The sequence below is a fragment of the Pinus tabuliformis genome, chromosome 2_2 (assembly GCF_031772625.1).
Source record: "Pinus tabuliformis cultivar Carrire ecotype Pingquan chromosome 2_2, CPIR1, whole genome shotgun sequence".
NCBI classification, from domain to species: domain Eukaryota; kingdom Viridiplantae; phylum Streptophyta; class Pinopsida; order Pinales; family Pinaceae; genus Pinus; species Pinus tabuliformis.
This window is the reverse complement of record NC_142300.1, coordinates 1,009,375,265-1,009,447,353: the sequence shown is the minus strand read 5'-3', so window position 1 is coordinate 1,009,447,353 and position 72,089 is coordinate 1,009,375,265. Positions and strand designations below refer to the sequence as shown.

General features: G+C 37.3%; 1 protein-coding gene across 1 annotated transcript; it reads right to left on the bottom strand.

The window, feature by feature from the left end:
• Positions 1-35,402: 35,402 nt before the first annotated feature.
• LOC149196792 (uncharacterized) lies at positions 35,403-38,912 on the bottom strand. The gene has a single exon (XM_089408430.1). The coding sequence runs from the start codon at positions 38,910-38,912 to the stop codon at positions 35,403-35,405; it is 3,510 nt and encodes a 1,169-aa protein (XP_089264556.1).
• Positions 38,913-72,089: the final 33,177 nt, after the last annotated feature.

The following is a 72,089-nucleotide window of genomic DNA, read 5'->3' as shown; positions in this document are numbered from 1 at the left end:
TTCAACTCATTCAGCATCTGAATATTGTATTTGGAGCCCATAAGAAACCAGTCCAGCATTTGATAATCCATATCTCCCAGGGCTTTCCACTCCAATTCCTGGTGAGGGGCATTGAGGGGCTTGATGTTGAGAGCAATGGGAGTCTCCATGATCTTCTTCAAAGTTCAACAATTGTAGGTGGATGGTTTAATGGAAGCAACACAGAATAGAAGTGATTTTCTGTAAAAACAGTTTGTATCTCAGATACCAGAGGAGGAATTTACACAACAGCAGTTGAAATACTGTTTGTTTCAGGAGCAGGGCTTCTCTATGGTCTCACTATGTCCTCTTTTAGCGGGTGAATTGAGTTTAACAAGAAATTTGCCGGGAATACGCAGTGAATGTTGTTTTTGAGCGAAATTACAGGTATTAAGGCTCGGCTGGTGTTTTTGGACTTCACAGTTGCAAATGTGGACGTGCAGAGGGAAATGGCCGGTGAAATTATGAATTTTATCTTTTCTCTAGCCCTCTGAGTAATTTTATTTTCAATTGCAGGCGTATGGAGGATAGAAAACGAAAAATACCTGGTAATTTACGAACAGAGGTCGTGTACGCGTGCAAGGTTGATGCTGTGGAGGTCGCCTTGGTCAACTGAGCAGGTTGGCAGAGTTTTGGGACGTAAACGGTCATGCAGAGAAAACAGTAGAGAAACGCGCAAAAATGGGAAAAATAGGCGTTTTTTGGCTTAATATGGGCTTTTTTATGATTTTGGCGCTTTTTAGTGATGACGTCAGCATGACGTCATTGGTAGGCCAAGGTGAGGTGACGTCAGCTGACGTCATCGGGTAACGTGGCGGTAAGCTATTGGTCCATGGGGGCGATGAGGTGGCAGCCATGTCATCAGCGAGGTGGACGAATAACGGAAACAAGGACAAGCGGGCGTGACGTGGCGGTATACAGTTGGAAAACGGTTGGCGGTTAGGACCGTAGCGGTTACGGTTAAGGCTAGCCGCTACGGTCTCTCGGGGCGGTTTAGGTACGGTCCCAGAAATGTCAGACCCGGCTCCGAGAGCCCTTATTGTTTGACGCGTGGCCTGCCCGTGACGTGACGCAACGTCACTTTCTCGGGCGGTAAAGGACCACCATGGGGGGCGCTCCGATATTGCTGTGGATCGTCGGATCCTCGGGACCTGATCCGACGGTGGGCGGAGCAACAACGTGCTCGGAGTATATGCGCGGGCGGAAAACTTTGGGTTGTGGGTTTTTTGATGTTTTTTCAATGTTTTTCCATTAAAACAAACTGCGCGCTAGCCTTTTGGAAATGTGCCAGAGGCGGGCTTTTTAGACTTTGGGTAATTTTTGCAAAGGTTTTAAGGGTAAAAGAGGGTTTATAAGGGTTTTTTCAATGCAAATGGTGGTTTGAGGAGCAAGTTGGCTTGTAGCAAGGGAGAATGGGACGTGATAGGTTCACCAAGGTGACCAGAGGTCACTTTGGTTCCTTTTGAAGAACATATGGCTATAATGCCAAAGGAAGGGGTATTTATAAGATTTGGGACTTTATACACCATTGTGTTAGTATTATTAGGGGAAGGGTAAGATAGGGGAGCTATATAGTAGGATTAGAGGTTAATATGAATGAATGAAGCAAATGAAGGGGATCTCACTGAGTTTATCTGAAATTGATTTAGTTTAGAGAGTAGATCAAAATGAAAAGATTTTAGACAAGAAATGTGGCTTCTGAATGAACAAGAACCACCATAAAACCATGATCTGTCCATGAATCTCAGCTGAAAAAGGGAATGTTAGTAATGAAATGAAGGGGGAAAGGGGAGGTTAGTCATGCTCCTTGCTGCAATGTGATGGAATTAACTACTTTGTCCATTGATAGACTTTGCCTTGGCAATACATCTTTTGACATATGTGCAATGGTGAAAATGCCCTTTCTGCAACCACAACTGCTTACCCAGCTATTTTCCTAGCATTTTTTGTTTCTCCATTGGAGGGTGCACTTGGACTTGCAAACCCTTACTTGCCTTTTCTTTTCTTTGGCTTTTTCTTTATTCTTTTCTATCTACTTCTACCCTTATCTCTTCCAAGGTCCCAGATTAGGCTGTTGGGATCCTTTTCTTCTCTACCTAAACTACTTGTCTGCCAAGATTGAACAGTTTGGACAGACTCCTTTCTCTATTCTAAAACAGAAAATTTAAATATGGCATGACCCAGTTTAAACTGTTGGATCATCCATCAAAATTGGAATAAGGTCATCAACATTGAAACACTTTACACACCTTCTGTTCTTTAGGAAATATGGGATCTTTGTGATACCAAAGCAGAGTATATTTGGACTTTCTCTTGCCAATCATGAAATATGAAACCTATTGGTATAGGTATCCAACATGCCCAACTTATAAAGAGCATGTGTTTTTATATGTGTCAGTAAAAATGATGGAAGTATCTAAATTAATCAAATCAGTTGATGAACAACTATGAGAATCATATTGTTCCATCTTGTTACATCAACTTTCCAAAAGATAGAGAAATTTGGGTGCACAGTAACCTAATCAGCTATATGACGAATTGTGGCTTAGTCATTAATTCTTTTCTAAGCACCTATTCACCTTTTTCATTTTCCTTCATGAGTAGATCAATTGTTTGACTATATGAGTGATTCACATATGACAATTGTTTGGTTAACTAATGAATTGTTATAATTGACGCAAAGTTACAACAACCTTCTTAGAGTTGCAACAACAGTATTGAGCAAGTTGTAGCAATAACCATGTGCTATAAGTCACAACAATGGTGAGAGTCACACCAAGTAAGCAGAGGCGAGAGTCATAACAATAAGGGGTTAGATCGAACATATTTAGCATATAAATTTTATTAGAAACAAAAACAGTTATCATGTGATGACAGTGCTGGGCAAGTCCACAATCACTTAACACTCAATAGAGGTCTACACTCGCAATTAGAAACACCTCCTGCTTGCTTCAAATGTACAAACCATAAAAACACAAACGTTAACATGCAAGAATAACTCAGGTTATGTTAGCAAAAGTTTCCTGGTCAGGTTATGATGCTAGAGCCAACCAAACCAGAGAAACAGTTCAAAAACTAAACTTGCTAAAATGAACAAAAGTAGTCATATCTACATGGAATGAAATCCCGAATTCAATGAAAAAGATACTATAGCAGGGACAATAAAAATGCAGCATTTTTATCTATAAAGCAAACACAGTAACAAGGGGCTACTCTGAGAGGCATGTCAAAGTGCCAAGCCAAGTCCACTCGAAATTTACATGAATTTACAAGTTATGCAAGTCAATTGAGAGCAGCTACAGAGAGTTTCGAGGGTTGGTCTGGGCTCATTTCTGCGATGTTCCATTTTCCCTTTGTCTCTCTGCTCGGGGCCGGCTATGCAAGTCAATTGAGAGCAGCTACAGAGAGTTTCGAGGGTTGGTCTGGGCTCATTTCTGCGATGTTCCATTTTCCCTTTGTCTTTCTGCTCGGGGCCGGCTATGGGGCGAAGCCCTCCGCCAAGAATGGCACGGGACGACTGAGGGCACGGGGCATAAAAAATTACAGGCTAAAACAGCAAAAATAACATAGAATGCCATAGAATGCCGAGAATGGCACGGGACGACCGAGGGCACGGGATGGCCTGGGCATGGGACGACCGAGGGCACGGGATGGCCGAGGGCATGGGGCAGCAAAAATTACAGGCTAAAACAGAAAAAATAACATAGAATGCCATAGAATGCCTAAAACCCTAAACCCTCAAAAAAATGCTCAAAAAAATTACAGGCTAAAACAACAAAAATAACATAGAATGCCATAGAATGCCTAAAACCCTAAACCCTCAAAAAAATGCTCAAAAAAATGCCATAGAAATTTTACAAAATATCCTATTAGAGTTGCTTGTGTTGAAAAACACAGAGAAATTGCTGGTAGGATTAAAATCCTACCGGTTATAGGCCATGGATGGTCGCCGACCTCCCCCACCTTCCCCAGAGCTCGCCAGACCTTATCCACACCCGCAACGTCCTTTTCCACACCTGCAACAAGAAGAAAAAAGCCATTAGAGATCAGAAAACCACCAAAAACACCAGCGCAAAACAGCAAAATCCTATTTTACCTCGAGCTCAGTAAAACTGCGACCGACTCCTCCCCAAACAAAAAAATCACCGAATAAGACCACCACCAGAGAAATGCTAAACAACCGGCATTCCATGCTAAACAACTTGCATTCCAGAACGACCCAGAAATCCAGGTGGAAAAGCACAAGAAAAGCAGAACCGTTGTCCCAAACACAAACCCTAAAACTCCATCAAACCTTCGCACCAGCACACGAATAAATGACTCTGCGCGCAGGTACACAAACCCTGTCAACCGAACAAACAATTCCCCCAGCACACGAATAAACCACCATGCGCGGAGGTTATAGGGCCGTCCCACGCCATCTTCGGCGGGGGGCTTCGCCCAACAACTGGCCCCGAGCAAAAAGACAAAGGGAAAATGGAACATTGCAGAAATGAGCCCAGGCCAATCGTTGAAATGGCGCGAAGTTGATTTTTTATGCAGTGAGGTGATAGCCCACACATGGAGCTCCACGGTGGACAGGTGTCGTACCGGCTCCATGTGTCTTGACGCATGGTAAAGTGACGTGGCGAGGAGGGTGCACATGTATTGGTGACCCTCCCCTAACTTTATATATTTTTTCACTTTTGTAAGTTGGCTGTCATCTCGTAAGTGTGGGGTTACAAAGTAGATTTCACGAAATGCCGTATTCTAGGGTGTTATAGGTCCTGTTGGCCACTTTATGTTAGGTAGTGGAATTGTAGTTCAACCTTCTAAAGTTGGTTTATGATTTGTTTTTATCTCGATTGTGCTTATTTACTAGTTTATAATTCTCATATGCTTGCAATCTTCTCACCCAGTACTACCACGCCAAAGACATGATGTACACTTTAAGTGCTATGCTGTCGAACTGCAATGGAGCTATGGTTCCTAGCATGGAAAGCCTGTGGCATCTATGGGTTAGTAAAGAAGGATGCAGTCACACGAGCCACTTTGGAAGTTCGAGCTACGGTTAATCAAATCAAATTATTTCATTATCTCAAAAAGTGTAGTGCAGTGTAGAAAGGCAATAAATAAATTTTATGTTATCGAGTTTTAATTGAGTTGCTGTTGTATGCTCACTATTGGGTGGGCATATGCAGCCGTCGCTACTTAATACAATTTGATAACATAAGATTTATTTGTTGCCCTCTAAAAATAAGTTTATCAAATTTATTAAAATTTCGTAGTAAAGTTTTAAGATTTTTTTATAAGTTTATCAAATTTATTAAAATTTCGTAGTAAAGTTTTAAGATTTTTTTATGGTTTAAAATATATTTTTAAATATTTAAACACATTTAATATTTTAAAAAATTTTGAAATATTCACATTAAACAAACTTAAACAATTTAAATTCAATTTTTTTTAAATATCTCTCCAATCTTAATTCACTAATATTTAATATTGTAATAAATATTAAAAACCATATACTAAGTTAATATTGATATCCTGTCTTTTCATTTGATAAACAAGATGGAAAACACTGATTAACTTACTCATGGTGCCTTTACTTCATATTTACAATATACCACACATTGTATTCCATTCGACCCCTTCGATGATGGAATTCCACTGCAAGACACGGCAGACGAAGGGGTCGAATGGAATCCTTAGAGGCCAAAAAGGCGTGGGATTATTTAGGGATATCCCGCAGACCCGAAGAAACCGTGGGAATTTTTAACAATATCCGGAAGAGTCGAAACCTTGAGAATATTTAACAATATTCCGCAGACCCGAAGAAAGTGCGGGAATATTTAACAGAGGAAAGTCCATCCGTCTGCGGTGTATTGCCATGAAATTCAACCCCTTGGTCTGTGGTATAATGATAAATGTTCCTACTCATTCTTCGCGTTTCCGGTATAATCTTAAAAAATGGAATTTCATCACTTTTTCTGTGGTCTATGGCCAAAGACTCACGCTTTTTTCGCCACTGAGCATCGTTTGGTCTTTGGGATACTGTTAAATATTCCTTTTGTTCTACCTCTAAGGTGCAGAGTCAATAACCCTATTCACCTTTTGCTCGGTGCGAAGTTTAATACAGCGATTTCCTTTTTCTCACAATCTTCCAATTTTCCCGTAAATTATATTATGTGAGAACTGCTGTGTCTATATATATGGTTACATATGCAATAGAGGATTCACAGGCTTAAAGGGACCTTAGAGTTAGAGAGGAAGAAATAGATCATAAAGGTTCCTTTTTTTAATGATGTTTGTGTGTTTTTTGATGTTGTGGCCTCTGTAGTGGCAACTAATGATTACCGAACCTGGTAGTCATATTCCCATACTCATCAGAAATATGGTTTATGCAATTATCATCAATTTCTGTATGACAACATGGCCGATGGATTAACTTAGTTTCAACCTCATTCTGACTCTGATCTCGTTTTCAATGAACGGAAGGTGAATTATGTCATCCATGGACGGCCACAATAAAACGGACGCGGAGGGTCTTCTGTTATAGAGAGACACAATCACATCCTACTCATATGGATCGTTGTCCAACTGTTCCGACCAGACTTCAACATATATGCTCGTGGTACAGTATTAGCTGCTGACAACACGGTAGAAGACGACTTGTTACAGACCTTCATGGATCAGGTTTGGAAGATACAGTCTCTCCGTCCTTTTGCAATTACCTCTTACTTTGAAGCATTTTGAATCTTTCTGATGATAATTTCGCCGGAAGATTTCCACCCTAGACTGGCTAACAATGTTTTCTATATTTGGGGAACTTCTTTTTCGCAAAGTTCTTTAGATCTCGGTAGGAAGCGATCGTAAGGCAGTATTGAATATAGCAGGCGAGTTTACACACATCCATTTTTGTCACTTTCAGCAACCCTTCATTCAAAACGAAATCGGAATCAGAATGACGTCGAAGAGAAGTTAATCTCTCGACCATATTGTGATACCGAGATTGATGAGCATTGTATAAACCATCTTCCTGATGATGAGTATGGGAATATGGCTTCTAGGGTCATTAATTAATAGTTGCTGCAGCTACATAGACCATCATGATCAAAAAGCACACAAACATAATTAAAATAAACAGTTTTATGTCTACTTTTTAGGTTAGCATAGCATAGATGTTATCTATGATATATTTTTAATTTAAAGATCGAATGCAGGTCCAAGTTTTTTTCTATATGTAATAGAGAGAGAGAATCCTGAGCATGGGAAATCAGAATCATCATTAACAGATCAGAAAATACAGAAAGTTTGACTGTTTTCTCTTTGTTTTCTTCATTGTATGGAATGTCTATTATATCAAGGATTTAATTTGCACTTCATGTTTATTTAGATAATGTACTATACTTCGACGTAAAAGGATGATTTATTGTTTATATATTATATTTAATCATACAAATACAAATATCAAAGCCTTTCATGCATGGTTTATTTTAGTAATATTTATGTGTGTCTTTGATCGAAGCGTATAGCCTCGTGAAGAGGGAAAATGGGTTTCTCTATGAAATTCTTTGAATATCTCTCGGAGTTGATACATATTTCAATAAGAATGAAATCTATGGATATTTATATTTTAAAATGTTGTATTTAAATATATGTTTTATTCAAAAAGATGTTTTATTAAATTTTATTTGTTCTTAAAATTTGTTGTTTGAAACTAATAACGAATTTCTTATTTTTAAACATAATAGGTAACTTTTTTATATTTAAAATGTGGAGTTATGTAGTCAAAAAAGTTTCTACAAAATTTTAGTAAAAGTAGTAGCACTTTGTGCATCTATATTTAGGTCTTAATACATTTACGTTTCTAGTTTCTTCCTTCTACAAGCTTTAGCCATTATTACAAAAGATTGAAAATTCCCATAGTTTCTAAAGAATACACCTTAAATAAACACAAAACGACTTAACATGTAACAAGCAGTAAGTTAATTGGACTTCCCAGCTTCCTTGCATTCTTCATTTTTCTACTCGCTTGGCCTGGCGCCTGCATCTTCTTCTCTTGCCTATGCCTGCAACTAGGCGATGACCTCGTTTGGTAACCTTGCAATAATCCCTCGCATCGGCTTTTAGAAGATACTTTCATTTATCAAATCAGAATTGGTGTTCAGAATGTCCGTCTCCAACTTCACAACCCATCTTTACAGCGTGGCTTTGACGGCTTCAAACTTAGCGTTTAGGCACTCGACATTTGTTGCCCTATATTTCTCCGATGGGTGAGGAGATCCATCATGCCCATAAGTAGCTTGAACAAAAACTCAGCAGCCTGTTTCCACCGAGCAAGGTCCTCCACCAAGGGTTTGTTATCCTGTAATTTTTGAGGTTCCATCATTGTACCTTCCCTGCTTACATTGTTTTCACACTAGCGCTCTCCTTTTACTACTATAATTGAATCCAAAGGGGATTGCATCAATTTATAAATCGTCCTTCCCTTATCCTGTTTGGCCTCTGCTCATGCCATTATCTCATGTAAATCCTCGATTTGAAGACCCATTAAATATTCCTACACTTCGATGGATCTTCCGAACCACCCCTGCAACCAATTAGATGGTGATCGAGATGCTTGTCATCAGTTGACCATTAAAACGACTCTACAATAGACAAGCTCAATTCCTTGCTGAAGTGACATGATTGTTGCTCTCCTTATGAAATTAAATGAAGTCTGATGCGAACGAACATAGAGAATGTCCTTGAAATCCTCTGAAATGCCATGCATTAATTACTTTCCTGCCTTATATCTTTTGTCTTGTTGTCCTGCCACGAATTCACACATTTTCCAACCCTCAGCCTAAACGAGGAAGGCATTAACTGCTTTGTCCATCATATGCTATGGGCTTGGAATGTGGCCAAATGGCATCCCATCTATCTTACACTCGCCCTCACCCAGGAGAAACCTGTGATTTTCCAGGTCTTCGATGACGAAATTAAGGTGACAAAAGATATGAAACAATTCATATTTGTTCAAAGTTTTCTAATTGATGTTCAATTCTCAACACAGGGGTTGATTTTTTATCGTTTTGTTATGCAATCATGAGAGAAAACATCCTTATTGCTATTAAGGAGTCACATATTACTTTGATTCTCCTTATCTGTAGAAATAGAGTTAGATTTAACCCTTTCTAGATTGCTAATAATTACGTTTTGTTATTTGTTGCAACCCCTAGGTCCATGAATATTTTATTTCAACTTATTCATCAGAACAAAGTAATACCTTTCTAGTTAGATCTAACCCTTTCCACATTGCTAGCATTATGTTTTGTTATTTGTTTCAACTCCTAAGCCCATGATTATTTTATTTCAACTTGTTCATCAAAACAAAGTAATACCTTTCCACTCCCTACCACCCTAATAAAATTATTATCTATTAATATAAATAATTATAAAAATAAAAATATCTATTAATATAAATAATTATAAAAATAAAAAATGAAAGTTTAAAGATATAAATTTTAGTGTTAGTTATTTTTATTTGTTATAAATAGATTCCTTAGTGTTAATTGGATTTTCTTTTTAAAGCTGCCGTGATAGATTAGTGTGAGAAAGTTTGATAATTTTTTAATGAAAAATAGAAAGTTGATATTTAGTGAAAGATGTTTCACCTAAAATACAGATTCGTTATTACGTTATTAATTTTTTATATAAAATTAAACATAAAAAAAAAATTTTATATAAAATTAAACATTAAAAATAGTTATTTTATTTATATATTTTTTAACATTACTAAGCAATTAATTATCAGGCTAATATACTAATGGAAATATTTTGTGATTATTTAATTTTTACAATAAGGAAAATAGAATTTTATTATGAGAATTTTTTTGTATTTTTAATCAATCAATTTTAGTTTCAAAAAATATTATTTATAATTATTTTGAGACATTATATGATTTATTAGGGAATACACACCTAGGCTAATTTATTTTGGAAATGGCCTTTTTTTACGACATTTAATTTTAATCAAAATTTTATAGAAATTTTTAAAACTTGAATTTGAATTTTTTAATTTGCATAATATCAAAATCTCACAAAGAATCTTAAAAATGAATTTAAATTGTTTAATTTAAAGGGTTTTTTAGAGTGTCGAAATTATTTAGGTTTGTTAATTTTAATCAAAATCTCATACAAATTTTAAAAACTTGAATTTAAATTGTTTAATTTGCATAATATCAAAATCTAATAGAAATTTTAAAAAAATTGAATTTAAATTGTTTAATTTAAAGAGTTTTTTAGGGTGTTGAATTTATTTAGGCATTCAAAAATGTATTTTAAACAACAAAAAATTTAAAATTGTATTACCCTATTTTGATGAATTTTGGTGAAAAAGTTATTTCGTCTATTTTCATCTAAAAGTTAAAATATCTATATATATATAGTAATAAAAATAAAAATAATAAATTAATTTAATTATTTTTATTAATAAAATATTAAAAATTGTATATAAAAATTTACAATATACATATTATTAAAAGAAATTGAAATAGTGATAACTCATATTCATAATCGAAATCTCGTATTGAAATTTAATTCATAAAAAAGCATGCAAAGCTCCATTTTATCATTTAATTAAAATTATTATGATTCATGTTTGTAACCACAATATTTCACAATTTTATATTTAACTTTACTTAATAAATATATAAGAGCTTGGTACTTATAATAAAAAAAAATTAAGTATGTTTTTTCTCATTGGAATCAATCTTATGTATATTAAATCATAAAAATTATAAAATATGTGAAAGAAAAATGTCAAGAACATATGTATGTAATTATATGTATTATCAATTTTTTAAAAAATTAAATAGTTTTATTAAGAATATCCATTTTACTCTGGATCATTTACTAATTGTTACAAACTTTTCCTCAAATTTTGCACTCAAAAGGAGATTCACATCTTTAGAGATTTCATGCCTTTTAAGTACTTAATATATTGAGAATTAAGATGTACCTATGATAACTATTGTTATCTATAAAAAAAATAATAAATTGTTTGTGTGACAGAGAGACCTTACTCATCTGACATTCTTAATAAGAATTACAAAGTTGTTGGTTGTAAATTAGATGTATAGCTACTTTGCACCATTATGAAACCAAGGTAGGCATTTTTATTATAGTAAATCTAGAGAAATAAGTGGAAAGCATAATTAAAAAGAAAAAAAATCAACTTCAAGTCCATTTTGTAGTTTGTTGGATTAATCTGGACAAGGCCGTCTACCGAAATTGAGATAAATATGCCTAAGAATAAGATTATTAAGGGAATAATATCACAAAAGAATATCTTTTAGTTAATAGAAATAGTCATATTATTAAAGAAAATAATATTTTTAAATTTATATAAATAGTCATATTAATAAGTGAAGTTTTGTAATTAATGGGTAGTCACAAGATAATGATGGCCTCAAAAATTGCAATGAGGCCACTGTAAATGCACTGACACATGAATGAGTGCACATTCTAAAAAACATGTACACTTTCCTAATTCTATGGCCCTTCTCTTCCCAAACTACCATGTATGCTTTCCAGCTGGGACTTCTTAGGAATGCATGTGCATTTTCAAAAGCATACACACTTTCATAATTTATGTCATGCTTTCAATAATGTTCACACACTTTTGAAGTGGTGTGTCTTCCTAAATGTGTGTGCACAATCTTATGTTTATAATTTGAAAGAGGGAGGGAGGGAGAGAGAGACATCACCAATGGGGGTTATTGTGAAAGAGGAATTGAGGGAGGAACGGGTTATAGTAAAAATGGAAAGATGTCTTGTTTTAAAGAGAAAAACTCAAAGATTGTCCATTCTAATACCAATTATTATGTACCAAATAACCCATATAGCATAAAAATATAAAAAAATAAGCAAATCAACTATTTGATAAAGACAGAATCAATAAATAAATAACCTCTTTGAGGTAGCAACCTCCTTTCACAATTTATCAAATTCACAAGACCAGAAGCTTATTCAAGTAAAATTAGTTTAGTCTGAACATAAAATAAAATAAAATGGTTCAACCTAATTATATTTAATATACTAATAATTCATGAAGATTAGATACATAACAAATATTAAGATATCTAACCTAAACACATATTCCACAAAGGAAGAATATGTGGTAGCTATGCCATGCAATATGGCTTAGAATAGTTTGGAAATATCTTGCACATGTTGAGAATGATCCAACTACTGACTTTTGTGACAGCAATTTGAAAATTACATTGTCAAAGAACCATGTGTTTCACAAGAAAATAAAGCACATTGACACTCGGTATCACTTCATTCATGTGCTGGTCAATCTGGCAGCCTCACCCAAAGTCCTCATATAAGTTGCATTATAAATGTATTGTAAATATTTCCCAACGTTTAAAATCAAGAAAGGGGGATTGAGTCAAGGGACACAGATTCCAATGTTGGGGAGGAGATCGTATGTTTGGGACATTATGGTTTTTTCTATAGAGAAGAAACTCGAAATGCAGGACAACCATTAAAAGTTGGTTGGTTCATGAATTGATGAAGGATCTCTTGAAATTAAATGAACTACAAGAGGAAGTATGCAGGCCCATGTTGTTTGAGAAGCAACCACAAGAAAAAGAACAAGAATATTATGGAGGGGTTGTGCACTACAGGTCAGCAAGGACGCATCAGTAATTGTGGTCAAGGAAGAGACCAAGAAAATCTAGAGGCAAGAGGAGATATAGGGATTGAAGACACATTCAGACAAGGGGAGGAGATATAGAGACAAATAAAGAGTGGTGTCGAGGGGAAGATTCATCAAGGTCTTCCAGCAGGAAACATAGAAGAAGAGAAGAGAATGGGATTGGCTCTCAATCCCTAGAGGTTGTGGGTTGAGTTGCTAGTCTATGGAGCACTATCACAGCTTGGGGTCCCTAGAGGCTATGGGTTGAGATAGGATCCATAGAGGCCTGTAATAGATTGGGTCCTTAGAGGTTGTGGGTTGAGGCAGAGATCTTTGGATCCCTGTAAAATCTTGGTTCCCTTGAGGTTGTGGGTAGGGATGAAATCTCTAGAGCCCTATAATAGTGTGGGTCTCCTGGAGGTTATGGGTTCACATAGCAGACTGTCGATCCCTATAACAACTTGTGAAGAGACCATCCTAGATTATAAATAAAGGAAGATAGGAATGAATACTTGTGGTTACCGTCGTGATAGTACAATGGATTATGGAATCCCTCTAAGAGGTTGAACCATTGTGTGTACACTTGGGGATGAGCTTGGTTGCCTCTGGACTCTTGTTGTCGACCAAGAAAGTAGTTTTCAGTTGGTGGGATTAAGGAAGAAAGTCCTCTAGAGTCCCTCATTCCATTAGGGGAAATTTGAGGTCTAAAATGGGCCTCCTAGGAAAAATGTACAACCAAAATGAGAAATCACATATTTAACATGCCTATGAAGAAAAATGCTAAATCTAACTTTGTTTTTCTATTTGATGGTTGTAGTGATGGAAAGATGAGGTTGGAGTGGTCCTAAGGTCTTTCCTAATCAACAAATCGTAGTGTGGGGGATATTATTCAACGTAACTAGGCTAAATTCCAAGTTTGGAGAAAAACTAGTTGAAGAAATCAAAGCCACATGACTGCTATAGGAGGCTCCTACAAGATGTCTTGTATTTGTACAAGAGGCCATGTTTTGCTGCAAGAGGGGGTCCGAGATCATTTTGAGGATGGAAATGGTATCTTAGGGATGAAGGAAGGTTAATGGAGGTAGGAGGTAATAAATGAAGGTTATGGAAGCCCCTTGGCCAAGCCTAACACCCCTTGGAGGTCTATCTTACAACAAAGTTGATGCCCATTGTGCCTCTTATTTTCCTTGATAGAGTGATTATGGAGATAGAGGTTGGGAGAAACATGTTTTCCTAGGAGGAGGGTGGAGAAATTTAGGTAAATATGGGAAGGTATTCCCACCTATACAGATCAGAAAAGTCCCTACAGCTAGCCAAATACATGCATAAAATGATCAATAACACAGTGAAATAAATTAGCATGGAAAATATGAGATGCATTTGACTAAAATCTATTTTATCCCACAACACTACTCTAATCACTAAAAAAATGAAACTAACTCCTAAGCTTCAAAAGATAAGCATGCAAAAGGATCACAACTAACATCTATCCATTTCCAAGAAATCATAAACAAATATTTGTGGATTGTTATAGAATATCTTTCCAATCAACCTTCCCACAAGAGAGGTGATAGGCAAGCCTACAATTACAAGTTTTTATGATATAATATCTACTAAAAAAATAGAAGGGTTGCAATTCTTTGAAATGATAATAGAAAGGAAAATACGAGGGACTAAAGCCTCTGGGTTAGGCCCAAACCTAAGGGTTTCAACCCTACAAAACTAAATCAGATACAAATCAATGGTAAACTTCTCATTAATAGAAAATATTAGTCTCATACATCACATGAATTTTAAGAATAGCAATTTCAAGTGTTGGACTTAGTAGCTACTCTTAGTTGCAACAAAAATTTGAATATGAATGAGCCTTTTAGCAAGGTTACTTATACAAAAATGATTGAGGGGAATATTCCTTGAAACGTGGAATGCTCCCCTCCATAATATCACGATTTGTTGATCTGCTTCCATTTGTCCTTGTCATTCATTTGGAGTTCCTTGGGTTATAGTGAGGTTGAGTTGTTGGAGAGGATTTTGTGATCTCAAGTCGAGTCAGAGAGTTAATGACATGGAAAGCCTCCCTAAATTCTCTCTAAGTGTCTTCATCAAGCCTCTTCATTGTAAATATCTCTAAAAATGCTTCTTTGACTTGCATATTAATCACATTAGGTCATGCAATATAAAAAACACATTTTAGTCTTCCTACTAAGCATATTATGGCTAAAAAATTGAATTATTGTGAGAAAAGGAGAGTTTTAAGGGCTGGAGGATATCACAATGAACTCCAAATGATATTGATTAATGGTACCCATCAATTTCCTTGAGACACAAACAATTCCCCATCACCTTGCCATACTTCGAGCACAAGGAAGTAGTGCATGAGAACCACGTCTTTCATCTAAAATTCCCTTGCAGGGTTCTCCTTACAAGAGTAGATTAGCTATTCATCACCAATTAATATTAAATAATCAACATATAAAAAATGATAAGAAATTTACCTCCTACCAAAATATGATAGAGGTTCACATCTGCTTCACTTTTGGTGAAGCCCAAACCTATGAGATAATTGTTGATCTTGGTGTACCAAGCACATGGTGCTTGCTTGAGATCGTACAATGCTCACTTGATTCTGCACACATGAGGCTTATAATCAAATCTCTAAAAAAAATTGGTTGCTTGATGTACACCTCCACCTCAATAACCCCATTGAGGAATGTTGTTTTTACATCCATATGGTGGATCTTGCACCCAATCTGCGTAGCAAGTGAAAAAATTGATATGATGGATGAATACCTTGCTACAGGAGAGAATGTTTCCTCATAGTCAATTCCCTCAACTGGATCGAATCGTTTGGCCACAAATATAGCCTTATACTTCTCTATGCTTCCAACTACTACACGATTAACTTTGAAGGTCCATCTTCAACCCACAACTGATTTATTTACTGGTCTTGGGAACACTTCCCAAACACTATTCTTCATGATCGATTCGTATTCTTCCACCATTGCATCAACCCAAACTAGCTTCTCAACTACTTCCTTTAAATAGGATGGCTCAATCTCTACTAAATCATACATTAGAGCCATCTAGCCAGTGTACCTCTCAGGTGAACTCCTTTTCATGTGCATATTTGAAGGAACTCCCACATTCTCCTTCATATCCTACACAAGTCTATCAGTTTCCCTATTTCTTTTTCTCCCCTCTCTGGATGTTTTTGCTTGAGTGAATGTCTCCACTCTCTACTCCTATATTTTTGGTTGCTCCACATATTCTTGTGGTTCCTTAATTAGAGCTAAAAGCTCCTATTCTGGTTGGATGTAAAGTCTCCTCTCAAGAGAGCACTACATCACTTTCTCCTCATCAACCATTACATCCCTTCGAACAATAGTCATTCTGAGGGAAGGTAAGTACACATGGTAATTATGTAGATTTTTAGTGTAACCCACAAAAACTGCCAACACTACTATCGACTCAAGTGTCTTCCTCGAATATTTGGAGACATGGCAGTAAATAGAAGCTCCAAAAATTCTGAAGTGAGACACATTTGGTTTTCTCGCTGAGAAAGATTCCTCTAGTGTAATCATACCAAGAGTCCAATGAGGACTCTGGTTCTACACATATAATGTTGTGTTACATGCCTCTACCCACAAATGCATTGGTAGGCCTTGTCCATGTAGCATGGCTCTCACAGCTCCAACAATGCTACAGTTCTTTCTCTCAGCTACCCCTTCTACTACTGGCTATGGGGTGTTTCCAACTCTCTTCAAATGTCTTCTTTATAATATCTTTCTTAACTATTTCCTTGAACTCTACAAACTTTTACAATGTCTTATATTTCTTCTGCATGAAGAAGATCCAACACTTCCTTGAGAATTAATCAACAAATATAACATAGTACTTATTTCTGATAGTGGATATTGTTGATAAAGGTCCACAAAGATCAAAGTGAACTCATTCCAAGACTGAATGTGCTTTTATTTCTCGATCATGGAATGTGGATTTCACATACGTCCCCAAGGTACAACCCTTGCATACATGCTACTGCTCAATTGCTCCTTTAGGGAGGCCAGTATTTATTTGTTGCATAATTTTTAGGGTGCCATGATGCAAATGGCATAGTCTCTTGTGCCAAAGCTCATTGACATCACGAATCTGCACTTTCTCTGCCTTATTGTTGATTGTAGCACAATCTTCCACATCCAACTTGTACATGTTCTTCATACAAACCCCTATCTGCTTCACCTATCCAATGGCAATGCATCTCAAGAATGCTTTCCCTTTGCTAAAGATTACATCATAACCACAGTCTTTCAAAACTACTACAAATATGAGGTTCTTATTTAGGTCTGAAACAAACATGAGATCTTTGAGGTGAAGAGGGCATCTTGACTCCCTTTGAAACGTTAATGTACCAATCCTAGTAGCATTGTACCTTCGTTGTCCCCAAGCACAATATGCATCTAGAAATCTTTCTCCTCCAGGTCACTAAAAAACTCTCTACACCCTGTCATTTGGAATGAGGCACTGAAATCCAAGTACCACACGCTCCCTCATCATAGTGTTGGTCAAGCATGTGATAAGGGTGAAGTCTAGCTCAAACTGTGAAGCCAATGCCTCACCTACTCCTCCTTCTAATTTCTTCTTCCTAGACGTTTTGTGTCAATACTTTGTAGTATAGTTGTTAATTTTAGGTATGTTCTATGCTTAGAGCAATTTATTTCAATTTTCATAGTTAGCTCAATATCTTTTCTAGCTTAGCAATCACATCAACATTAAATTAAACCGTAGATAGAAAATAAACATAAATTGCAGAAGACAAGCCAAGACAAGAGGACACAAGATGTGGCACTAGCCAAGGAAAAACCCCAATGTGGGGAAACCCTTGATCAATTCTTCTTCTATGTTCTTCAATAGTTCAGAAGAGAGAGAGGGAGATAGTACATTTACAACAGAAGTCAACACTTTGACTTTCTATATCTACATGAGATCAATTGAAGGCATGTTTCTTCAACTGAATCTCTAAGGCGACTTCTCCACCTACCATAGTGATGCATCACGTCCACTTGTTGCACCTCACTGTGTTGCACCATGCTGCACTTATCATCACAGTGCTCGACCCAATGACAATACTATGCATTTCATGTTGTTTCTCCTATCATTGTGCCGCTCCAATCATTGAGCTGCTCTTATCACATATCTGCACCTAATGTTGCACTCATCGCTGATCTGCACTCAATGTTGCACCATCACTATTCTGTACTTAATGACTGCTATGTTGCATTTCATCATCAATTGCACCAATGTCTTGCTGTCACCTACATGCTACATATGGCAATACTGTAGCTCTGTCATGGAATAGCCTTAGTTGCTTGCTATGGCTTGCAGCCTAGTAAAGCAACTAGCTGTAGCAAGAGATTCTTCCAACACATCTCATGAACCCTTTATACATACCCAGACATAATCTTGTTACAACGTTGTTTGCTATACTTGACTTTGCTGTCAGCACTTTGATTCACCAACCAAGTAAACAGTCCTAGGAACAAATCATGTCCAAGCATCTTGTTGTAATACAATAACTCTTGCTATAGTTTTAGATCCACTTTCCTTGCTGTGTCTAAGGGTCCTTTCATACATAGATAAGGGCTCCTTCAATTAAGGTTTTCCTCCTATATTTTCTGCAACTAGGATGTCCTCCATTAGGACTGTGACAAAGGGCAACACTGGCCCTCCTTTGACAGCGGATGAGGGCATACCAGAATGCATCTTAAACTTCTGTTTGGACAGTGGTTTAATGGACAATTTGACACCTGGTAGGAACCTTGTTAGGAATGTCTTGAACCTCCTTCTTGGATTGCTATTAGGGTAGATAGGAGCCTCGTCAAACTACAGATTAGGGCTCCTATATTCAGCTATGTAATAGTGCCTCTTAACTATGTTAAAACCACAAAATAAATCCATTCCTTGGACAGCGTATAACTCTCTTCCTTGATTGTGTGTGCATCTCTCCCTTGACTGAGTTTAGGGAACTAGATTGTGACGCTTGATTGGATTGCGGTTAGAGCTTTCCAAGCCTTTATTTTTACAGTGAATACATGCCTCCTTTTGGTGCCAATGAAACCCTCATTGACTGTAGCCTAGGAGTCTTCTTTCTCTACAGATATGACCCCTTCAAGACAGCGTTAGGTTGCTTAGCATATAGGTCTCTCCTTGAAGCGTAATGGGATCATCCTTCACCTTCTTGACAACATTCTAGAGTATCTCCTTCCATGGCTATGATTTGATCTTCCTTAGGGCATTAGGGCATCATGAGGCTTCTTCCTTTTACAGTTGATTAGGGCATCATTAGGCCAACGTATATCCTAGGGCACTCCCTCTAGATCTCATCTTCATCAAACCCAAAAATAGGATAAAGAGAGATCACAAGAGTGAGTGTGTCAAATGACTTAAAGTCCTCTTCTATTTATACTAAAACGTAGAGCACAAGAGGGGGTTATTTGGTTGCTGGCCGACCTTGACGAATTGTCCCATAACACAAATAAATTCATATCTCCATGAATACTTATCGGAATCGGATGATCTTTAGATCAATCCTACACCTCTCGATGAGAGGGATCCAAGAAAAATATCAACTTACATTAATAATATGACCCACATGGATTTTTGCCCTAGTTGCCTATTTTAACACTCCCTCTCAACTAGGGAGAACTCCACCCGGTGATCCATATGCCCGACTATACTATCTATGCCATCAGTGCCCTACACTACTCAGCTCTGCTCTGCTAAGCTCTGCTTTACTTGGCTCTACTCTACTAAACCATGAAGAAGAAGAATTGATCGAGAATTTCTCATGCCATTCTCTACTGACCGAAAGTTAGTTTTATCTAAAGAGAGTGTGTCACATCACTCTTACTGACCTAAAGTTAGTTTTATTGATCCCAGATCAATATCACAATAGAGTGTCTCAAACCATTCATATTGATCCCATATCAGTTTCATTGATCACAGATTAATGGAGGTCATCCTAGCATAAGGAGTGTGGTAGATACAAGGATGCATCCATTGATAGTACTAGTATGGTCCCTATCCTCATTCCCCTACTCATTGATCATATGAGAGGTTGAGTCACCTTGTGGTCACATGTCACTCCAGTTAGTACCCCAAGCCCCCCAAAGCTCCCGAAGCTCAATGTATGCAACATGTAGGACCCTTTTACAAGGGTCTCTCAACGAATCCAAGTCGTTTGGGAAAATCACAAGTTTGATCTTTCCCTGGGCCTTTGACAAAGTGTATGTGACCTGTACATCAATCTCAATGCGATGAAGCTTCCTCGTTCATCAACTTACCATATCCCAGATAAGGTAGTATCTGATGTCTATCTACTAGAGCAATCATTGAATATGAGATTTCTCAATAATCGAATCCCCCCTGGTTATTACAAAGAATCACAATGGTATTCATCATATGTACAAACAGCTCACTGAATTTCTTCCTCAACCAGGCAACTTCATACAAGATCATACTCGTAGATATGTTTTCGGTCTCGGTGGTGCTTATAACAATCGACTTCTGCTTCCTGCTCATCCATGATATTGAAGTGGAATCCAAAGAGAACCATCACTGAGAACTGCTCTAGTGTTCCTCCACACTGTCTACATAGTCAGCATTTGAATAATCATGCAGTTTCATATTTCTGGCACTGTATCTCAATCCATGAGAGATTGTGCCCCGAAGATATCTAAGAAGATTCTTGGCACCAATATAGTGAGGCTCAACCACATATGAGCTCACCATGCTAATTGCAAAACATATGTCTGGATGGAAGTTCACCAAGAACATCAACGCGAATGAGTTTATGAAACTTAGAGGCATTTCCCAAATCTAGTTCGACGTCAGTACCATATAACTTTTGAAAGTTAAGATCCTCGAGGGAGTCATAGGCTTGCATTTTATCATTCAACATGCGGAATCCAACTCCCTCTTACTTCTACAAATGAGAGGGTTTAAACCTGTCAGAAATAGGTTGTCCTCATAAGGTGCCAGTATGAGAGATCTATCATCCACAACCTTCCGGTAATGGTGTGGATTGGTTTCACTCTGAGTGAGTCTCAGCTTCATCAGACAGCTATCAATCCTCTCATACTATGCCCGGGGTGTTTTGCTTCAAGCCATAGAGGGCTTTCTTCCACCTATATACATGAGATTCTTGATCATAAATCTCAAACCCCTCGGGTTGTTCCAAACCTATGGACTTGCTACATGAGGGGAATGGTCCCCTTGTAAGATTTTCCTTCGATACATCTCAGACATGTAGCTTCATGCTCTTATAGAATTCAAGCATCCTTGTTACCATCTGACTCACATAGGTTAGGGCCCCATAATAGACCTCGGGTGATATAGATGAGATATGTCAACTAACATGGTCCCCAATGGACCATCCTGCAACTTTGTACAAATTTCCAATCTTGAACCCATGAGTAAAAGCATCTTTGAAAATTCTATTTTCAAACATGTACCTTTCCATCGATGAATTCCACCTTGAAACCTATGAGTTTCATTATCGAAATGGAAAACATGTTCTTCTTGCGATCAAGTACATAAAAGAGATTCTGTAGATGAATCGAGTTACCCTCATTCAATTGAGGGGTAACACCGTTTTCGGAATAGGTGGAATCAGCTCCAAGTATTATCCCACGAATGTTTCCATCTCTACTAAATTAGAGAGACATCACCCTTCTATCCGATGAAGTGCCTTGAAGCACTACAATCAATATGCCTGATTGCTAAAGAATCTTAAGTAGAGGGCCAATACAAGATAATGCTTCTTTATCATAAAAACAACATTTGATTATTCATACCTGCGGTTCCTTGCTTTCTTTCAAGAGTCAGCCATTTCCTTGATGACCTGGATTACCTATCATTCCTTTGATCATTGAAGATGTCCCTGGAATGATTGCTATCTTCATCAAGAGATTGTCTCTACCATTCAGACACTCCTTCGCATAATGTCCGAACTTATTGAAACCAAGGCATCTGCCTTTCCTTCCACCCTTAGATCCGGACTTCTCAGTGAAGTGATCTTTATGTAGGCCATCAGAAAATTCCGCTGCGCCATTCTGATAATATTCTCTGCTTCGACTTCACCCTTGGTGAATTTGAAGAGGGATGAGGAATCCAATGATCCTTTTGTCCTTTCCCAACTGTCTTCGGTGATTTCTCTTTCACTCTTGCTTGGGTATTGTCTTCACCTCAGCTCTGATACCATGCTAATTTTAGGTATGTTCTATGCTTAGAGAAATTTATTTCAATTTTCATAGTTAGCTCAATATCTTTTCCAAATTAGCAATCACATCAGCATTAAAGTAAACTATAGAGAGAACATAAACATAAATCACAGAAGACAAGCCAAGACAAGAGGACACAAGATGTGGCGCTAGCCATGGACAAACCCCAATGTGGGGAAACCCTTGATCAATTCTTCTTCTATGTTCTTCAATAATTCAACAGAGAGAGAGAGAGAGAGAGAGAGAGAGAGAGAGAGTACATTTACAACAGAAGTCAACACTTTGACTTTCTATATCTACATGAGATTAGTTGAAGACATGCTGCTTCAACTGACTCTCTAAGGTGACTTCTTCACCTATCATAGCGCTGCATCTCGTCCACTTGTTGCACCTCACCGTGCTGCACCATGTTTCACTTATCATCACAGTGCTAGACCTAATGAACATACTATGCATTTCATGGTGTTTCTCCTATCACTGTTCTACTCCAATCATTGAGCTACTCTTATCACAGATCTGCACCTAATGTTGTACTCATCACTGATCTGCACTCAATGTTGCACCATCACTGATCTGTACTCAATGACTGCTATGCTGCACTTCATCATCAGTTGCACCACTGTCTTGCTGTCACCTACATGCTGCATATGGCAATACTGTAGCTCTGTCATGGAACAGCCTTAGCTGCTTGCTATGGCTTGCAGCCTAGTAAAGAAGCTATTTGTAGCAAGAGATTCTTCCAATAGGTCTCATGAACCCTTTATACATACCTAGACATAATCTTGTTACAACGTTGTTTGTTATACTTGACTTTGTTGTCAGCACTTTGATTCACCAACCAAGTAAACATTCCTAGGAACAAATCATGTCCAAGCATCTTGATGTAATACAATAACTCTTGCTGCAGTTTTAGATCCACTTTCCTTGTTGTGTCTAAGGGTCCTTTCATACATAGATAAGGGCTCCTTTAATTAAGGTTTTCCTCCTATATTTGTTGTAGCCAAGATGTCCTCCATTGGGAATGTGACAAAGGACAACACTGGCCCTCGTTTGACATCAGATGAGGGCATACCGAAACACATCTTAAACTTCTATTTGGACAACAGTTTAATGGAAAATTTGACACCTGCTAGGAACCTTGTTAGTAGTGTCTTGAACCTCCTTCTTGGACTGTTGTTAGGGTAGATAGGAGCCTCATCAATTGCGGATTAGTGCTCCTAGATTGGGCTATGTAATAGTGTGTCTTGACTACATTAAAACTGCAGATTAACTCCCTTCCTTGGACAATGTATATCTCCCTCCTTTACTGTGTGTGCATCTCTCCCTTGACTATTTTTAGGGCACCAGATTGTGACACTTGATTGGATTGCGATTAGAGCTTGTCAAGCCTTTCTTTTTACAGCAAATACATGCCTCCTTTTGGTGCCAATGAAACCCTCATTGACTACAGCCTAGGAGTCTTCTTTCTCTGCGGATATGACCCCTTTAGGACAGCATTAGGTTTCTTTGCATATAGGTCTCTCCTTGAAGCGTAATAGGGTCATCCTTCACATTCTTGACAATGTTCTAGAGTGTCTCCTTCCATGGCTGTGATTTGATCTTCCTTAGGGCATTAGGGCATCATGAGGCTTTTTCCTTTTATAATTGATTAGGGCATCATTAGGCCAGTGTATATCATAGGGCACTCCCTCTAGATCTCATGTTCATCAAACCGAAAAATAGGATAAAGATATATCACAAGAGTGAGTATCTCGAATGACTTAAAGTACTCTTCTATTTATACTAAAATGTAGAGCAAAAGAGGGGGTTATTTGGTTGCTGGCCCACTTTGACGAATTGTCGCATAGCACAAATAAATTCATATCTCCATGAATACTTATTGGAATCGGATGATCTTTAGATCAATCCTACAACCTCTCGATGAGAGGGATTGAAGAAAAATATCAGCTTCCATTACTAAGATGACCTGCATGGAGTTTGGCCCTAGTTGCCAATTTTAACAATAGTGCCTAAGTTCATGATAATTAAAGCATTTTAGTTTGGAAAATTCTTTCTTTTTCCCCTCTTGGCTGGATTCTGGGTTGGTTTGAGATTTCTTCCCTTTTTCCTTCTTTCCCTTTCCAAACAATGCAAAATTTTCTTCGTCCTTTACTTTGGATGAAGTTCCATCCCAGTTATTTCTCTTGAGCTATTTTTCTCCCAAGTCAAATCACAACCTGTCCCACTTCGGTAAATTTTCCCTTCCATTCACCAAGCCTTCGTAGCTATGCCAACTTTTCGAAAGGCCTAGAAGAGCTAGTCTCACTAGGTCCTCTTTTATGACAGTCACACCAACCACTCCAAGCTCATCCCAAACTTGTGTAAATTTGGTGAGATACTACAAGATAGTATCATTCTTCTCCATTTTAATTTTTCAAAGTATTTCTCTAAGGGTTAGTTTTCTATGATCATTTCTATTCTCTAATAGCTTTGTCAGTTCCTTCCGCATTACCAAAGAGTTTCTTTCCCATGGATATTTGAGACAGTGTGGTCTTGCCTTGGCTACATAATTCTTCCATTGGTATAGGTTTTGTGCATTATATGCATGTGGTTTTGCGATGTTTTTCTTCACATATTCCAACAATCCATTGTCATCAAGCACCTCCTCCATGTGATCCTTCCATGTAATGAAATTTAAGCTGCCCTACAATGCATACTCTAATCTCAGCCTGTTGAAGTTTATCTTCCTAACTCTAAAGATATCCTACTACATTGAAGCTACAAATTCGAACTTCTTGAGGAACAACTTCAAAAATTCTTGTTCTAATGTGAATCCAACACTGATACCATGTATATTTATGATGTAAAATTGCAATTTCTTAAGAAATTTTAATCTAAATCAAGAGACACAAGCCTACTCTACCAATCTACAAAATTCAATGCACAATTTAGAACAACAATTACACACATGCAATAAGAAATAACACACATGCACAATATTATTTTAGGGGAAAGAAATTCATTAAAACCCCTTATGCCTGCTTGCATTAATAAATGAATATAGATGTATTAAAATTGCTAGCTCAATCTGAGCTTAACTTGTAAGTGAATAACCTATCTCTTTGCTCAATGAGAATCTTTAACCCATATTTAGTCAAATTATGCCTCAACTTGATCCATTATTTCCTTATGCAATTCCTGAGGAATTAGGCGCCTATTATTTAAGAATTTTCTCTATTTGATTGTGAAATTACAAAGGTAGATCATCTGGTTGCATGCAACACTTGTGATTCGAATGGAAAATGACATCAACCCATGATATTCATCCACCCATGAAATTTACCCATGGTATTGTAAGTGGCATCCACTCATGGTATTTATCCACCCATGGTATTGTAAGTGACATTCACCCATTGTATTCATTCACCCATGGTATTTTCCCATGGTATTGTGACATCCACCGGTATTCATTCACCCATGGAATTGACCCACAGTATTGTGACATCCACCCATGGTATTCATTCACCCATGGAATTGACTTGTGGTATTGTGAAATCCACCCATGGTATTCATTCACCCATGGAATTCACCCATGGTATTGTAACTAAAAAATACTATAAGTAACAAGTCACATTTTGTAAAAGGACAGATTGTCCACCACAATGTAGTCCTTACAATTATTATATGTTTTAATAAAAAAGTTCTTTGTGGTTTTGTTTATTGGGCATCCTACTCTTTTTCTTCTCGCAATTTCAATTTTTCAGATCTTGGGGGCCTCCCCCCAAGATCCAGATTAGTGGTATTAGAGAAGGTTACGATTCCATGGCAATTAGGGTTTCATGCATATTTCAATTTCAAATTTTTGCAAAAAATATTCAACAAACTTCAGGCATGCACTACGACCTCCATAGAGCACTTTCTTGGGTCAAGCAGGAAGAATTTTTCTTTTTTTCATTTTTTTGTAGGAATTTTTTTTTTTGGGCAGCGAGTTTGCAGGTCAGATCTGAAACATTTGGTACAATATTTACAAAAACAAGTAACAAATATGGATTCCTTGCGAAAAAAATACCAAAATTCAAAAAAAAAAATCAGCAGAATTAGAGTATGGATAAGAGAGATATCGCTAATTTAAAATCAGCTATGTTGTAGATTTTTTTTTGTGACAACAATTGGTAGTTGACAACTCTCCTATCATTTTTTGAAGTTTTTGTGCAAAATTTAAGAAAAAGGATTGTAGATTTGAGCTCCTCTTAAAAAATCACCAAATTTATAAAAAAAAAGGTCGAATCAGAGTTTTGATGTGGGAGATATCGTTGATTTAAAATCAAATATTTTTTAAGAACTTTTGTGACGACGGAAAAATTGCAGTGCGAATCTCAGATTCTAGAGTGTCCAGATAAGGATTTCCAACACATGGGAAGATGCAAAATGATCCTTCTACTTCCAAAAACAGGTTATAATAAATATTCTGAGTTATATTGACTGAGTTATGTCTATTTTATGTCTAGAGTAGCATTCAAAGCGGGTTCCCATTAGAGACGTGCCCTCCCACCCCTCTTTAGTAGGCACCTTCTTCACATTCATTAGTTTCATCATAGCAAAATTTGGCTTCGGTTATTTCGAGATGTGCCCTCCCACCCCAGGCTATGTAGGCACCTACTACTTCATCAACAAACAACATCACAGTTATGGGTCAACCGCACAAAATCCTTGTCATCGAAGTCCATTTGCTAGGCTGCACACTATTAGTATCACAGTTGGTCACAAGAATTACGGGGCATCTCTATCCTCAAATCTTCATTTGTCATGGTTATGGATCATCCACAAACCCACACTTCGTTGAAGTCCATTTTCTAGGTTGCACACTTTCAGTGTCACAGTTGGTCACAAGCATTACAGGGTATTTCTATTCTCGGATCTTCGTTCATCATGGTTATGGGTCATCCACAAACCCGCACTTCATCGAAGTCCATTTGCTAGGCCGCACACTATTAGTATCACAGTTGGTCACAAGCATTACAGGGTATCAATGTTATGTACCTAGGGGGGATAATATGGGGTACCAAGGGAGGTACCCAAGGTAATAATGTAATAATGGGATGGGCCATAGTAATAAATAAGGTGGTTAACCCATGTCATGTAAGGGACCACAAGTAGTTAATAATAATGTAATGGGCTCATGGTATTAGTTGATGGTATGAGGAAACCATGGTAATGATGCATGGTATTGTATGTATGAGGCCTATATAAAGGCTAGAGACTCCACATATGAAGATGAAGAGAAATATTCTTGTATGAACACGCATATGGCTTGTGGAGTGTTCTCCTTCCTTAAGGAGTGAATATATGGTGTTGCCCTACCTTAAGGGTTTGATCAATAAAGTATTATTTCATATTAATTCTGGGTTTCTTTGCATTATCTTATACTTTTATATCAGATCTCTAATATTCTGGGTTAGATCTACAACAATTGGTATCAGAGCTATTTCATATCAGATCTATAATATTCTTGGATTAGATCTACAACAAGTGGTATCAGAGCTATTTCATATCAGATCTATAATATTCTGGGTTAGATCTACAACAATTGGTATTGGAGCTCTTTCTTGGGCAAAAACGTGGAGATTTTTTTTCATTTTTGCAGGGTTTCGGAGGCGGCGACTTTGCAGATCAGATCTGTATGTTTTGGTGCTAGATCTGTAGAATCTAATTGCAGATCTGTATTCTTTGGGAAAAAACAACTGATTTCAAAAAAAAAATCAGTCGAATCGGATTCCGGATGAAGGAGATATCAATGATCTAAAAATCAGTAGGGTTGTAGACAATTTTCAGGGCAGCGACATTGTGGCGCAGATCTAGACGTCCTAGTACAAAATCTGCAAAATCTAATTGCCGATCTGGATTCTTTGAGAAAAAATACCCAATTTCAAAAAAAAAATCAGTCGAATCGGAGTCCGGATAAGGGAGATATCGCTTATTTAAAATCAGCTCTTTTTGCAGAAATTTTGGGTGACGTCGGGAGAGTAGCAGCGCAGATCTGAAATTCCAGTGTCTGAATCAGGATTTCTATCACATGGGCAGATGCAGAATGGTTGTTCCATTTCTAAAAACATGTTATAATAGGGATTCTGAGCAATATTGACGAAATTGTGACATTTTCAAATTTTCGCCAAGTAAGTGAGGAATTTTTCTCAAACCCTCTTCATGGAGATGCTATATTTTACAAGGAAAGATGATCATCCTACTATTGAAGAATTCATACAGACACACAAGTCCATAAAAGGGCAATATTGGAAGGTTTCAATGTCGCTTAATCTGAGAGATGAGGCTATAAATTGGTGGTCATCACTTGACCAAAAGCAGTTGAGCAAACTTTCAGATGCAAAATTTGAAAAAGTCTTTTTGGACAAATGGTCTAGGGCTAGAAAAAAGGAGAATGAGACACATAAGGGGTTAATTGCTACGGGTGTCTCCTTATTGCAGGTTCATGGCTTGATTCAGAAGGAGAATATCATTGTTTCTATCAATCCTAGTTGTAAACATAATTTTATCAATGTTAACTTGGCAAAAAAATTGCAAGTACCAGCAAAACAAATTGAACATACACAGGTGGATGGTAAGGATGTTCAAATCTATAAGGATTTGAAGATTTCTATGGATAAATATGTGTTGCATGGTGATTTTTATGCTTCCGAGATGGATAATATGGATGTTGTTTTGGGATATCCTTGGATGGAATCCATGGGTACTATCAATATTAATGTGCAGAAGAAATTCCTGAAGCTATGGTATAAAAAGAAGAAAATTACATTACAGGATATTTCCATCCATAAACAGGTAGAGAACATGGAGGCTGAAGCAGAAGATGTTCCAGGGAATGACACTTATACATCTGATGATGAGCCAGTGATGATCGACAATCAAACAAAAACATAGGCGGAAGCAGAAAAGGTAACAAGTGCTGACACATCTGATGAGGGTTCAGTGGTTGAAGTCAGATTGGAAAAGAAGACACCACAACAGGCACCACAGCAGGGTGAATTAAAGAAAAAGACACCGTGGGTTAAAACTTCAACATATCATCACCCACATCACCCCGCAAGACAACAACCAACAAGATGACAACCAATTAGCCACAAGGACAACAACCCCCATATGACGGATAGTGAGGAGCGAAGATCCACCCACTGCACATCAACACAGAAGAGCTGCCACGGTCAACTTCCATCTCAAGCGAGCGAGGCACCAGCGAGATCGAGGGTTCACCTTTCTCTTGGATGGCTAGATGCAAGTGCATGGTATCAGTGGACTACTCTCTTGAGTAGATCTTATTATTTATGTTCTTCCCATGTTTCGGGGACGAAACATGTTTAGGGGGGTGGAATGTTATGTACCTAGGGGGGATAATATGGGGTACCAAGGGAGGTACCCAAGGTAATAATGTAATAATGGGATGGGCCATAGTAATAAATAAGGTGGTTAACCCATGTCATGTAAGGGACCACAAGTAGTTAATAATAATGTAATGGGCTCATGGTATTAGTTGATGGTATGAGGAAACCATGGTAATGATGCATGGTATTGTATGTATGAGGCCTATATAAAGGCTAGAGACTCCACATATGAAGATGAAGAGAAGTATTCTTGTATGAACAGGCATATGGCTTGTGGAGTGTTCTCCTTCCTTAAGGAGTGAATATATGGTGTTGCCCTACTTTAAGGGTTTGATCAATAAAGTATCATTTCATATTAATTCTGGGTTTCTTTGCATTATCTTATACTTTTATATCAGATCTCTAATATTCTGGGTTAGATCTACAACAATTGGTATCAGAGCTATTTCATATCAGATCTATAATATTCTTGGATTAGATCTACAACAAGTGGTATCAGAGCTATTTCATATCAGATCTATAATATTCTGGGTTAGATCTACAACACTATTAGTATCACAGTTGGTCACAAGCATTACAGGGTATCTCTATCCTCGGATCTTTGTTCATCATTGTTATGGGTTAACCACATAAAACCCTTCTCTTTAGTGGTTCTTCATATTCAACAAAGGCTTCGCTGGAGGGAACTTCACGCAGTGGGGACCATTGCTTCTTAAGGAGGGAGGAATGATCCGAATGGAAAATGGCATCAACCCATGGTATTCATCCACCAATGGAATTTACCCATGGTATTGTAACTGGCATCCACTCATGGTATTTATCCACCCACGGTATTGTAAGTGACATCCACCGATGGTATTTGCCCATGTATTGTGACATCCACCCATGGTATTCATTCACCCATGGAATTGACCCGTAGTATTGTGACATCCACCTATGGTATTCATTCACCCATGGAATTGACTCGTGGTATTGTAACATCCGCCCATGGTATTCATTCACCCATGGAATTGACCCGTGGTATTGTAACTGAAAATACTACAAGTAACAAGTCACATTTTGTAAAAGGATAGATTGTCCACCACAATGTAGTCCTTACAATTATTATATGTTTTAATAAAAAAATTAATTGTGGTTTTGTTTATTAGGCATCCTACTCTTTTTCTTCTCGCAATTTCAATTTTTCAGATCTTAGGGGCCTCCCCCCAAGATCCGAATCAACTTGCACACTCCAAAATAGTCTACAACTAATGTTAAACTTCTTTGGAATATCCACCACATCTGGGGAACTTGAATCCTCTACATGCACTAGTTATTTTGGGTTGATTGATGAGTTAATTGGATAATCATTGAGTTAAACTATTGTCCCACTGTACAAATATCCTTCCACTAGTTTTATCAATAGTTAGAACTAGTTTAATGGAACACAAATTGAAATAATTGACCTTGCTTGCTACGAATTAGCAATCACGCATGCTTAACTAAACTCTAAGCCCTCTAACTCAAATTTACTGAGTAAAATGAGTACACAAGCCATGCCACACAAGTTAGCTACATCCAAGTTGTTTTATGATATGGAAATTCATTTTTTCTCAATTTGACCAAGGAAAAATCAAATTGAGACTTTCTTGTTGTTCTTCTAAACCAAAAACAACTCAATTTCGGATCGGAATCCTTACATATTTCATCCAGCTCCATTATAAGTCTACTTTTAGATGTCCAAAACATAAGAAGCTTGTGCTTATGACATTTTTTTCTAAAATTCTCAATAGATGCCTATTATATACTCTGTAGCAAACTCCTTGAAATAGAGAGAAATTATATAACATTAGAAACTAAAATGGAGAAGAAATTATAAAAAATATATCCTTGCAAGCTAGGGACTTCTTTCAAAATTGGATCTCATTAACAAATCTTGCTACTCTATATCTTGAATCCTCTTCCCTTTATTCCTTGTAGTGTCTTCACTAGGTTTGACTGTTTCTTGTGCTATCCAAAATCCTATGACAAACATGTCTTCCATCTCTTCTAATTTGCAGTGAATGGCTAAAATTTTAGCCTTGAGTTCACTTTGCAGGTGGTCAATTTCGACCTGCATCGATTGAAGCTTAGAATTGGTTAACGGTTGGATGGATTTCTGAGCTTTTCCTTTAGCCTCATTTCATTAGTTGAAGGTGCTTAATGTGCCTTCCATTTCTTGTATAACCTTGTCCATTATTTGATTGACATTGATGTTTTCATTGTCACGAGAAGAGGGACAAACATTCTCCATGGAAAAATTGCACAACGTCAAGACCTGCTTATAGATATTGACTCTAATTGCCACAAATTCTCTAGAAAAAATCCTTGCTTGGTTCAGAGCCCTAAGGGTGAAATAAAAAATTCTCCATTGAATATAATCCTTGAGGGTCCTGTTGCCAAGACTATTGTATCCATCATGACCTCTGACCCCCTTCCTTGTAACAATTGAATGTAGGAGTGGCTCACCCATGTCTCTTTGGCTTTAAAATTCTTGTTGGAGATACAAATTCATATGAGTTAAAAAAATAGTGCCAAGATGAGGCGATTTGAACATTGAAAACTCCTCGACCAATTAAAAATTTGAATTCCAACGTAGGGAAATGAATACACAAGACATTTGAAAGTTTTCTTCACATGACATCAGTGGATGCGAGAACAACAAGAGCACTAGAGGGGTGGTTTCCAAGTCCAGGCAATAAATGACAACTTTCAAACCATATGGGTCATTGCCTCTATAGCCTTTATACTCGAACCAACTCCTCATATATCAACATTTGAAATTACTCATTAATCCAAATAATTCTTCCCTTTTTTCTCTTTAGAAAATTTATGGAAATAGTAATTTAATAAACATCTATTATTCAATTCAATTATCCCTTGGTCCAATATGGTTTGTTTATTAGCTAAAGCGTCCGTTGTTGAATACAAATTCCTAAGGACATGATAAAGTTCAATTTTTTAAAACTATTGAATTTGTAGGAGAATTTGAAGCGTAATGGCAAAGTGGTTGCAATTGTGCTAGCATTTACCCTCTCAAACTCGTGGATCTTCTTTTTGATAGCTAGTCCTAAACCTTTTCAAAGAGAAAAGAACTATGGTTGATTGTTGGATGCCACTCCTAGTCCCCAAGTATATTGTATCTTTTTTTATCGAGACAAATGATCACCCCTCCCTTTCTTGCCACCCTTAGACATACAATTATTATTATTATTATTTATTACACAATATTATATGACAACATTTACCATATTAAATAATACAGTACCACATTAAATAATATAGTAGCATAGTCAAATACATTTTTTTGTTTGTTATTAATTAATAAAAAAATCATTTAAATAAATATTAATTAGTTTTCTTATTATCAAGAAATTAAGAAAACATTTTTTCCTATATTTATAAGCAAAATATAATATATTTTCAATAAACAAATTTCAATGAGAATTATTACAATTTATAAAAAGGTTAATCTATATCACAAAGATAATTTTCTCTTTATAAATTTGGATTTTTCACAATCTCATGTTCTTATTTAGAATTATAAGTTGCATGTTCTACATTATATCTACTTTGCAAGTTATGAGAGTGGAGTTGAAAGCAGATAACATATGTAAAGTACAAATTTCCTAAGCTTTTATGATATTTATGTAGTTAGGTTAGTTCTCAATAAGGCATACTTATCAATTTTTTTTAATCATGGTTAATTTGTGACTTGTTGAAGTAAGTTGGACGAGATCAAGATCAAATTTTGAGGTATCGCTATGGCACTAAGAGTATATCCAACAAATTGCAAGTGAGATATACTAACAACTGATAACTTGGAAAGAGCTAAGATGTTTTGACCTTACCTAAGTAGACTCTATCATAGGGATAGTGGAAAGAGCTAAGATATTTTGACCTTACCTAAGTAGACTCTATCCTAAGGATAGTGAATCGAGATGTGATTACCCAAAAGTAAGATGGGAAAAGAATACTATTAAAAAAAATCTTTTAATTAATATAAGCGGTCACATTATTAAAGAAAATATATATTTTAAAATTAATATAAATAATCACATTGCTAAGTGAAATTTTATTATGATTATCTTTAGTGTTCAAAATTAGGTCCATAGTAGCCCTTTTTACGTTTACATTGAGTCTATAACAAGACTCATCATCAAACAAATACCTAGAGAGAAGAGATGATGGGCAACAAATATGTTCAAAATTAGTTCCACAATATCCCTTTTTATGTTTACATTTCGAGTTTATAACAAGACTCATCATCAGACAAATACCTACAGAGAAGAGCGAGAGTGATAGGCAACAAATATGTAATGGATGGAAATGAAATGAGAAAGAGTCGAAAACCAAACCTAAAAAAATAATTATTAAGGGGAATTAAATTTTAGTTTTATTAATTTGGACAATTTATCTTATGTAATATGTAGTTCTTGATATTTTTTTTTTTGTAAGCTCAGGTATTACTCATTCTATTACTGAAATTTTTTCAAAAAGATACATCGTCCAAACCATAGAGGCCCGCCCTCAAGGGGAAACCGGGTCAATAACCATCTATAATTTTTCAGTCCAGCCCAGAAGTAATAGGCTCTCAGTCTAACCAAAGTAGCTAAAACAGCATAGCAGTTTTGAAACTTACAGCAAACCCTATTCATGACTATATTTTTGTTCCTACTATTCATCTATAAAGACACGAACAAAATCAGAACAAAACAGAGAAACAGTATTCAACATATCTTTCTTCAAGCATTTTCCTTTTCCACAGGCTGGCTGACTCCTTGCGCAGGATTCGGCTGGCTGTCTCCTTGTACAGGATCTGGACGTTCACTCTTCAGAAGGTGAAGAATTTCATCCATCTTATCCTCCTGTCTTGACAAGGCTATACGAATATAGCTCAGCTCCTTGCTCATATCAGGTTTCTTCTGAAGTAAATCAGCCATTTCTTTGGCAACCTGTTCCAAGGCCTTCGCCATCAAGCCTTTCATTACCCAATACAAGTGTAGGGACTGCTTGGAAAGAGTCCTGCGACCACGAGTGTGGCCCAGGTCGTGGAGGATTGTTGCCCATTCTTCCATCTCGTCTGACGATTGCTCCTGAATGGCCTCCTCTTCGAGATATTGCATTATCCTGCGAATATCAGGATCAGCATTGTTTTGAAAGGCCTTTTCCGCCACTCGAATTTGGTGCATCACTGTTCTTTTAGGCTTCGCGGATTGCTGCTGTCACTTTCCAGAATTTTCCCCTTCCTCGTGCTCTGTCGTGCTCTGGTTCCTATCCCCCTTCTGCGTTTTGCTTTGGCCACTGCCCAGTGGACGACCCCTCTTGCAAAGCCCCGAACGCCTATCTTCAGAGGCATTCTGCATAGGCGAATTTGTCACCGGCTGGGGCGTGCTACCTTTCGAGCTCCTCTTTTGCATTTCCTTAAATCTTTTCCCAGAGACTCCATCGTCTTCCTCTTCTGCATCATCATCTATATCCCAAATTATGAATGGGGAGTCTCGTTCTATGGGACTTTTGCCCTTCCCTTGCTCACGAACTTCATCAACTGCACTCCGCTCCCCTACACCACGGCCTCTCTGTCGAGTTTCCATACCACCTGCAGTCCTGTCGCTCTTCCTTCTCTGATTATTTCTCCCCTTTGAATGCCTCTGCTGGAGAATATGGAAATGCTTCTGAACTATCCCGCAAGGGTGGTTATTTGTCGATCTCTGTTTCTCTTGACTTTGGAGATTTATAATATGGTGAACATAGAACGAGGCCCGAATTTTAATTCCCGGCTGTTTCCCATCCGGATCCGGTACCCCACTACCGTCGGCCGTTCCATCCGTAATCACGTCCACTGCAATGTACCCTGACGCCTCGTTAATCTCCCCACTCAGCTGATGAGTATTAATTATCGCATCAAATGTGTAATCTTTGGTACTCATCCCCTCTGCCGCCATAATACCTCCTTTTAATTCCTGATTCATCATTGTGTGGATTTGCATGCCACTTGGCACCTTATTCAATCGAACCTTGGCCATGGTTCGATCGTGCCTCCGCCAATTAATAATCCCTTTCATTGATCGAAGTGTGATCCCCGATAACACCATCATGATCTACCTTAATGAGCGCGATCAGATCTTTCCACTCTCTATTTGCCTCCGCATTCCTCCACTGGCTATCTATCCTGCTTTCCTGGCCTCTGCTGCCCCAGTTGGCAAGCCAGTCCGCAGGTTTATTGCCATTTCTTCTAACATGATTAATGATACAGTAGTCTATTCTTCTAATCATATCTGCTATCTCCTGTACGATACCTGCTGTGCGCCAGCTCTTTGTCACCTTTTCCCACCCCTTGCCATTCCTGAGTTTCTTTACCATTTCAATGGCAATTTGGGAGTCGCCCGTAATATCCAAGTTGGAGTACCCATTCCTGATAGCAATTCTTAATCCGGTATGGAGAGCCCAAAACTCGGCCTCATTGTTGGTCATCTTCCCTCCCCAGTCGGCATATATCCATCTTACTTGTCTGTTGCTGTCACGGAATATACCCCCGAACCCTGCATCCCCAGGGTTGCCCTTAGAGGCCCCATCGAAATTTAGTTTTATAAATTGTCCCCTAGGATAGGTAAACTTGTCTGGGCTTTTAATCCTCATGTCCTGCTCTCTCCTTAATTGATAATGCACCATCTCAGATTTAATGTTGAGTCTGTTCAAAATTTCTTGCTCCCCTGGATCTGCTTTCCAATCTTCGTCCTGCCATCTCTCCACCAGAATGGTTTCTCTCATCGCCTCTACCACCCGCTCCCAGATTACCTCAGGTTCCTTATTGACACTTTTGAAAATTCTAGCATTGCGTTCCTTCCATACCAGCCATATTACAAAACCTGATACAAGATTCCAGGCTCTCTGTATGACTTTGCAGTGGAAAGTTTCTTCCCTCCAACGGAAAACCATTTCAAGAAAATCTCTAACCACCACCCCGGGTTTATTAAAGGTGCGCTTGGTATTAGACCAAAGTTGATTAATAAACGGGCAGTGGATCATAATATGATCTCTGTTTTCTTCGTGTTTTTTACACAGATAGCAGCTCGAAGGTCCCGAGAAACCCCGTTTCTGGATGCGGTCCCATGTTAAGATTTTGTTTTTCGAAGCTAACCAAGCGAAAGTGGTCACTTTGGGCCACCAATTTAGATCCCAAATTTTCCTCCAATCCTGCTGGCCATCATTGTTATTGTGAGAATTTACCAAATAATAGGCTTCCTTAGCTGAGAAAAGACCTCTCATGGTATTACCCCAGCGTAGAATATCTTTTCCGTCTCTTACGCTGATTTTCCTTGAGTTCATTTCCTTTTTGAATGCCGTTTGCAGGTCAGGACTAAGATTCTGATCCCACTCTAACGGGTCCTTCCAGGATCTCCAACAGTCATCCATGCTATCAGGTTTCCAATAATCCTTGACACATATTCTGTTCCCCTCAATTCTTCCTCTGATTTGATGAAGATTCTGCATATTGTTCAGTCTTTCTCTTTGCTGCCATCTGTCGTCCCAGAAGTGAGCCTCATTCCCTCCTCTGATTTCCCAGAACGCATGCTGCTCAACAATGTTTCTATTTTGACTGGCCAATTCCCAAACAGCGGATCCGCGAGGAGTTTCTTCTTGTCTTAGAATGTCTACCTGTGAGTCTGGCATTCGATATTTTGTTCTCCATATTGATTTCCAGAGGTCATTTCCCCCTTGCAACCACCTCCACCAAAGTTTAGCTCCCAGTGTTTGATTGAGCAATTCTGGGTCTCTTAATCCTAACCCACCTCTCTCTTTCCTCTCTGTAAGCTGATTCCAGGCCACTAAGGCCCATTTCTTCTTTTCCTCCGACCCTCTCCAAATGAAATTTCTGATAATTTCTCTAATCTTCCCATAAACTCCTCTCGGGGCCGCCATAATTGAAAGGGGATAGATGGGTATAGCCTGAAGAACCGATTTAGCTAAAACAATTCTGCCAGCAACATTCAGGACCCTAAAGGCCCAACTCGAGACTTTTTTCCTCATTCTATCTAAGATTCCCTGCCAGTTCTTTAATCTTTTTGAAGTGAAGTCCAGCATGTTACCCAGATACTTTGTAGGTAGTTCACCCATTTTGAAGCCCAGAATTCTAATAAGGTGAGTCTTCACTTGATCCACCGTGTTGAAGATAAAAACACAAGATTTATCCCGGTTAATTTCAAGTCCCGATGCCTCAGCAAACAAGTCTAGAATTTTCTTTAGATGTTTGACTTCCTTAACAGTTGGTTCTCCAAAGAGCATTATATCATCAACAAATTGTTGATGCGTTAGAGGAAGTCTGTCTCCCCATAAGCGAAGTCCTTTTAATCTGTGAGCTACTCTTTCCTGAGTAATATACCTTCCTAGACCCTCTGCTGCTAAAATAAACAAGAAAGGGGACAACGGGTCACCCTGACGAATACCTCTGGAGGCATTAAACGTGTTCGAAGGGTTTCCATTGACTAAGATTGAAAAGTTAGGGGAAGAAATGAGATTATGGATCCATGTAATCCATCTCTTGTGAAAACCAAAACATTCCAGAACTCTTTCAAGGTATCTCCAGTTAAGCCTATCGTATGCCTTGGATAAATCTAACTTGATCATCATTCCTTTTCGTTTTTTATCTTTGAGGGAGTGAATAACTTCTTGAGAGACAACTAAGCCATCCAAAATCTGTCTCCCCTCCACAAAACCAGTTTGCTCCGCCGAGATTAAACCTTCCAGAAGGGGTTTTAATCTTTTGGCAATTAGAGAGGTTATGATCTTATACACTACATTACAGAGAGCTATAGGCCTAAAGCCATTAGCATCCTCCATATTTTCTCCTTTAGGAATTAGAGTAAAGAAGGTTGAATTAAGAGCCGGCCATACCTTCTGTTGCACCCTTGACTCTTCTACCAAATCCAATATGTCTTTTCCAAGAAAATGCCAGCCAGCCTGGTAGAAATCTACTGTAAAGCCGTCCGGGCCCGGTGCTGTGCCCTTCCTCATTGCTTTCACTGTATCTTCCAGCTCTTCCAAAGTAACCGCCCTCATTAAGGCTTTGTTCTGGTCCTCCGTAACTAGTCTAGGTATAGCAGTGCAGATCTCCTGAATAGCTCTCGCTCGATCCACTTGGGGTTCAGAAAGGATTCCTCTATGATGATCCACTAGTGTTTGCTCAATTTCCTTTTGCTCCACCAACCTTATACCATTATTCCCTTTAATGGAAAGAATTTTGTTTCCCTGTCTATGCTTAACCATTGCCTGATGAAAAAATTTTGTATTTCTTTCCCCTTCCCGAAGCCATTTAATTCTAGATTTTTGTCGCCATAGAAATTCCTCTTGCTTTCGTCTTTCTTCCATTCTTCCCAGCAGAATCCCTTCTTTGGTGATGCTTTCCTCAGTCCTGCCTTCCAAAATTATTTTCTGTTGGAGATCCTCCATTTCCTTTTCTAGTTTTTGCTTATCTTCCAAGATGTTGCCAAATTCTTCCTTGTTCCACTTCTTAATCTTCATCTTCAATTCTTTCAGTTTTAAATGAAACGTGTGCATCTTTCCTCTACCCTGCACTCTACTTTGATTCCACCATTCTTCTACCTTTTTTATGAAATCCGGATCCCGTAACCAGAAGGCTTCAAAACGAAATGGCTTCTTACCCTGGATTTTTTTTAATGTCGATTTCCAATCGGATTGGCCAATGGTCCGAGCCCAGGGAGGGGATAATCTTGGCCTCGACAAAGATATCCTTGTTCAAGATGTCTTCAGATATTAAGAATCTGTCCAGTTTTGAGGCAATTTGGTTCTTGCCTCCTCTTCGATTATTCCATGTATAGACTCCATTGATAGTTTTAATATCTACTACTCTTAGGTCCTCTATCATCTCATTAAATTTATCCATGAACTGATCCAACCTTCTAACCCCTCCTTTTTTCTCTTCCAGGGATCTGATTAAGTTGAAGTCTCCTCCAATGATCCAAGGTTGCACAGAAAAAAGTTGTCGGATAGTTCTTAAACTCCTGATGAAGTTTTCTTTTCCTCCAGGGTTTGTGGGTCCATAAACACCTGTAATGACCACCTGTTCCTTGGTCCCCACTATCCTGCCCAGCCCGGTCAAGATTCCATGCATACTAATCCAATTATCTAGAAGGATTTCATTCGGATTCCACAGTATTGCTATTCCCCCTGCAGCACCTATAGCATCCTGTCCCATAACTTTGTAATTCAATCTACTTTTTTCAATGATTTCCTCTAACTGGTGTACTCCAATTTTAGTCTCCTGCAATATCAAAATGCTAGGTTTTTCTTTTTTGAGTTTATCTCGCAAATATCTTTGCTTTCCCTTACTATTCAAGCCCCTAATATTCCAGCTGACAACAATCATTTAAAACTTTTGGAAGGAAGGAAAAAATACCTCTGACAGAGGTATCACTTTACCAGAGTTGATCAATGTTTCGCCCACCGATTGGATGGTTTCATTTAACGTTTTCCGACCTCTTTTTCTGCTACTTTTGCCAGCATTGCCCATTTCCAGCATTTCTTTCTCCTGCTCCCCAACCTCCGTTATTTGTTTTTCCAAGTTTTCCACTTTCCGCTCCTTGTATTTCTGGAAAGCTTCCTTGAACAACTGTTTTTGTTTTTCTGGTATAAATCTATTATCCAGATATTTCCACTCCTGGAGTAGTCTCTTCATTAACTTTTCCTCTTCGGCCTCATTTTCCATTTGGTTTTCAATTTCCATATGCGATTCCACTGTTTCTTCTGCCTCCTTTTCCTCTGTTTGTTCCTTGTTCGGTTTGTTTGGGCTTTTTTCTTTCTCTTTCTCTTCTCGGGAAATCTCCATGGGCGAGTTCTCTGGATCTTCATCATCATCCAGATTTATTTCATACCCTTCCGTGTCATCTTGCAGCCCCTGAAACTTATTTTGACTTTTTATTGTATTGGATGTTTCTTGCAATTTGGGTTTCAGGGTTTCTTTATTTTGCCTTTTCTTTCTATAGACTTGCTGGAGGCCTTCCTCTTTGTCTGCTGCCCTACCTTTATCTGTCTTCCCCCCTTCCTCCTTATTCAGCGGGCATTGCCTATATAGGTGGCCGTATTCATGACATTTTCGGCATCGAAAGGGGATGTGTTCATAATCGATCGGCTGCGTCCAGACTTCATCATGATATTCCAATTCGATATTTTCCGGGAGTGGTTCAGCCAAGTTCATGAAAACACAAATTCTGGCAAAGGCATTATACTTTCCTCTTCTGGTGGCCTCTGCTGTCTTGACAAAGCTACCTATTGAGTTTCCTATTCCTTCCAAGATTTCCGGATCCCAAAACTCATCAGGTAACCCAAACAACCTAACCCACACCGAGGCATCCATTAGTTTTTCTTTGTCAGGGTTATACCGCTCTTCCCAGTGCTTCATAAATAGACCTGCATTGTTCAAGAAGTACGGCCCTTCCTCAAAAATTCTGTTCTTGTCTTCCAGATTCGTAAAGATAGCAGTGAAGAAACCCTGCGCTCCCAGTTTAAGATCTATATGACCCCGAGGTTTCCATCGTTGTTCTATCCATCTATTTAACTCCTTTTCTGAAGGCCAATAGCCGATAAATTTGCAGATTAATGCATGATCCTTCATATAGCTATTGTATTCCTCCAGTTTGTTGAAGGGAATGACATCCCTGGGTTTTTTCTGAGCTCGAGGAAGGCATTTTCCTTTCATTCGCTTCTGCCATAAGTTGCCCATTACCAGGGCTAGGTTTTCCTTGTTTCCTTTTGGAATTCCTTCTGAACTGGTTTCTCCCATCACTATATTCTTGAAGGAGGGGTTTGCACCCCCCCCCTGGCTCGTCCATCCCGTTCAGTACTGTCGGCTAGGTTTTAACCCTAGTTCTCTTATTAAAAACCACGAAGCTGCAAAATTCGGTTCAGCCGAAATAACCGCAGACCCCGGCTGAGGATTCCGTCCCCCGACTGAGGAACCGTCCCCTGGCTGCGGATTCCTCTGTCAATCCTGCCCACCTGCGTAAACCCTAACCAGAGCCCATTCCTACTCTGATTGCTTCTATTCTATCTTCATGTAGTTCTTGATATTATTAATAATAAAGTTTAATAATTAATAATAGGTTAATAATTGTTAATAAGTTAATTATTATAATTGTTTAATTATTATTAATAATTAATAATAATAATAATTATTATTATTATTAATTAATAATGAACTTAATAATTTTAGTTATTATTATTATTAGTGTTAAATATTTAATTAATACTAATAATAATGTTAATTAATAACAATGATAGGGATAATAATCAATATTATTAACTGTATAAGTTAATACTAATTATAACTAACCCAATAAGTTAATAATTATCATTATTAATAAAGTTAATAATTATTATTATTAATAAAGTTAATAATCATTGTTATTATTTGTATAATTATTATTATTATTATTATTATAGTTAATAGTTATTATAGGGAATAATAATATTATCATTATGGTTAATTATTAGAGATTGCTTAGATGACATAGATATTAAGTAAGTTTAGGATCAATAAGGATAGAATGGAAGGAATAAGGAGAAGGGAGATGTAGTGAGAAGAATGAGAGGGACGGAGGGAAGGTCCAATGGGGAGCTAAGGGTAGATGGGAACAGGGGGAGGTTTTAGATAAGGTTGTAAGACTTGGGTTCTTGAGCAAGTAAGGGGATCCAACTCCTACTCACTTCCATACTTCCATATCTATTAAGATTGCAAGTATGTTTTATAATTTCTAGAGCTTCACATATCTTTCGCTTATACAAATAATTGCAAGAGAAAACATGAAATAGTTGCAAACATAAAAAATCAAGTTTAATAACCAAGTTATAAATCAAAATATGAAGCTCTCAATACTAATAATTAGCATGAAAAATGGTTTCCCTTAACTATCCTTTTCAAAATTTTAAATTAAAACTTTAAATAAAAATAAACTCAACTATGGCACGTCTAACTAAAAAAATTGAAAAATCTATATAAATAAATCCATAATTTCTAATTTATCCTCTCACATGATTGGATTCAAACAAAGATGAGCCATCATAATCCCACTTCCCTTAAAAAAAAAAAGTCCTCATCCTTCACAACAAAATGTGAAATGCAATTTGACAAACCCCTTTTCCTCAAAATATCATATAACTAAGAAATAAAATCTTCTCCTTACTCACAACACTCTGCAGTACCAACCCCTTTTCCTCATTAGAATATCATAGAAAACCAGTAAGAAGTAGGATCTTCTACTTAATATCCCATTCATTTTACCACCCCTTCAGTAATCCCGCCCACCATGATATTTCTTTTGTGAATTTGGAAATATCCTCTCCAAACTCAGTCACTAATATGGCATGCCACCTGTAACTATCCTAACTATAATGCCACTGCATCTACATCTATCCTTTGCACCCTTGATATCCTGTGTCCTAACGGTGACCCACTATCTAAGCTAACTGTGGCATAACGCACAACCCTTATGGAATGGAAATTCATAACTACAAGCTAACTGTGGCATAACGCACAACCCTTATGGAATGGAAATTCATAACTACAACATAGTTGATAGTTTGGATTAGTCACCTCGAAATGACAATCATATCTCCACTATTACGTTATACATTTTTTCACTTTTGTATGTTGGTTACCATCTCGCACTTGTGGTGTTACGATATAGAATCCACGAAATGCCGTATCTATGTTTTGGATTAGTCACCTCAAGCTGACAGGCATCTCTCTAATATAACTTTATATATATTTTTTTCACTTGTGTAAGTTGGCTGTCATCTAGTAAGCGTGGTTTTACAAAGTAGATTCCACGAAATGCCGTATCTATGTTGTTATAGGTCCTCTTGGCCACTTTATGTTAAGTACTGGAACTGTAGTTCAACCTTCTAAAATTGTTGGTTTTAATGATTTGTTTCCATCTTGATTGTGCTTATTTACTACTTTATAGTTTTCATATGCTTGCAATCTTCTCACCCATTACTACCCTGCCAAAGACATGATCTATACTGAAGTGCTAGGCTGTCCCACTGCAATGGTGATATGGGTCACAGCATGGAAAGCCTGTGGCATCTATGGGTTAGTAAAGTAAAGAAAGGATGCATTCAGACGAGCCACTTTTGAAGTTCCAACTAGGGTTCAATTAGCTGACATAAGTAGTAAAAATGTTATAATAGACACAAATCAAATTATTGAGTATTTTAAAAAGTATAGAAATAAGTTTAGTTTAATTTAAAGACAGATTTTTTTATTATTATAATACATAAAAGTATAATTTCAAGATTTTTTGTTGTTTAAAATATTTTTTTGAATTTTTAAATAAATTTAAGATTTGAAAAATTTGAGGCGTCAAATTATGTAGATTAAACAATTTAAACTTAAATTTTTGTGAAAAAATATCGTTAAATAAATCAATACCAGAAAAATATATATCCATCAATACATTATCTGTATAGACCTATACTTATGGCTCAAGAGACTCGTAAATATGCCTTAGAAACAATCGTTAACTTACTTAGGGTGCCTTTACTTCATATTTACTACATACGAAACATGAAAAAATGAAATAGAATCCGGTCAAACTTGGTAATATTCAACATTGTAGCACATCAAGTCATCAAAATTCCACTGTAAGGCAGGGCAGACGAAGGGATCGAATGGAATCCTTAGTGGCCAAAAAGGCGTGGGATTATTTAGCGATATCCCGCATACCCGAAGAAACCGTGGGAATTTTTAACAATATCACGAAGAAACCGTGAGAATATTTAACAATATTCCGCAGACACGGAGAAAGTGCGGGAATATTTAATAGAGGAAAGTCCATCGGTCTGCGGTGTATTGCCATGAAATTCAACCACTTGGTATATAAATATTCCCTTTCATTCTTCGGGAATTCCATCGCTTGTTCTGTCGTCACTCGCGCCTTTTCCGCCTTGAGGTTCGTATGGTGTTTTGTATATTGTTAAATATTCCTTTAAGACTCGCGCCTTTTTCGCCTTGAGGATCGTATGGTGTTTTGTATATTGTTAAATATTCCTTTTGTTCTCCTCTGAAGCAGGTCAATAACCCTATTCACCTTTTTCTGGGTGCGGCATTTCGTGAATTCTTCTCCACGCCGCATTTAATACAGCGATTTCCCTTTTCTCAGTCTTCCAATTTTCTTGGACTTTATGTGAGAACTGCTGTGTCTATGTCTATATATGTGGGAGGATTCACAGGCTTAAAGGAAGCTTAGAGTTAGGGAGAAGAAATATATCATAAAGGTTTTTTTAAATGATGCTTGTGTGCTTTTTGATGTTGTGGCCTCTGTAGCTGCAACTAATAATTACCGAACCTGGTAGCCATGTTCCCATATTTATCAGAAAGATGGTTTATGCAATTATCATCAATTTCCGTATGACAACATGGCTGATGGATTAACTTCGTTTCAACCTCATTCGGACTCTGATTTCGTTTTCAATGAACGGAAGGTGAATTTTGTCATCCATGGACGGCCACAATAGAAGGGACGCGGAGGTTCTTCTCCTATTCAGAGAGACAATCACATCCGACCCATATGGATCACTGTCACGGACCATACTTCCGAAATCATATATGCGCGTGGTACAGTATTACCTGCTGACAACACGGCAGAATAGGACTTGTTACATACCTTCATGGATCAGGTTTGGAAAATACAGTCGCTCCGTCTCTTTGCAACCTCTTACTTTGAAGCATTTTGAATCTTTATTGATCTCGCCCGAAGAATTCCACCGAAGACTTGAGAACGTTTTCTATATTTGGCAAACTGCTGTTTTCCAAAGTTCTTTATATCTCGGTAGGAAGCGATAGTCAGGCAGTATTGAATATATCAGGCCAGTTTACACACATCCATTTTTGGCACTTTCATCAACCGTTCATTCAAAACAAAATCGGAATCAGAATGACGTTGAAGGGAAGTTAATCCGTTGACCATATTGTGATACAGAGATAGAGGAATATTGTATAAACCATCTTCCTGATGATGAGTATGGGAATATGGTTTTCAGGTTCAGTAATTAATGGTCGCTGCAACTACAGAGACCATCATGATCAAAAAGCACACAAGCACCATTAAAATTAAAATAAACAGTTTTAGATCTATTTTTTTTGGCTAGCATAGACGCTATCTATGATATAGTTTTATTTTAGAGATCGATTTCAGATGTAAGCTTATTTCTAAATGATATACAGAGAGAGAATCCAGAGCATGGGAAATTAGAATCATCCACATATGAGAAAGCTTATTTCTAAATGATATACAGAGAGAGAATCCAGAGCATGGGAAATTAGAATCATCCACAGATGAGAAAAGTCAGAAAGTTTGATCGTTTTCTTTTTGTTTTCTTCCTTGTTTGGAATGTCTATTACATCAATGATTTAATTTGCACTTCATATTTATTTAGATAAAGTACTGTACTTTAAAGTAAACGGATTGTTTTATTGTAATGGATGATTTATTGTTTATACATTATTTGAAAATTTAATCATTTAAATACAAATATCAAAGCCTTCCCGGGATAGTTTATTTTAATAATATTTATGTGTGTTTTTAATCGAAGCGTGTGCCCTCGTGAAGAGGTAAAATGGGTTTTTGTATGAAATTCTCTCATTATCTCTGGGAGTTTATACATGTTTCAATAAGAATGAAATCTAATATTGGATATTTACATTTTAAAATGTTGTGTTTAAATATATTTTTATTTAAAAATATATTTTATTAAATTTTAAGTATTCTCAAAATTTGTTATTTGAAACTAATAATGAATGGGTCCATGTTTTATGAAAATTTGTAAAATATTATTATTATCGAAGAGAATGGGTAACTTTTTATATTCAAAATTTAAAGTTATGTAGCCAAAACTGTTTTTATAAAATTTTAGTAAAACATTAGCAGCAATTTGTGCATTTATATCTACATCCCAATACATCTAGATTTTTAGTTTCTTCCTTCTACAAGCCATCGCCGCTATTACAAACACTGAAAATTCCCATAGTTTTTAAAAAATACCTAAAATAAACATGAAACAAGATAACCTGTAACAAATAATAAGCTAATTGTACTTCTTGGGTTCCTCACATTCTTCATTTTTCTGCTCACTCAACCCAACGCCTACGTCTTCTTCCCCTGTCTATCCCTGCAACTGGACGATGACGACGGCCTCATCTAGTAAACATGCAATAATCCCCTACCCCTCTTTGAAGATACTTTCATTTATCAAATGAAAATTCGAGTTTAGAAGGTTTGTCACCAACTTCACAACCTGTCTTCCAGCGTGGTTTCGACGACTTAAAACTTAGTGTTTAGGCACACAATATTTGTTGCCCTATCCTTCTCGAAGAGCTCGACACGATGGGTGAGGAGATCCATCCTTCCCATACGCAGCTTGAACAAAAACTCAACAACACTTTTCCACTGAGCAAGGTTCTCCACCAAAGGTTTCTCATCCTACAATTTTTGAGGCTCCATCACTGTACCTTCCTTCCTTACATTATTTTTACACTAACACTCTCCTTTTTCTATGACAATTGAATCCAAAGGGGTCTACATCAATTTATAAATTGTGCTTGCCTCACCCTATCTGGCATCTGCTCATGCCATTATCTCATGTAAGTCCTCGATTTGAAGCCCATTAAATATTCTTGCAATTCGATGGATCTTCCGAACCACCCCTGCAACCAATTCACCGATGATCGAGATGCTTGCCATCGTTTCACCATTAAAGCAACTCTACAATCTACAAGCTCAATTTCTTGCTGAAGTGACGGGATTATTGTTCTCTTTATGAAATTACATGAATTTTGATGCGAACAAACATAGAGAATGTCCTCGAAATCCTCAGAAACACCATGCATTAATAACATTCCTGCCTTATACCTTTGTATTGTTGTCCTACCACAAATTCACACATTTTCCAACCCTCAACCTGAACGACGAAGGCATTAAGTAGTTTGCTCATTATACGCTATGGAATTGGAATGTGGCCAAATGGCCTCCCATCTGTCTTGCACTCTCCCTCACCCAAGAGAACCCCATGATTTTCCAGGTTGTTGGTGACAAAATTAAGGAGATGGAAGATATGAAACAATTCATATTCTTCGAAGTTTTCTAATTGATGTTCAATTCTCAACACAAAGGCACATTTTTTTATCTTTTTGTTATACAATCATGGGAGATAACATCCTTATTTCTATTAAGGAGTTGCCTATTACTTTGATTCTCTTTATCCATAGAGATAGAGTTAGATCTAACCCTTTCCACATTGCTAGCAATTATGTTTTGTTATTTGTTGCAAACCTTATGCCCATGAATATTTGATTTCAAATTGTTCGTTAGGGAAAAATAATACCCCTCCCACTCATGCGACCCCAGTGAAATTATTGGGCTAAGAGGCTCATTCTACAACCCAATGTGATGTGTAACTCTGGACGTCCATCATCAAAGTTGAAATTTTACTCATGCCGGCCCAAATATAAATTTGAAAAAAAAAAAAAAAAAAAAAAATTACATAACCATCCAAAATATTTAAATAATATCGCCTCATAAAAAAATTACACACGAAGAAATTAAATCCCTCTCGCCTCATATTATATTCGTATTTAAAATAGATTTATGTTAATTATTTATTCATATAAAATAATTTAAAAAATAAAAATTTAAATTTAAATATATAAATTTTAGTGTTGTTATTTTTATTTCTTATAAATAGATTAATTGTTAATAGGATTTTCTTTTTTAAAGATGCTATGATAGATTAATGTGAGAAAGTTTGATAATTTTTTAATGGAAAATAGAAATGTTCATATTTAATGAAAAATGTTTCACGTAAAATACAGCTTAGTCATCCGAATATTTTATTTCTATTATTTATATTTTTTAACATTATTAAGTCATTAATTATCATGATAATATACTAATATAAAGATTATATGATTATATAATTATTTATAATTAAGAAACTAGAATTTTATTATCAAAATTTGTATATTTTTTATTAATCAATTTTAATTTCAATAAATATTATTTATAACTATTTTGAGAGGCATTATATGATTTATTAGGGAATAATAAGTTTCTTATTTTGGTGAATTCTAGTGAAGAATGTTATTTTTTCTATAAGTTTATATATATATATAAACAATTAATTAATTAATTAATTTAATTGTTAACTAGAAATTTAAATAGTGATAACTCATATTCATAATCAAAATTTTATATTAAAATTTAATTAATAAGCAAACACACAAAGCTTCATTTTATCATTTGATTAAATTAATTATGATTCATATTTGTAATTATAATATTTCACAATTTTATATTTATATGTACTTAACAATAATTTTTTATTTTATAATATTTTATAATTTTATATTTATTTATATGTACTTGGTACTTACAATAATTTTTTTTTTTTTTAAATATATTTCTTCTCATTGGAATCAATCTTACGTGTATCAAATTAATAAAGTTATAAAGTATGTGAAAGAAAAATGTCAAAAACATTTGTACGTAATTATATGTATTATCAAATTTTTAATAAAATTAAAACCAATTGTTGCAAACACTTTCTCAAATTTTGCACTCAAAAGGAAATTCACATTTTGAGAAATTTGATTCCTTTAAGTACTTAATATATTGAGAATTATGATGTATCTATGATGGTTATTGTTATTTATAAAAATTAATAAATTGTTTGTGTGACAGAGAAACCTTACTCATTTTACATTCTTATTAACAATTACAAAGTTGTGAGTTGTAAATCAGATTTATATTTACTTTGCACCATTGTGAAACCAAAGTAGCCATTTTTCTTATAGTAAATCTAGAGAAAGAAGTGGAAAGCATAATTGAAAAGAAAAAGGTTCAACTTCAAATCCATAAATAATCTAGATATTTCTATAATTACCTTGGTTTTGAATTTATTTTTTTGAATTATGGTGAATTGGTAGTTTGTTGGATTAATCTCGATAAGGCCCTCTACCAAAATTGAGATAAATCTACCCAAGATTAAGATTCTTAAGGGAATAATATCACAAAATAATATCTTTTAACTAATAAAAATAATCATATTATTAAAGAAAATAATATTTTTTAATTTATATAAATAGTCATATTAATAACTGAAGTTTTTTAATTAATGGGCAGTGACAAGATAATGATGATTTCAAAAGTGGAAATGACGTCACTACAAATGTAGTGACATATGAATGAGTGCACATTTTACAAAACATGCACACTTTCATAATTCTATGGCCCTTTTACTTCCCAAACTACAATGTGTGATTTCTAGCTTGGAATTCTTAGGAATGCATGTGCATTTTCAAAAGCATACACACTTTCAAAATGCATGTCAAGCTTTCAATAACGTGCACACATTTTTGAAGTGTCAACGATCTTATGTTTATAATTTGAAAAAGGGATGGATGGGGAGAGAGGCAAAGCCAATGGGGGTTATTGTGAAGGAGGAATTGACAGAGGAAGTGAGGAAGGAAGTGAGGAAGAAGTTATAGTAAAAATGGTAAGATGCCTTGTTTAAAGATAAAAAATCAAAGATTGTCCACTGTCATACCAATTATTATGTACCAAATAACACATATAGCATAAAAATATAAAAAAATAAGCAAAACAACTATTTGATAAAGACATAAAATCAATCAATAAATAACCTCTTTGAGGTAGTAACTTCCTTTCACAATTTATCAAATGCACAAGACAAGATGCTTGTTCAAGTAAATTTACTCTAGTATGAAAATACAATAAAATGGTTCAACCTAATTATACTTAGTATACTAATAATTCATGAAGATTAGATCCATAAAAAACATTAAGATATATAACCTAAACACATATTCCATAAAGGAAGAATAAGTGGCAACTATGTCATGCAATATGGCTAAGAAGACTTTGGAAATATCTTGCACATGTTGAGAATGATCCAACTATTACCTTGTGTGACAATAATTTAGCAATTGCATTGGCAAAGAGCCATGTGTTTCACAAGAAAAGAAAGCGCATTAACACTTAGTATCACTTCATTTATGAGTTTGTCAATGTCAGGGCCTAACTCGAAGTCCTCGTATAAGTTGCATTATAAATGTATTGTAAATATTTTCTAGCGTTTAAAAACAAGAAAAGGGGATTGAGTCAAGGGACATGGACTCTAGAGTTGGGGAGGAGGTTGAATGCTTGGGACATTATGGTTACTTGTGTAGAGAAGAAACCCGAAATGCAGGACGGCCATAAAAGGCTGGTTGGTGCACGAATTGATGAAGGAGCTCTTGAAATTAAATGAGCTACAGGAGGAAGTATGCAGGCCGATGTTGCTTGAGAATAAACCACAAGAAAAAGAACAGGAATTTTGTGGTGGGACTAACCACTGTAGGCTAGTAAGGATGCAATAGTGATTGTGGCCGAGGAGGAGACCAAGAAAATCTAGAGGCAAGATGAGATATAGGGAGGGCAGACACATTCAGATAAGGGGAGGAGATATAGAGACATAGGAAGAGTGGTATCGATGGGAAGATTTATCGAGAGCTTCTAGTAGGAAACACTAAAGAAGAGAAGAGAAGGGGAATGACTCTCAATTCTTGGAGGATGTGGGTTGAGTTGCTAGTCTATGGAGCCCTATAAAATATTAGGGTCCGTTGAGGTTGTGGGTTGAGATAGGGTCCCTAGAGCCTTGCAACAACTTGGGTCCCTAGAGGTTGTGGGTTAAGGAAGAGATCTATGGATCCCTGTAACATCTTGGGTCCCTCGAGGCTGTGTGTAAGGATGAAGTCTCTGGAGCCCTATAACAACTTAGGTCCCTTGGAGGTTATGGGTTGAGATAGCATACTATGGAGCCTATAATAGCTTGGGAACAGATCATTCTAGAGAAGAAACAGAGGAAGATAGGAATGAAGACTTGTGGTTACCGCCCTGATAGTACAATGGATTATGGAATCCTTATAAGGGGTTGAACCATTGTGTGTGCACTTGGGGTTGAGGTTGGGTGCCTCTAGACTCCCGATGTCGACCAAGAAAGTAGTTGTCGATTGTTGGGATTGAGGAAGAAAGTGCTCTAGAGTCCCTGATTCAGTGGTAGTTTGTGTGCTAGTCCTCGAAGTAAGCAACCCCCCCCCAGACTCTATAATTTGGCTCGGGGGTGACAATTGCAAGCAAGTGTGGCTATAGATGTCTACAGTTGGGTGGAGAGTCCTGGTCCTAGAATCAGTTGGACTGTAAGTTCAAAGATAAGTATCTATGTACGCCATTTACCTTCAAATGAATCATGTCGATTATTCTTGCATATGTTGTACATCTCTGTTGGGATATATATATATATATATATATGTTGAAAATATAGATGCATGTGTGTGAAATATGAAAGAAAAAATGTGTGTAATGATTTCTAATGGTAGACCTAGAATATCTGATGCTTAAGAGGCATAAAAAACCACATGATAAAATAGATTAAGCCATAATGTTGTGTTATTCCTATATCTACATACATGTTTAATAGTTTAAGAAGAAACACATAAATAACTTATTAAGGAAGAGACATAACTCGTTACATATCATGGTTGAGCCATGAGAGCTCGAATTAGAACTTGAAAGATAGGGGGTTCATAAACCCTTTTATTAATATGAAGATTACATGGAAGACCCTCTGCATAGTAGGGTCTTTATTCGCTTGCATGAAATTTTTTAACCAAATTATAGGTTGTTGTGTTGCATGGAAAATAATGCATTAATGTCAAAGGGAGCTTTCCCCTGGGACCAGTTGAGCCACAAGCTTTGGCTAAATAACCTTTGGCCTGGAATTCTCAACAGGTCGGATATCTATTTTTGTCGTCTTAGGGTGGTTTTCGAAGCACTTGAAGGCTCTAGGTAGTATCATGGAGTTTCTCGCAGGTTTGATATAGGGTCTGATATCGTCGGCGTGTGGCAAGAGAGGTAGGAACCTCTCATGTGTACACACTAAGCCCATGGTAGATAAATGATGTAGGAGTGCCTACGTCACCTTGGGTAGCATTCCCTCCCAGTGGGATATGAATACTCACGGGCTAGGAATCTAATGGAGAATCTATCACCTAAGCTTAAGAGGGATAATGTCGTAGGTTTCCCTAAGCAACCAAGGGTGTCGTAATGAAACCGTGGAGCATGTTTGGGACTCTATCAAATTCCTGAGGTGAAGCCATAGTCGAAAATACTGGCTCCAAGAAGCCTGTGCGATGAAAAATCTTGTGGATGGGGAGGTTGAAAAGCTCTCCGTCTAAGACACTGCACGATGCAGAGTCGAGGTCCCTTGACTTAGTCATGAAGAGAATGAAGAGGAAGGCCTTGTTGTGGCACAGAGAAGTGTGGCCATGAACTTATAGGAAAGTTTTTGATAACCTTATCCTTTTGACGTTCAAAACCATAGTCAAGGGAGGCTTCCAATAGGTAGAACTAGATTCCTCCTCACATGATTGTTTGGAATGACGGGAAGAAAAGATGTAGATCCTGAAGCCCGGAAGATAATTTAATTTAGTTTTATGGACTCAATGATAAATGGAATCAATGTTTTGTCAGGACACAATGATGGAAAATTCTTCTGTCACCCAAATTAGTCAGGTGGGGAAGTTGTTAGAGGTGGCCACCCCAGAAGCTTGGAAGTTCGAAAATCGAAAGTGTTGTGAGAATCATTTCTGAAAGGGCTTCAGGTTTGAGGGTTCATGTTTACTAATTAAAACCAAGTGTCAACCCAGTCGACAAAGGATCTGTCTCTCTCCTTAAATCATACAGATGTCAACTTATTTTCAAGTGGAGATGACATCAGCATGACGTCTTAAAGGACACATGGCAAGTAGTTTGGGAGTTGTGGTACCCAAAGGAGCCACATACGGGTGACATGTGGACCTCTCACAAGTTGACACGTGGTGTGGATGATGGCAACATGACATCACTCGGGCGAAGGTTACACCTAGGAGGTCAGAATCCTCATAAATGCAGATGACTGAATATCTCAGGGTAACAGGATGGATAGAGGATGGGTGGTCGAACCCACACCAATGCGATAGTCCATTGGCAGGAGAGTTAGCTATCATTGTAGGGACAAGAAATGTCAACTAGAAGGTCAAATTATAGGGGGAGGGGGGGGCTGAAATTTAGAGTCTGAGACACTCTTAGGGTCTCGGAGTCATGACACGTTAACCAAAAGGTCAAATTCTGGAGGGGACTCCGAATTGCAATTTCGAGATGTGTTGGGGTCCCAAAGCCGCACTGAATTAGTCATCCAAAAAAAATTTATCCTATTCGTCGAATGTGAAATGAAGGGGTCAAGTACGTTATAGAGTGGTATCAAAGAATCCAGGTTCAATACTTTGAATGGATGGGTTTCGTCAAAGGAAAGTGAGGAATTTTTATTAAGTAATTATAGGGTACTGAGTCAGTCTCAAATGTGCATGTTGTTTGTTAATGAAATTCTGCTAAGGTAAGCTAGCAGATGGATAAAAACTTGATGGGAGAAGGATTATATATCTGAATACATTGTTATCATCAATTATGTACGAATTTAACAACTGAGTGACTATTGCATGTGATTTGTAAATGGATTGTATGATAACATCATTGTTTTGTTACCATAGGAACCCCCATGACAAATACTTGAATTCAATCTCATGATCCTAATTTTGTGTTTAATTATTGTTTTAAAACGTCTAACAATGTGTGTGATTGAAAACATATCACAAGCAACATAAAAAATAAAATATACAGTGATTAGGATCGAAATGTTTGAATACAATTTCGATCAGTTCCAACATGGAAGTGATGAAGCCATAACCAATGAATAAGAGAGATTAGTTGGGAAAGGGGGAAGGAATCAGTCCTATGATCAGATGGACACATTTGGAAGCCTTTAGGATGAGGTAAGGAACTTTAAGGACGATAATGACAGGCTAGTAAGAGCCCAAGAAAAGCAAATTGAGATCAATGCATCCATCCTGAAAAGTCTCTGAGATTGGCAGAGGCAAAGGAAATCTGAAATGAGGGCTAGTCATAGATATAGAAAACTAATTCATGAGTCAGAAGAAAACACCAACATATCATATGGTGGTAGACCGTGAAAGAGACCCAAGCAGGGAAGTGACGACACTATGCTAGGGGGAGAACCTTTGAGTCCTCCAGGAGGAAGGGCTAGAACATAAGTGCCTTGCTCAAGAAAAATGTCTAGTTTTGATAGCCATAGATACCACCACTCTTTCCATCGCCATCGCTCAAAGAACAAGGAAAAGGAGAATATTTGTAAAGAATTTAAAAAGGAAAAACCTCCCACATTAAATAGCGATGTGAAGAAGGAAAAGGACGTTGAATCATGGCTGCTAGGGATGAAGAATTTCTTTAGAATACATGATTATTCTGAGAATATGAAAGTTAGAGTCACCTCTTACATCTTAAAAGTAAAATTTGACATCTAGTGGGAGGACCTAAAGAATAATATAGGCACTTTCATGAAGGCGTTGACATGGTAGGAGTTTGAGAAGCTCTTTAGAGAGAAATACCTATGTGAATGTTACTATGACAATAAGGAAAAAGATTTCTATGAACTCAAAATGGGTCAGATGACCAGTGACGAATACGTCACCAAGTTTTTGGGACTATTGAGGTTTGTACCATATCTCAAGGATGAGAAAGTTAAAATTCATAGGTTCATCAGTGTGATGCCTATGGTATTTAGAGATAAAATTGAATTGTTGGAACCCCAAGTCCTGAAGGATGAGATCAAGAAGTTAGAACAATTCTATGAGAAATCAAGTTGTAGGCCTAAGATTAAAAGTAACTAGCCAAACAAAAGCACTGCTATACAAAATAAGAATTGGTCCAGGAAGAAACCAGAAAGAAAGGAGGGGAAACACCCATCTCAGAAAAGATAGTCTCAGCAGAAGGCCAATGTTTCCATTAAGAGAGATGTGAAACAACCAACATCAACAAAACCCAAGATCGAAGGTCGAGAACCACTCAAGTGTCAGACCTATGGTGGGAACAATAGGAGAAGGGATTATCCACATCAACAGGACGTCAAAACCAAGATTTACGGTGCTCAGGAGGCAAGCACGGTGGGCGAAGTAGCCTAGAGTATGCCAAGCATTTACGCAACATTAGATAACCACCAAGAATACCACCCAACATCTATCACTGAGATGGAAGGTAAGATACAAGGACAATTTGTTTCTATTTTAATTGATCTAGGTTCTAATTATATCTATGTCGGCCTAGAGCTTATTGAAAAGTGTGGATTGGAGAAGGAATTTCATAGATAACATTAGCTAATTCAATTGACAATAGGGACAAGGAGAAGAATAAACTATGGGTGAAATCATGTGTATTTGAGCTCATTGGAATTCCTACAAAAACCCACTTGAATGTGCTACCATTGGGTGGGTATGGAATATTACTGAGCATGGACTAGATGTACGTACACCAGACAAAGGTGGATTTCTATGAAAAGGAAATAGAATGCTTGGATGAGCAAGGAACAAAAAGGGTGTTGCAAAGAAAGAAAAATCCCATATCAGTGAGGTTGATCACTGCTATGTAGGAAAAGCACAACAACATGAAGGGATGCACGTTGTTTGTAGTATAGGTTTCCAAGAACAAGGGAGCCAATAGAGCAACAAAAGGTGAGGAAGTTTAATTGCTTCAAAGGTATCCCATTTTGCAACAATATGTGGATTTCTTTCAAGTGGAGGTTCCCATATTGCCTCCTCATAGAGAGAGAGATTTTTCTATTGCGTTGGAATCTCAAGCAACACCAACTTCTAGGGCTCCATATAGAATTAGCACGCCAAAATTTAAAATTGAAGCTAGAGGAAATGCTTGACAAAGGATACATAAGGCCAAATGTGTCTCCTTGGGGAGAACCAATATTGTTTGTAAATATGAAAGATGGAACCATGAGATTATGCATTGGTTATAGACAATTGAACAAGGTAACCATCAAGAACAAGTATCCATTACCAATAATTGATTATCTCTTTGACCAGTTAAGGGGAGCAAAAATCTTCTCCAAAATTGACTTGAGGTCAAGCCATCATCAAGTAAGAATCAAGGAGGAGGAAATTCATAAGACTGTTTTTAGAACAAGATATGGGCACTATGAATTTGCATTGGTACCCTTTGGTCTTACTAACACCCCTACCACATTCATGTGTGTGATGAACGGAGTGTTATGACCATACTTACACATTTTTCATTGTATTCGTTGATGACATATTGGTTTATTAAAAAATGGAAGAAAAACATGAACAACACATGGAAGTCGTGTTACAATTGTTGAGAGAACATAATACCTATGCAAATCTTTGTAAGTGTGACTTCTTCCAGTCATAGGTACACTACTTTGGGCACATTGTCTCCAAGGAAGGTGTATCGGTCGATCTTGATAAGATCAAAGCCATAAGGGAGTGTCCTATTGAGGAATCTAGGGCTAATGTAGTTAATGAGATTCTTCTTTCATGATAACTATTTGTGAGGTATTTTAACTTTAATTCTTAGAAAAATATTCACTTTTTATTATTATTAGAGTGTGTCTTCTTAGTTCATTAAATATCTACCAAAATAAAGAGACAAGAACACATGATGTTGGCCTTCTCCCACAGCCAAAACCTCTCCCTCTTAGAGAGGAAAACCGCACCAAAATTCTTCTTATAGAGATTCCAATTGACAAATACCAAGACCATGACCCTTGACCTACTAGGCCACTCCAAAAACAATACATCAATCCTCTTATTGTTGTTGAGATCATCATCATCATTAATGCTTCATCGAGATCATCATTCATGCTTCCTTCATTGAGACATTCATGAGAGCATGACTATCACACCATATCACCATCTTTGCAGAGTTCATTACTGCTCACTGAAATCATCATCATGTAGATGAGGTTTCCATAATGTGACTATTACAGTGAAGTCTTGATTATAACCTTTCATGGCTATGACGACACCTTGATGTACATTGAGATCCTTTCTCTAGATTGAGACTGTGATCATCCTTGTTACTAGGACTATGGCTGCATTGAAAACTTCATCGGGTATATGACTATTGGGGCTTGGTTTTGCCCATTTTTATACCTTTTTCTATACTTTCCATCTCCCATTTTGACTATTTTTAACCCCTACTATGCCTATCTCGGCTATAATACTTGTGTTTTTTCCAAAAGGGTGTTGTAGGCTGAAGGTATGCAAATTAATACTAAAAAGCGTCTTTTACCCTAAATTTGAGTATTCCTCAGCTAGTTGTTCATTATTTTATTACCATGCCAACTAATCTCGAGTTCTTGTGCATATTTTATTTGATTTAGAAACAGACCCATAATTCCTGCAAACAACTGTGCGATCTTATTTCCTGCAATTACTCTGGATTTCCTGCAGTCACAAATTTCCTATAACTATGCGACAGCAACATCAGCGATTAGCCGTGTTCCATGAATATCTAAGTCCAGCGGGAACATGGGTTTTACGGGGAATATATCACATATGAATGTTATCCTATTGGCCTTCTTAGATCTACCAACAACACCACCCAGATTCAAAAGCCTTCTCTCACTAGCCGTTTGGGGGAACAAGTACAGCCATGTAACGATTTTTCGTCTAATCCATGCTTTCAATCATGAATTAGACAGAGTATGGCTAAAAACAATATTTTGTAATAGATCTGTTAGCCTATGGCTTAGATTAGCATTTTCTTGTATTTCAAGACATCTATGGCCTTTGTAAATGTATAAATTTTGTCCTAGTTTCGATGATACGGTTCTGTTAAAGTGTTGGGTTGGTTTCAGCACTAACTTTGTATCAGATTGTACTCGACTATATTTTCAAATTAATATAAAGATATATGTTCTTTATATTGTAGTGAGCAAGCTCCTCTAATTTGAAGGGGTTGTGAGTAAGGGAGGGGCCCATTTGCTCACAACTCCCATAGTTTATTATTTATGTGTTTGATTTCTGTTATGTAGAAATAATTCATTTTTACAACTAATGTACTCTTTCGAATATATATCAGTAGCTCTGGAGTAATTGAATTAGGTTTCTGTTCATGTCTGGAATTCAGTTAATGTAGATTTGATTTCCTATGTTGATTGAATTTCTGAATTTGTTGTAAGTTGATTTTTATATATTTTCTTGATCATCATCAGAAATTTTAAGAGCTGTAGAGGGAAGTTTTATCCACTCTATAGCCTTTGCTACTAAGTGATTGATGTAGGAAAGAGTCATTGGCTTTGTATGATTGGTTAATTATATTAATCACCACTTACAATATTAGGCCTGCATATACTTTGCATGCATCTCACAAGCTTACCTTCCCGAGTTGATGATTTATGTTTAATCAAATTATAATTCTATAATTTGACTCAACATTTTGGCACCATTGCCGGGGAGGTGCTAAAGGGATAATACTGAAGTGTTTTTTTATTAGATGCATTGTTTGGAATTTTCCAGGATTGGGGGAGTCGAAGTGGTAAGACAAAGCGCAAAGCCCACACACTGGAGGAGGTCAGAAATTCGCCAAAGTTGAATCCTGATTGTTTGGTAAGTAGTTTTTTTTTTAATTTGTTTCATAGTAGATGATTGGGTCCAACATCTACAAATGTCTTTTGTGTTGGTGTGAGCACCACTTCATTTACTAATACATTGGCAAGGAAAAATAAGTCTACAAGAAATAAGGTAGCAAGAGAAGAAGAGTCCAGTCAAGAGGTCTATGGTCATGAAAAGAGCCCAGCACATATTCCTACTTCTACTGAAGTAGCTTCTGTAGGAAAATCTTCTGTTGCTACCCATTTTGAATCTCCTTTCACAAGGAAAACAACATCTCTGCTCAGTGGTCAACCTGAAAAGGAATTCCTTGGAAATCCTGTTCGAGAACCAGAAATCCAAACCATCGATTCTGCAGAATCTGCGGTCTACAAAGACCCCACCTCCTTTTGGTCCAGAATGGCCCATGAAGATGTGACTGGTCACATAGATGGATACGATGAGAAGGAAGAAGAATTGGTCACATTTTAATTCCCTATCAGGGAGGCTGGTGGAGCTACTCAGTTGAAGAGTATTCCTCGTTCAGCCTTGCCTAATTTTCATGGTGTTCCCAGTGAAGATCTTGATGCCTTTCTATTATAATTTGATGTGTTATGTAGAATCTATGACTATTCTTCCAAAGCTCAGAAGCTGAAGTTGTTTCCTACAACATTGAAGGATTCGGCTCTTATGTGGTTCATGGGGTTGGCTTCAAACTCCAAAATGAAAAAGGTATTCTTGAGAAAGTATCAAATTTATTGCAAGACTAGGGACCTCAGAGAAGAAATATTTGGAATGGCTTAGAAGGAGTGGGAGAGACTTGGGTAATTGGTGGAGATATTTTAGTACAATCTGCTAAGGTTTAAAATGAATCAACTCAGCAAGGATACTAAAAGAACAATTTTTCTCAGAGCAATTAGACTAGAATCTCTAGAGATTTTGAAACTAATGGGAGGAGGTGACATATTAAAGTTGGGTTATGATGAAGTATGTGATATATGTTATCGATACTCAAGAGGAAATTCGAAAATTGGAGGAGGAACAACAGATACTTCTTCCAGGCTTGCTAAGTCAGTTGCTAGAGCTGGAGTAAGCAAAGCTAAAATGGGTAATTTATCTGAAAATTTTAAGACTAATAATCTTAGCACATTATCTTCTCAATTGGATGTTTTGCAAGTTAAGAATAAATAGGAAAAATAGGAGGAACTAGAAAAAGCTTTGGCCGTGTTCCACTCGAAATGCAGCAAGAAGCATGCCTTGAGGGAATGTCCTGCAGATAGCATAGAGATATGCCAAATCTGTGAGGAAAAACACTCTATTGAGCAATGCCAATCACTTCCTAAAATCAAAGCAGCATATCTACCTGATCAAGGAGCTGTCAAAGAACTTTATGCAATGGCACCTCAAAGACCATGGAAACTATGTTTTGTAAGTATGGCTCAGTCGCATTATCAAGTTCCTTATAATCAAAATTGAATGTGGAATATTCCAATGCCCTGGCAAACCTAGCCTCCACAACAGCCTTGGCAGGGGAACTTTTCTTACCCTACCACTCAGAATTTTCCCCCTCAAAACTTGTATCCTTCACCTCATACACAACAACAAATGATTCAACCTCAATAACAGTAGCTTCAGTGTCCTACCCCACCAAATCAGCCTCATCCTACATAACTTCCTGCCCATCCAGTGTCTAACCCCAATAATAAAACCATACAATCCGCTCACAAAATTGGATTGGTCACCTATTCCACTTTTCCTACCTACTGTATTGCACCACAGTCACTGCAGGAAATCCAGCTGAGGTTAGGAAAAGTGGTGAATCAGCCCGAAAGAATTGAAGAGATTGTAGAGGAAGACTCTCTAGAAATGCTTGAAGTTGAAACCACACCTGAACTAGCAGAACAACCTACTTCAAGGCTGCAAGAACCTTCCTCATCCCACACAATCAAGCCTCCTTTTTCCAGAGAGGTTGGAAATGAGACTAAGGCAGCCCGAGTTTGATCTTGTGTCTAAATTGAGAAATGTATGTATTAAGATCCCTTCGCTGCAAGCAATAAAAGATATCCTAATTTATGCCAAAATAGTAATGGAGCTATGTACCAAGAGACCAGGAAGACAAAATAAAGAAATCTCTACAATTCAAGTAGGTGGAAAGCTTGCAAGTTTAATGTCGACCAAATTTGTTACTGAAAAATATGCAGACCATGGAATCCCCATGGTTACTACCTTTATCAATGGACAACCTATAAAAAATACTTTAATTGATTTAGGTGCAGCCATTAATGTGATGACTACAAAGACCTTATATAAAATAGGAACCTTTGACTTATTTCTTACTCCTACCATGCTAGAATTAGTAGACAGGTCTAAGGTAAAGCCAGAGGGGGCTTTAGAAGACATTGTCATCTCATTAGATTTGTGGAAGTACCCTGCAATTTTTATGTTCTTCAACCCAAAACTAACTTAGGATGGCATCCTTTAATCTTGGGGAGACCGTGGTTAGCTATGGAAAATGCTTATATAAGGTGTAGGTCCAGAAATATGACCATCACTAGATTGCAAAAAAGCACATTAATTTGTATCCCCCCACTCAACCTCTCTTGAGATTAGAAAATACACATTGGGTTGAAGAAGAAGAGCATGATTCAGAATGTGCCCGACCAGTTTTGACAATTTCCCAAGCCATGAGACTTAAAGAAAATTTAGAAGAAAATTTGATAAATTGTTGTATTTCTAATCCTAATTTTCTGTAGCAAGAAGGAGGGCAGTCTAGTCATAATTTAGATCTCATTACTAATCTGGAGGATTTTCATAAATATAGTACAACAACCGAATTACATTCAGCCTTATTATCTACATTTCCTACATATTTCATTACTGAATGGGGGAGTAAGGTGGTTGAAATTTTTCCTAAAAAACCTTTGAATATTAATTCTGCCTTCACCCCTGAACAGGAAAAAAAGTTAATTCAAGCATTGAAAAAATTTTCAGACACTTTTTCTTGTGAATACAAAGATATGATAGGCATTCACCTGGACACATGCATTCATCATATTTATATATAAGAGAAATCTAGGCCCGTGAGATAGCCACAAAGGAGGATGAACCCTGCTTTAAGGGAAATTGTGAAAGATGAATTGCATAAATTGTTAAATGTAGGGTTCATCTATCCTATCTCAGATAGCCAGTGGGTATCTCCATTGTTTATTGTCCCCAAAAATAATGGTAAATGGCGAGTGTGTGTAGATTACAGGGAACTAAATAAGGACACATTGAAATATCACTTTCCGTTGCCTTTTATAGACTAAGTGCTGGACACTTTGGCATGAAGAGATATTTTTCCTTCCTAGATGGGTTCAGCGGGTACAATCAGATTAGGATAGCTCCAGAAGACTAGGAAAAGACTACATTCACATGTCCTTGGGGCACCTATGCAAATAGGGTACTTCCATTTTTTCTATACAATGCACCAGCCACATTCTAGCGGGTGGTCCTTGGTATTTTTTCTGATATTTTGCATGATTGCGTAGAAGTTTATATGGATGAATTTTGAAGAAGATTTACATAATATTGAAATAGTTTTGTAGAGATGTAGAGAAACTAACCTCTCATTAAGTAATGAAAAATGTTTTATGATTATCAATGAAGGTATTATTTTGGGTCATCATGTCTCTGCTGAAGGAATTAAAGTTGATACAAGAAAGATTGAAGTCATTGCAAAGCTACCCCCACCAACCAATCAGAAGGGAGTCTAGAGTTTTCTTGGGCATGTAGCCTACAATAGAAGGTTTGTTGAAAATTTTACAAAAGTAGCCTCTCCATTATTTAAATTGTTGACTAAAGAAGTTGAATTTCATTGGGATGATGAGTTTCAAGCTGCATTTCATACACTCAAGGAAAAACTTTCTTCAGCACCAGTATTGAGAGGCCTAGATTGGAAATTACCTTTTCATATTTCCACTGATGCCTCTGATTCAGCCATAGGAGCAGTATTAGGACAAAAGGAAGATCTGGTAACCCATGCTATTTATTATGTTAGTAAAAACTTAACTCCTGCAGAACTGAATTATACGGTAATTGAAAAAGATTTCCCTGTTGTGATTTATGATATTAATAAGTTTAGACATCACATGAGGGGCTATGAAATTTTTGTACACACAGATCACTCTGCCATTCGATATCTCATGAGTAAACCAGTTACTAATGATAGGATTATTTGGTGGCTTTTCTTACTGCATGAATTTGACATCACGGTATTGGATAGGCCTAGAAAGGAAAATCAGGTACCTAATTTCTTATCTAGACTCAACCATGAAGGTGATGAAATTACTGTTAACGATAGCTTTCTTGATGAAAATTTGTTTGCTATTTCTATTAGAACACCTTGGTTTGCAGACATTGCCAATTACCTTGCTATAAGAAATTTGCATCCTTATTTTTCATCTAATCAGAAAAAGAGAATTATTAGAAAAAGTGATGATTACTCTTGGATTAGGGGAGATTAATTTTTCACTAGACCTAATTTTATTATTCATAGGTGTGTCCGGGAAGATGAGATCTATGACATTTTGAGATCCTGTCATGATGAACCATGTGGAGGACATTTTTCAAACAAGCGAACAAATTATAAAATCCTTCGCTCATGTTATTATTGGCCAAGTCTTTTCAAATATGCAAGGGAATATGTCCGGAAGTGTGACAGCTGCTAGAGAATGGGGTGGCCTATACAATTAGATGAGATTCCTTTGCAGCCATAGGTTCTTATAGAACCTTTTGAGAGGTGGGCTCTTGATTTTGTAGGTCCCATCAACCCTATGTCCAAAGGTAAGAAGTATATTTTAGTTTGTACTGATTATGTTACGAAGTGGGTGGAGGCAAGAGAATTACCTAGAGAAACAGAGAAAACAGTGGTAGATTTTCTTTTCTTTTTTTCTGATATTTTTGTAAGATTTTGGGTACCTAGAGAAATAGTCACTGATCAAGGTACTCAGTTTGTATCAAAGCTTATGCAGGGAATTGTGCAGAAATATCAAATTACTCACTGGAAGTCCACCCCTTATCATCCACAGGCCAATGGGCAAGTGGAATCAACAAATAAGGCATTGGAGACAATCCTTACCAAGATAATGCAATTACATAAGAAGGACTGGTCTGATCGACTTCCTAAAGCATTGTTGGCCTACTGGATTACATGGAGGAATACCATTGGCTTTTCTCCATATGAATTGGTGTATGGAAAGAAATTTTTATTGCCCATTGAATTTCAGATCAAAACTTTTAAAATGGTAACAGATTTGGGAATAAACCTTGATGAAGCTCAACAACAAAGAATCCTGCAGCTCAATGAGTTGGATGAAATTAGGCAGGATTCTTTTTAGCTTACTGACTTGATTCAACAACAATGAGCTAAATGGCATAACATATACATTAAAAAGAAGCAATTCAAAGAAGGAGACTGAGCATTGTTGTATTATTCTAAATTTAAGAACTTTAAAGGAAAATTTAACATACATTGGCTGGGCCCCTATGAAATTGAGAAAGTATTTGATAATGGATCTATTCGGGTTAAAACCATTGATGATGGGAATGTTACCTTCTTGGTGAATGGGCAAAAAATCAAGTTATATCAGAAACCCCAATCTAAGGAGGAATTTGTGGAAGAAATTTTGAGGAAAAGAGAGTTGTTATGTAGGCACTTGCTACTTCATCAACAACCAACATCATGGTTATGGGTCAACCGCACAAAATCCTTGTCATCGAAGTCCATTTTCTAGGAAGCACACTGTTAGTATCATAGTTGGTCACAAGATTTACAGGGTATCTCTATCCTCGGATCTTCGTTTGTCATGGTTATGGGTCATCCACAAACCCACACTTCATCGAAGTCCATTTTCTAGGCTGCACACTGTCATTATCATAGTTGGTCACAAGCATTACGGGGTATCTCTATCCTCAGATCTTCGTTCATCATGGATATGGGTCATCCACAAACCCACACTTCATCGAAGTCCATTTGTTAGGCCGCACATTGTCAGTATCACAATTGGCCACAAGCGTTACAAGGTATCTCTATCCTCAGATCTTCGTTCATCATTGTTATGGGTTAACCACATAAAACCCTTCTCTTTCGTGGCTCTTCATATTCAACAAAGGCTTCGTAGAAGGGAACTTCACACAGTGGGGACCATTGCTTCTTAAGGGGGGAGGAATGATCCGAATGGAAAACGGCATCAACCCATGGTATTCATCCACCCATGTTATTCATCCATCCATCGAATTTACCCATGGTATTGTAAGTGGCATCCACTCATGGTATTTATCCACCCATGGTATTGTAAGTGACATCCACCCATGGTATTCATTCACCCATGGAATTGACCCGTAGTATGGTGACATCCACCCATGGTATTAATTCACCCATGGAATTGACTCGTGGTATTGTGACATCCACCCATGTTATTCATTCACCCATGGAATTGACTCGTGGTATTGTAACTGAAAAATACTACATGTAACAAGTCACATTTTGTAAAAGGATAGATTGTCCACCACAATGCAGTCCTTACAGTTATTATATGTTTTAATAAAAAAATTCTTTTTGGTTTTGTTTATTGGGCATCCTACTCTTTTTCTTCTCTTAATTTCAATTTTTCAAATCTTGGGGGCCTCCCTCCCAAGATCCGAATCAACTTGTACACTCCAAAATAGTCTACAACTGATGTTACACTTCCTTGGAATATCCACCACATCTGGGGAACTTGAATCCTCTGCATGCACTAGTTATTTTGGGTTGATTGATGAGTTAATTGGATAATCATTGATTTAAACTATTGTCCCATTGTACAGATATCCTTCCACTAGTTTTATCAATAGATAGAACTAGTTTAACTGAAAACAAATTGAAATAATTGACAGTGCTTTCTATGAATTAGCAATCACGCATGCTTAACTGCACTCCAAGCCCTATAACTCAAATTTACTGACCAAAATGAGTACACAAGCCATGCCACACAAGTTAACTACATCCAACTTGTTTTATGATATGGAAATTCAATTTTTCTCAATTTGACCAAGGAAAAATCAGATTGAGACTTTCTTGTTGAACTCCTCAACCAAAAAAAAAATCTCAATTTCAGGTTGGATCCCTTACATACTTCATCTAGCACCATTATAATTCTACTTTCAGATGTCCAAAACATAAGAAGCCTATGCTTATGACATTTTTTTCTAAAATTCTCAATAGATGCCTATTATATACTCTGTAGCAAACTCCTTGAAACAGACAGAAATGATATAACATCAGAAACTAAAATGGAGAAGAAATTATAAAAAAAGCTATCCTTCAAATCTAGGGACTTCTTTCAAAATCGGAACTCATTGATGAATATTGCTACTCTATATCTTGAACCCTCTACCCTTTATTCCTTGTAGTTTCTTCAATAGGTGATCTAGACTTAAACAGGAACGCAACAAATCATAGAGATAACCATAAACACAGATATGCAGTGGAAATAATACTTCATTTCTTTAATGTAAAATACTGAAATATGTTTACAAACAGTAATGGAAATAAACCAACTAGGGCGATGGTAGCTTATCTCTGAGAAGAGATGTGGTGGCTACTTGTCTCTGAACTGTGTTACAATGAGGCTCGAAGACCTATTTATTGTTGAGAAACAATGGAAAACCCTTCACATTCCAAAACCTAACCCTAGAATATGAAACGCCAAACTATGGGCCCCGTTTGGGTAAATTGGTACATCAACTTCCCAGGGTCGTAACTTTGGCATACGATCTTTGTTTGACGCGTACAATAGCTCGATAGAAAGATCTATCCAAGCACTACCACTTTGGGAAGGGCAACATTAGTCCATGGACCCATGTTGCCCCCATATTTCCCAAAAAATGTCGTTTAGGGCCTCAAAACGGCTCCGGAAGTTCAGGACTCGAAAAACTACTAAAAATAGTAAGTTGTGCTACAATTAAGGAAACTGAAAATGCTGAGAGAAACAATGGTGGGGGTCTAGGTAGACTTGGCAGGTGGCTACCAAGATCCACCTGGATCATTTTCTCCCCCCTTAGGAAGCAATGGTCCCCATTACATTGAGTTTCTCCATGAGATGACGAAACTTTTTCTGAACTTGGTCCCTGGTGAGCCACTTGCCCTGGTGAAGGATTTGGCTTGCTTTGACAACTTGATACAGTTGGATATTTTGTTGGCGAGTGTTCATGATCTGTGTTTCCATGATCCGATCAGTTGCAGCTTGTTCCATGCAATCTAGATTTAATTCTGTGGGTGTGAGCTGTTCTACAATGTCAGATGTGTTTAGCAATGGTGGAAAGTATGGCTGAAGGTAGTCCACATTGAACACTGGGTGCAGGCCAAGGAATGGGGGAATGTTGAGCTCAAAGGCATTGTCTCCCACAGCTTAGTAATGGTGTAAGGACCATATTGGAGTGGTCTCAGTTTCCGATAGGCTCTAGTAAGGCGTTCCTTTTGCAAATGCAACCAGACTTTGTCACCCACCTAAAACTTCTGTGGCACCCGATGTTGATCATGTCGCTGCCTGTACTTGGCATTTGATTTCTCCAGAATGTCATGGACCTGCTAGCGAATATGTTGGATGTGCTCAATGAAGCTGGTTGCCTTATCTATTTCGGACTGGACATGAGCTGAATCTATGTGAGTAGTTGCAAGTGGCATGGCCACATCAATGGGGCATAGTGGCTGGAATCCTAAGCCCACATGAAAAGGGTTGTGGCCAGTCGAGCTGTGAAGAGCTCGGTTGTAGTTGTGCTAAACATAGGGGAGGCTCTTGTCCCATGTGCGTGGATGCTTTGAGTTGTACATGTGCAGGATGTGCACATGTTAGAAAATTATATATTACGGAGCAATGGAACACATAAAATATTGCAGAAATATGAACACAGAAAATGCACAAAATAAGAGAGACACAGATATACGTGGTTCACCCAGCTTGGGCTACGTCCACCCCGAACAGCCTGTCCTTCCTTTCTATTATCCAGCAACATGAAGAGACACAACCTACAACAAATCCGTTGTAATATCCTTTGTTTTCTCTCACAATCTCACCTCTCTGTTTCTCGCTCACAGAATACACATCTATATCTCAGCCTCCAATAAAATGCCCTCATACAAAGAGAGGGGTTGCCTTCTAGGGCAAAAAACTCTAAACTAAACATAAGTTCTACCGTCAGATCATCCGCCTAATGAACAGCCCAAATTGACTAGAAATTACTATACTTTTACAAGGCAATTTTACATTTGTTTTTAACTTCGGGGGCACTGCCCCCAAGCCCCCGCTCTAGGTTCAAGTTTGCCAAGCCGCTCATTAGTATTCTTAATATAGCATTTTCTCCCAAAAATTTTGAAATGCTCTACCGAAGGAATTTCACCATACCAGAGCTCATGAGGAGTTTGAGTGTTGTTCACTCGGACATTTGTTTTGTTGAGAATAACAACCGTTGCGTATGCAGCTTCACCCCAGAAGGTTGCGGGAGTTCCACACTCATCAAGTATAGCACGAGCCATTTGTTGGACTGTTATGTTCATCCTTTCCGCCACTCCATTTTGCTGAGGAGTCCTAGCTGTAGAGAATTCCCTTCTTATTCCATGTTCTTCACAGGAATCAAAAAATTCATTTGAGGTAAATTCCCCACCTCTGTCGGACCTGAGGCACTTAATTTTGTAATCTGATTCATTTTCAGCCAAGGCTTTGAAGGATTTGAATTTTTCGAATGCTTCATCTTTGTGCCTCATAAGTCCTAACCAAACAAACCTGGAGAAGTCGTCAATGAATAGTATAAGGTATTCTTCTCCTCGAGGTGACCTTGTCCTAAATGGACCACATACATCTGTATGGACTAGCTCAAGAGGCCTGCTAGCTGATCCTTCCTTCTCACGGAAGTTAGTTATGGTTTTCTTACCAAACTGACATGATTTGCATATGGTGTTGTCTGGAATTTTGATATCTGGAAGACCACGAACTGCCTGGTATTTGCATGCTTTCCTTATTTGTGAAAAGCTTAGATGCCCCAACCTCCGGTGCCATAACGAGTGTTCATCATCCTTGCTTAAATAGCATTGTTGTTGTCCTTCTTCAAATATGTATAGATTATTTGGAGTTCTTCTGCCTTTGATCATTGTTTCTCCTGTATCAAGATCACGAATACTACATCCATTTCATCGAAATATTACCTCGGTTCCTTGATCGCACATCTGACTAACACTTAGTAGATTATGCTTCATGCCATCAACATACAAAACATTTCCAGCTTTGACCTGTTCTTTCAACTGAGCAGTGCCTTTTCCTTTTATGGCTGCAGGGGTATCATTTCCAAAAGACACCTTCTTTCCCTTTTCTACTGCAGTATATGATTCAAGTTTTTCTTTATCCCCTGTCATATGCTTTGAACATCCGCTGTCGATATACCATATATTTTCCTGTCCTTCTGCATAGAAGGCTATCCCACATCTTTTTGGTTGTGGTTCCTTCATTCTCCATGTTCTGGCACTTGAGGTATGTTCCTTCTGAGTTGTCTTCCAAAACCTACTCCTGCATTCAGAATCTTCATGACCAAAGTTATTACAAATAGAACATTCAACTTCATTTTCAAGGGCTAAAAAGTTGTTATAAGTCCTTTTCGTGATTCCATTCATATTCCTTTGTTGTTGAGCTTCTCTAGTCATGATTGTCTTATAGGCAACACATTGAGCTACTTTGTGACCAAAATTATGGCAAGAGAAACATTGGCCATTGAAGAAACTCCTGCGATTATCAAATCTATCATCCAATCGATTGTAGTTTCTACTGACATCCATTCTTGAGGCAAATTGGGAAGATTTTACCTGTGGCTGATTGTAGCTTATGTTTTTCCTTAAGGTAGCTTGTCCCTGATTTTCTTGATAGTCTTTATTCATTCTTGAGGTAAATTGTCCCTGATTTACCTGATGATTTCTATTAGGCCTTTGCTCGTTCTTATTTGCTGCATCAAGATAACTTTTGGAGGTAGAAGCTGGAGATGTTTCTCCATTATATCTCAGACCTATCTTGATTAGTGGAGAATGCTGCACATTGATAATCTCATCCAGAGTTTCAGATCCTTCTTTAAATTAAAGATTAATAGCTTTTGTTTTCTCAATCTCCTTTCTAAGACAAACAATTTCACATTCTAATTTTTCAAGATGTTTTTCCCTTTCAGCCAGTTGATATTGTAGAGAATACATAATTGCACTTTTCTCTTCTAATCAGATTTTGAGATTAGTCATCTCTTCAGAAAAACCTTCTACATCTATAGCATCCATGTAGTCATCATCTTCAAAAACCATTAGAAGTTTATATTTATTACCTCATTCATCTTCGTCACTATTTGAAAGTCCATCACTATCTTCACGAGTGTAATAGCTTTTCTTATTTGCATTCTGTTTCTTGTTCCATCTAACAGGTTCCTTCCCTTTATCAATATTATCCTTGTGAGGACATTTGGCAGCATAGTGACCGACTCTTCCATAAGCAAAGCATTTGAAAGGTAACTTACCTCGGAACCGTCCAGTACCCCGTTCAAGATTTCTGACAAAATTTGATTCTTCTTCTTCTTCTGACACGTGTCTTGACTCATAGTACTCGCCTTTTCCTTAAGCCTTGAAGGCAGCTTCTCTCCTGTCTGATGGTCCTCCTTTCCTCATTTCATAAGCAGTTAGAATACCGTGCAGTTGTGACATTTTAAGGCTTTGTAGATTCTCCTTTTCTTCTATTGCAGAAACTTTAGATTAAAACCTAGGGGACAATGATCTTAGAACTTTTTCAACCACAACAGCCTCTTTTATTTCTTCACCCAAAATTTTCATACAATTAACAATCTCATCTACACGAAGAAAATAGTTAGCCACACTTTCATCATTATACATCTTGAGATTTTCATACTGAATCCTGAGGGTTTGAGGTTTTGCTCGTTTTACCTGATCATCTCCTTCATAGCTTAGGACAATCTTGTCCCATATTTCTTTTGCTAATTTTAACTGCATAACTTTCACGAATTCTGATTGAGATAGACATCCCAATAGAGTATTGATCGCCTTTGCATTTGTTTCATATTTCTTCTTCTCAACCGGATTTGTAGGAGTTGCTGCTGGAAAAGTATATCCTGTATCTATGATATCCCAGACTTCTGTACCCAACGATTGAAGATAGGCAGTAACTCTTACCTTCCAATATACGAAGTTTGTCCCATCAAAAACCAGTGGCCTGATTGATGCTTCCCTCTCGCAGTTGCTCATGACGAAGGATCTTCCTTCAAGCGATCAAGCTTCTTCAGAAGGACCTGCTCTGATACCAATTGTTGGAAATAATACTGAGAGGGGGGTGAATCAGTATTATCAAGTCAAATATTTCCTTTTCCAATTCCAGATGATATACGCTACTTCTCTTAATAAAAAACCGCGTATATACGCAACTATAGATAAAGAAACCTTCGTATACAAAGCAGACTTATAATTTGATTTATCTTTCAGATGTCAGTTATTAATCTGTGTATCAGAAGCAAATAAATAGTACCAGAAACAGAGCAGAAGATAGTCACACACAAGAACACAAAATATAAGGAGGAAACCCATGTGGATGAAAACCCCCTGCTGCAATTCGTCTCTATCTTCTTTTTAATTAGAAACTTCTCTTTACAATGTTTTGTATTGGTGCAGTCTTTACCAGTACGCAGGCTACAACCTGCAGAAAGCTACAACTCTCTCTCGTTCTCCAGCCTCTCCTAGAAGGGAGATACAACCCCCTTAGCTCTTGCACTAGCCAAGATACTAGTACGTAGGTGCTGGCCTATAGAAGGCTACAACCTTCTCTTTCTTTCAAGGACCACATTTCATAAATTTTTAGACTGGATCCACAAATAACATCAATCAACCATCAAGTGTTTCTGCATCAACCAATCACCTTTTCACCAAAAACTAAATCAACATAAAAACCTCTCTGACGACTGTACCCATATCACAGTAACAGTACCACACACCAAAACTGAACCCAGAACACTGCAGCAATAAACAGAAGCAACAAAAACACAACTCAAAATTTATACGCTACTTTAATGGCCTGAAACCTGCGTGCATACGCTTATGCGTATGG

What these genes read in the sequence shown, in the direction of transcription:
- LOC149196792 (XM_089408430.1), bottom strand. Translation starts at nt 38,912, where the DNA reads ATGCACACGTTTCATTTAAAACTGAAAGAATTGAAGATGAAGATTAAG.